Below are 70,185 nucleotides of genomic sequence, written 5' to 3' on the forward strand. Positions count from 1 at the left end.
GCCTGGTGACTTTTTTTTCTCTGGCGAAAGGCCATGGTTCATATCCAGGGCCCGGTGGCCTGGAGAGGCAGGCTGCGTGCTGAGATTCCGCACGGATCAGGATACCGCCCAGATGAAAGGTGCCCCCTCAAGCAACTGTGGCTGGTTTGACAGTGCCAAGTGCCTCCTGCAAACTGACATCAGGAACCTGGCCTGGTGAGTTTTGTTTCTCAGGTGAAAGACCATCGTTCGTGTCCAGGGCGCGGTGGCCCGGAGTGGCCGGCTGCCTGCTGAAATTCCGCACGGAGCCGGATACGACCCAGAGGCAAGGTGCCCCCTCAAGCAAGTGTGGTTGGTTTGACAGCGCAAAGTGCCTCCTGCAAACTGACATCAGGAACCTGGCCTGTTGACTTTTTTTTCTCTGGCGAAAGGCCATGGTTCATAGCCAGGGCCCGGTGGCCCGGAGAGGCCGGCTGCCTGCTCAAATTCCGCACGGATCAGGATGCCGGCCCAATACATGGTGCCCCTACAGGCAACTGTGGCTGGTTTGACAGTGCCAAGTGCCTCCTGCAAACTGACATCAGGAACCTGGCCTGGTGACTTTTGATTCTCGGGCGAAAGGCCATGGTTCATAGCCAGGGCCCGCTGGCCTGGAGAGGCCGGCTGCCTGCGGAAATTCCGCACAGATCAGGATGCCGCCCCGATGAAAGGTGCCCCCTCATGCAACTGTGGCTGGTTTGACAGTGCAATGTGCCTCCTGCAAACTGACATCAGGAACCTGGCCTGGTGACTTTTGTTTCTCATGGGAAAGACCATTGTTTTTTGTAGCAGGGCGCGGTGGCCCGGAGTGGCCGGCTGCCTGCTGAAATTCCGCACGGATGAGGATGCCGCCCAGATGCAAGGTGCCCCCTCAAGCAACTGTGGCTGGTTTGACAGTGCCAAGTGCCTCCTGCAAACTGACATCAGGAACCTGGCCTGGTGACTTTTGTTTCTCAGGGGAAAGACCATTGTTTTTTGTAGCAGGGCACGGTGGCCCGGAGTGGCCGGCTGCCTGCTGAAATTCCGCACGGATGAGGATGCCGCCCAGATGCAAGGAGCCTGCACAGGTAACTGTGACTGGTTTGACAGTGCCAAGTGCCTCCTGCAAACTGACATCAGGAACCTGGCCTGGTGACTTTTGTTTCTCTGGGGAAAGTCCGTGGTTCGTAGCCAGGGCCCGGTGGCACGGAGTGGCCGGCTGCCTGTTGAAATTCCGCACGGATCAGGATGCCGCCCAGATGCAAGGTGCCCCCTCAAGCAACTGTGGCTGGTTTGACAGTGCCAAGTGCCTCCTGCAAACTGACATCAGGAACCTGGCCTGGTGACTTTTTTTTCTCTGGCGAAAGGCCATGGTTCATATCCAGGGCCCGGTGGCCTGGAGAGGCAGGCTGCGTGCTGAGATTCCGCACGGATCAGGATACCGCCCAGATGAAAGGTGCCCCCTCAAGCAACTGTGGCTGGTTTGACAGTGCCAAGTGCCTCCTGCAAACTGACATCAGGAACCTGGCCTGGTGAGTTTTGTTTCACAGGTGAAAGACCATCGTTCGTGTCCAGGGCGCGGTGGCCCGGAGTGGCCGGCTGCCTGCTGAAATTCCGCACGGAGCCGGATACGACCCAGAGGCAAGGTGCCCCCTCAAGCAAGTGTGGTTGGTTTGACAGCGCAAAGTGCCTCCTGCAAACTGACATCAGGAACCTGGCCTGTTGACTTTTGTTTCTCTGGCGAAAGGCCATGGTTCATAGCCAGGGCCCGGTGGCCCGGAGAGGCCGGCTGCCTGCTCAAATTCCGCACGGATCAGGATGCCGGCCCAATACATGGTGCCCCTACAGGCAACTGTGGCTGGTTTGACAGTGCCAAGTGCCTCCTGCAAACTGACATCAGGAACCTGGCCTGGTGACTTTTGATTCTCGGGCGAAAGGCCATGGTTCATAGCCAGGGCCCGCTGGCCTGGAGAGGCCGGCTGCCTGCGGAAATTCCGCACAGATCAGGATGCCGCCCCGATGAAAGGTGCCCCCTCAAGCAAGTGTGGTTGGTTTGACAGCGCAAAGTGCCTCCTGCAAACTGACATCAGGAACCTGGCCTGGTGACTTTTATTTCTCAGGGGAAAGACCATTGTTTTTTGTAGCAGGGCGCGGTGGCCCGGAGTGGCCGGCGGCCTGCTGAAATTCCGCACGGATGAGGATGCCGCCCAGATGCAAGGAGCCTGCACAGGCAACTGTGACTGGTTTGACAGAGCCAAGTGCCTCCTGCAAACTGACATCAGGAACCTGGCCTGGTGAGTTTTGTTTCTCGGGCGAAAGGCCATGGTTCCTAGCCAGGGCCCGGTGGCCCGGAGTGGCCGGCTGCCTGCTGAAATTCCGCACGGATGAGGATGCCGCCCAGATGCGAGGTGCCCCCTCAAGCAAGTGTGGTTGGTTTGACAGCGCAAAGTGCCTCCTGCAAACTGACATCAGGAACCTGGCCTGGTGACTTTTGTTTCTCTGGCGAAAGGCCATGGTTCATATCCAGGGCCGGGTGGCCCGGAGAGGCCGGCTGCCTGCGGAAATTATGCACAGATCAGGATGCCGCCCCGATGAAAGGTGCCCCCTCAAGGACCTGTGGCTGGTTTGACAGTGCCAAGTGCCTCCTGCAAACTGACATCAGGAACCTGGCCTGTTGACTTTTGTTTCTCTGGCGAAAGGCCATGGTTCATAGCCAGGGCGCGGTGGCCCGGAGTGGCCGGCTGCCTGCTGAAATTCCGCACAGATCAGGATGCCGCCGCGATGAAAGGTGCCCCCTCAAGCAACTGTGGCTGGTTTGTCAGTGCCAAGTGCCTCCTGCAAACTGACATCAGGAACCTGGCCTGGTGACTTTTGTTTCTCAGGGGAAAGACCATTGTTTTTTGTAGCAGGGCACGGTGGCCCGGAGTGGCCGGCTGCCTGCTGAAATTCCGCACGGATGAGGATGCCGCCCAGATGCAAGGAGCCTGCACTGGCAACTTTGACTGGTTTGGCCGTGCCAAGTGCCTCCTTCAAACTGACATCAGGAACCTGGCCTGCTGACATTTGTTTCTCGGGGGACAGGCCATCGCTCTTCTCCAGGGCCCGTTGGCCCGGAGTGGCTGGCTGCCTGCTGAAATTCCGCACAGATCAGGATACCTCCGAGACGCAAGGTGCCCCCACAGGCAACTGTGGCTGGTTTGACCGTGCCAAGTGCCTCCTTCAAACTGACATCAGGAACCTGGCCTGTCGACTTTTGTTTCTCTGGAGAAAGGCTGTGGTTCATAGCCGGGGCCCGGTGGCACGGAGTGGCCGGCTGGCGGCTGAAATTCCGCACGGATCAGGATGCCGCCCAGATGCAAGGTGCCCGCTCAAGGACCTGTGGCTGGTTTGACCGTGCCAAGTGCCTCCTTCAAACTGACATCAGGAACCTGGCCTGTCGACTTTTGTTTCTCTGGGGAAAGGCTGTGGTTCATAGCCGGGGCCCGGTGGCACGGAGTGGCCGGCTGCCGGCTGAAATTCCGCACGGATCAGGATGCCGCCCAGATGCAAGGAGCCCCCTCAAGCAAGTGTGGTTGGTTTGACAGCGCAAAGTGCCTCCTGCAAACTGACATCAGGAACCTGGCCTGGTGACTTTTGTTTCTCTGGCGAAAGGCCATGGTTCATATCCAGGGCCCGGTGGCCCGGAGAGGCCGGCTGCCTGCGGAAATTCCGCACAGATCAGGATGCCGCCCCGATGAAAGGTGCCCCCTCAAGGACCTGTGGCTGGTTTGACAGTGCCAAGTGCCTCCTGCAAACTGACATCAGGAACCTGGCCTGTTGACTTTTGTTTCTCTGGCGAAAGGCCATGGTTCATAGCCAGGGCGCGGTGGCCCGGAGTGGCCGGCTGCCTGCTGAAATTCCGCACAGATCAGGATGCCGCCCCGATGAAAGGTGCCCCCTCAAGCAACTGTGGCTGGTTTGTCAGTGCCAAGTGCCTCCTGCAAACTGACATCAGGAACCTAGCCTGGTGACTTTTGTTTCTCTGGGGAAAGACCATTGTTTTTTGTAGCAGGGCACGGTGGCCCGGAGTGGCCGGCTGCCTGCTGAAATTCCGCACGGATGAGGATGCCGCCCAGATGCAAGGAGCCTGCACAGGTAACTGTGACTGGTTTGACAGAGCCAAGTGCCTCCTGCAAACTGACATCAGGAACCTGGCCTGGTGACTTTTGTTTCTCTGGGGAAAGTCCGTGGTTCGTAGCCGGGGCCCGGTGGCACGGAGTGGCCGGCTGCCTGTTGAAATTCCGCACGGATCAGGATGCCGCCCAGATGCAAGGTGCCCCCTCAAGCAACTGTGGCTGGTTTGACAGTGCCAAGTGCCTCCTGCAAACTGACATCAGGAACCTGGCCTGGTGACTTTTTTTTCTCTGGCGAAAGGCCATGGTTCATATCCAGGGCCCGGTGGCCTGGAGAGGCAGGCTGCGTGCTGAGATTCCGCACAGATCAGGATACCGCCCAGATGAAAGGTGCCCCCTCAAGCAACTGTGGCTGGTTTGACAGTGCCAAGTGCCTCCTGCAAACTGACATCAGGAACCTGGCCTGGTGACTTTTGTTTCTCTGGGGAAAGGCCGTGGTTCATAGCCGGGGCCCGGTGGCACGGAGTGGCCGGCTGCCTGCTGAAATTCCGCACGGATCAGGATGCCGCCCAGATGCAAGGTGCCCCCTCAAGCAACTGTGGCTGGTTTGACAGTGCCAAGTGCCTCCTGCAAACTGACATCAGGAACCTGGCCTGGTGACTTTTGTTTCTCTGGCGAAAGGCCATGGTTCATATCCAGGGGCCGTTGGCCCGGAGAGGCCGGCTGCCTGCTGAAATTCCGCACAGATCAGGATGCCGCCGCAATGAAAGGTGCCCCCTCAAGCAACTGTGGCTGGTTTGTCAGTGCCAAGTGCCTCCTGCAAACTGACATCAGGAACCTGGCCTGGTGACTTTTGTTTCTCAGGGGAAAGACCATTGTTTTTTGTAGCAGGGCACGGTGGCCCGGAGCGGCCGGCTGCCTGCTGAAATTCCGCACGGATGAGGATGCCGCCCAGATGCAAGGAGCCTGCACAGGTAACTGTGACTGGTTTGACAGAGCCAAGTGCCTCCTGCAAACTGACATCAGGAACCTGGCCTGGTGACTTTTTTTTCTCTGGGGAAAGTCCGTGGTTCGTAGCCGGGGCCCGGTGGCACGGAGTGGCCGGCTGCCTGTTGAAATTCCGCACGGATCAGGATGCCGCCCAGATGCAAGGTGCCCCCTCAAGCAACTGTGGCTGGTTTGACAGTGCCAAGTGCCTCCTGCAAACTGACATCAGGAACCTGGCCTGGTGACTTTTTTTTCTCTGGCGAAAGGCCATGGTTCATAGCCAGGGCCCGGTGGCCCGGAGAGGCCGGCTGCCTGCTCAAATTCCGCACGGATCAGGATGCCGGCCCAATGCATGGTGCCCCTACAGGCAACTGTGGCTGATTTGACAGTGCCAAGTGCCTCCTGCAAACTGACATCAGGAACCTTCCCTGGTGACTTTTGATTCTCTGGGGAAAGGCCATGGTTCATAGCCAGGGCCCGCTGGCCTGGAGAGGCCGGCTGCCTGCGGAAATTCCGCACAGATCAGGATGCCGCCCCGATGAAAGGTGCCCCCTCATGCAACTGTGGCTGGTTTGACAGTGCAATGTGCCTCCTGCAAACTGACATCAGGAACCTGGCCTGGTGACTTTTGTTTCTCAGGGGAAAGACCATTGTTTTTTGTAGCAGGGCGCGGTGGCCCGGAGTGGCCGGCGGCCTGCTGAAATTCCGCACGGATGAGGATGCCGCCCAGATGCAAGGAGCCTGCACAGGCAACTGTGACTGGTTTTACAGAGCCAAGTGCCTCCTGCAAACTGACATCAGGAACCTGGCCTGGTGACTTTTGTTTCTCGGGCGAAAGGCCATGGTTCCTAGCCAGGGCCCGGTGGCCCGGAGTGGCCGGCTGCCTGCTGAAATTCCGCACGGATGAGGATGCCGCCCAGATGCAAGGAGCCTGCACTGGCAACTTTGACTGGTTTGGCCGTGCTAAGTGCCTCCTTCAAAATGACATCAGGAACCTGGCCTGCTGACTTTTGTTTCTCGGGGGACAGGCCATCGCTCTTCTCCAGGGCCCGTTGGCCCGGAGTGGCTGGATTCCTGCTGAAATTCCGCACAGATCAGGATACCTCCGAGACGCAAGGTGCCCCCACAGGCAACTGTGGCTGGTTTGACAGTGCCAAGTGCCTCCTGCAAACTGACATCAGGAACCTGGCCTGGTGACTTTTTTTTCTCTGGCGAAAGGCCATGGTTCATAGCCAGGGCCCGGTGGCCCGGAGAGGCCGGCTGCCTGCTCAAATTCCGCACGGATCAGGATGCCGGCCCAATGCATGGTGCCCCTACAGGCAACTGTGGCTGATTTGACAGTGCCAAGTGCCTCCTGCAAACTGACATCAGGAACCTTCCCTGGTGACTTTTGATTCTCTGGGGAAAGGCCATGGTTCATAGCCAGGGCCCGCTGGCCTGGAGAGGCCGGCTGCCTGCGGAAATTCCGCACAGATCAGGATGCCGCCCCGATGAAAGGTGCCCCCTCAAGGACCTGTGGCTGGTTTGACAGTGCCAAGTGCCTCCTGCAAACTGACATCAGGAACCTGGCCTGTTGACTTTTGTTTCTCTGGCGAAAGGCCATGGTTCATAGCCAGGGCGCGGTGGCCCGGAGTGGCCGGCTGCCTGCTGAAATTCCGCACAGATCAGGATGCCGCCGCGATGAAAGGTGCCCCCTCAAGCAACTGTGGCTGGTTTGTCAGTGCCAAGTGCCTCCTGCAAACTGACATCAGGAACCTGGCCTGGTGACTTTTGTTTCTCAGGGGAAAGACCATTGTTTTTTGTAGCAGGGCACGGTGGCCCGGAGTGGCCGGCTGCCTGCTGAAATTCCGCACGGATGAGGATGCCGCCCAGATGCAAGGAGCCTGCACTGGCAACTTTGACTGGTTTGGCCGTGCCAAGTGCCTCCTTCAAACTGACATCAGGAACCTGGCCTGCTGACATTTGTTTCTCGGGGGACAGGCCATCGCTCTTCTCCAGGGCCCGTTGGCCCGGAGTGGCTGGCTGCCTGCTGAAATTCCGCACAGATCAGGATACCTCCGAGACGCAAGGTGCCCCCACAGGCAACTGTGGCTGGTTTGACCGTGCCAAGTGCCTCCTTCAAACTGACATCAGGAACCTGGCCTGTCGACTTTTGTTTCTCTGGAGAAAGGCTGTGGTTCATAGCCGGGGCCCGGTGGCACGGAGTGGCCGGCTGGCGGCTGAAATTCCGCACGGATCAGGATGCCGCCCAGATGCAAGGTGCCCCCTCAAGGACCTGTGGCTGGTTTGACCGTGCCAAGTGCCTCCTTCAAACTGACATCAGGAACCTGGCCTGTCGACTTTTGTTTCTCTGGGGAAAGGCTGTGGTTCATAGCCGGGGCCCGGTGGCACGGAGTGGCCGGCTGCCGGCTGAAATTCCGCACGGATCAGGATGCCGCCCAGATGCAAGGTGCCCCCTCAAGCAAGTGTGGTTGGTTTGACAGCGCAAAGTGCCTCCTGCAAACTGACATCAGGAACCTGGCCTGGTGACTTTTGTTTCTCTGGCGAAAGGCCATGGTTCATATCCAGGGCCCGGTGGCCCGGAGAGGCCGGCTGCCTGCGGAAATTCCACACAGATCAGGATGCCGCCCCGATGAAAGGTGCCCCCTCAAGGACCTGTGGCTGGTTTGACAGTGCCAAGTGCCTCCTGCAAACTGACATCAGGAACCTGGCCTGTTGACTTTTGTTTCTCTGGCGAAAGGCCATGGTTCATAGCCAGGGCGCGGTGGCCCGGAGTGGCCGGCTGCCTGCTGAAATTCCGCACAGATCAGGATGCCGCCCCGATGAAAGGTGCCCCCTCAAGCAACTGTGGCTGGTTTGTCAGTGCCAAGTGCCTCCTGCAAACTGACATCAGGAACCTAGCCTGGTGACTTTTGTTTCTCTGGGGAAAGACCATTGTTTTTTGTAGCAGGGCACGGTGGCCCGGAGTGGCCGGCTGCCTGCTGAAATTCCGCACGGATGAGGATGCCGCCCAGATGCAAGGAGCCTGCACAGGTAACTGTGACTGGTTTGACAGAGCCAAGTGCCTCCTGCAAACTGACATCAGGAACCTGGCCTGGTGACTTTTGTTTCTCTGGGGAAAGTCCGTGGTTCGTAGCCGGGGCCCGGTGGCACGGAGTGGCCGGCTGCCTGTTGAAATTCCGCACGGATCAGGATGCCGCCCAGATGCAAGGTGCCCCCTCAAGCAACTGTGGCTGGTTTGACAGTGCCAAGTGCCTCCTGCAAACTGACATCAGGAACCTGGCCTGGTGACTTTTTTTTCTCTGGCGAAAGGCCATGGTTCATATCCAGGGCCCGGTGGCCTGGAGAGGCAGGCTGCGTGCTGAGATTCCGCACAGATCAGGATACCGCCCAGATGCAAGGAGCCTGCACAGGTAACTGTGACTGGTTTGACAGAGCCAAGTGCCTCCTGCAAACTGACATCAGGAACCTGGCCTGGTGACTTTTTTTTCTCTGGGGAAAGTCCGTGGTTCGTAGCCGGGGCCCGGTGGCACGGAGTGGCCGGCTGCCTGTTGAAATTCCGCACGGATCAGGATGCCGCCCAGATGCAAGGTGCCCCCTCAAGCAACTGTGGCTGGTTTGACAGTGCCAAGTGCCTCCTGCAAACTGACATCAGGAACCTGGCCTGGTGACTTTTTTTTCTCTGGCGAAAGGCCATGGTTCATAGCCAGGGCCCGGTGGCCCGGAGAGGCCGGCTGCCTGCTCAAATTCCGCACGGATCAGGATGCCGGCCCAATGCATGGTGCCCCTACAGGCAACTGTGGCTGATTTGACAGTGCCAAGTGCCTCCTGCAAACTGACATCAGGAACCTTCCCTGGTGACTTTTGATTCTCTGGGGAAAGGCCATGGTTCATAGCCAGGGCCCGCTGGCCTGGAGAGGCCGGCTGCCTGCGGAAATTCCGCACAGATCAGGATGCCGCCCCGATGAAAGGTGCCCCCTCATGCAACTGTGGCTGGTTTGACAGTGCAATGTGCCTCCTGCAAACTGACATCAGGAACCTGGCCTGGTGACTTTTGTTTCTCAGGGGAAAGACCATTGTTTTTTGTAGCAGGGCGCGGTGGCCCGGAGTGGCCGGCGGCCTGCTGAAATTCCGCACGGATGAGGATGCCGCCCAGATGCAAGGAGCCTGCACAGGCAACTGTGACTGGTTTTACAGAGCCAAGTGCCTCCTGCAAACTGACATCAGGAACCTGGCCTGGTGACTTTTGTTTCTCGGGCGAAAGGCCATGGTTCCTAGCCAGGGCCCGGTGGCCCGGAGTGGCCGGCTGCCTGCTGAAATTCCGCACGGATGAGGATGCCGCCCAGATGCAAGGAGCCTGCACTGGCAACTTTGACTGGTTTGGCCGTGCTAAGTGCCTCCTTCAAAATGACATCAGGAACCTGGCCTGCTGACTTTTGTTTCTCGGGGGACAGGCCATCGCTCTTCTCCAGGGCCCGTTGGCCCGGAGTGGCTGGATTCCTGCTGAAATTCCGCACAGATCAGGATACCTCCGAGACGCAAGGTGCCCCCACAGGCAACTGTGGCTGGTTTGACCGTGCCAAGTGCCTCCTTCAAACTGACATCAGGAACCTGGCCTGTCGACTTTTGTTTCTCTGGGGAAAGGCTGTGGTTCATAGCCGGGGCCCGGTGGCACGGAGTGGCCGGCTGCCGGCTGAAATTCCGCACGGATCAGGATGCCGCCCAGATGCAAGGTGCCCCCTCAAGGACCTGTGGCTGGTTTGACAGTGCCAAGTGCCTCCTGCAAACTGACATCAGGAACCTGGCCTGGTGACTTTTGTTTCTCTGGGGAAAGTCCGTGGTTCGTAGCCGGGGCCCGGTGGCACGGAGTGGCCGGCTGCCTGCTGAAATTCCGCACGGATCAGGATGCCGCCCAGATGCAAGGTGCCCCCTCAAGCAACTGTGGCTGGTTTGACAGTGCCAAGTGCCTCCTGCAAACTGACATCAGGAACCTGGCCTGGTGACTTTTGTTTCTCTGGGGAAAGTCCGTGGTTCGTAGCCGGGGCCCGGTGGCACGGAGTGGCCGGCTGCCTGTTGAAATTCCGCACGGATCAGGATGCCGCCCAGATGCAAGGTGCCCCCTCAAGCAACTGTGGCTGGTTTGACAGTGCCAAGTGCCTCCTGCAAACTGACATCAGGAACCTGGCCTGGTGACTTTTTTTTCTCTGGCGAAAGGCCATGGTTCATATCCAGGGCCCGGTGGCCTGGAGAGGCAGGCTGCGTGCTGAGATTCCGCACAGATCAGGATACCGCCCAGATGAAAGGTGCCCCCTCAAGCAACTGTGGCTGGTTTGACAGTGCCAAGTGCCTCCTGCAAACTGACATCAGGAACCTGGCCTGGTGACTTTTGTTTCTCTGGGGAAAGGCCGTGGTTCATAGCCGGGGCCCGGTGGCACGGAGTGGCCGGCTGCCTGCTGAAATTCCGCACGGATCAGGATGCCGCCCAGATGCAAGGTGCCCCCTCAAGCAACTGTGGCTGGTTTGACAGTGCCAAGTGCCTCCTGCAAACTGACATCAGGAACCTGGCCTGGTGACTTTTGTTTCTCTGGCGAAAGGCCATGGTTCATATCCAGGGGCCGGTGGCCCGGAGAGGCCGGCTGCCTGCTGAAATTCCGCACAGATCAGGATGCCGCCGCAATGAAAGGTGCCCCCTCAAGCAACTGTGGCTGGTTTGTCAGTGCCAAGTGCCTCCTGCAAACTGACATCAGGAACCTGGCCTGGTGACTTTTGTTTCTCAGGGGAAAGACCATTGTTTTTTGTAGCAGGGCACGGTGGCCCGGAGTGGCCGGCTGCCTGCTGAAATTCCGCACGGATGAGGATGCCGCCCAGATGCAAGGAGCCTGCACAGGTAACTGTGACTGGTTTGACAGAGCCAAGTGCCTCCTGCAAACTGACATCAGGAACCTGGCCTGGTGACTTTTTTTTCTCTGGGGAAAGTCCGTGGTTCGTAGCCGGGGCCCGGTGGCACGGAGTGGCCGGCTGCCTGTTGAAATTCCGCACGGATCAGGATGCCGCCCAGATGCAAGGTGCCCCCTCAAGCAACTGTGGCTGGTTTGACAGTGCCAAGTGCCTCCTGCAAACTGACATCAGGAACCTGGCCTGGTGACTTTTTTTTCTCTGGCGAAAGGCCATGGTTCATAGCCAGGGCCCGGTGGCCCGGAGAGGCCGGCTGCCTGCTGAAATTCCGCACGGATGAGGATGCCGGCCCAATGCATGGTGCCCCTACAGGCAACTGTGGCTGATTTGACAGTGCCAAGTGCCTCCTGCAAACTGACATCAGGAACCTTCCCTGGTGACTTTTGATTCTCTGGGGAAAGGCCATGGTTCATAGCCAGGGCCCGCTGGCCTGGAGAGGCCGGCTGCCTGCGGAAATTCCGCACAGATCAGGATGCCGCCCCGATGAAAGGTGCCCCCTCATGCAACTGTGGCTGGTTTGACAGTGCAATGTGCCTCCTGCAAACTGACATCAGGAACCTGGCCTGGTGACTTTTGTTTCTCAGGGGAAAGACCATTGTTTTTTGTAGCAGGGCGCGGTGGCCCGGAGTGGCCGGCGGCCTGCTGAAATTCCGCACGGATGAGGATGCCGCCCAGATGCAAGGAGCCTGCACAGGCAACTGTGACTGGTTTGACAGAGCCAAGTGCCTCCTGCAAACTGACATCAGGAACCTGGCCTGGTGACTTTTGTTTCTCGGGCGAAAGGCCATGGTTCCTAGGCAGGGCCCGGTGGCCCGGAGAGGCCGGCTGCCTGCGGAAATTCCGCACAGATCAGGATGCCGCCCCGATGAAAGGTGCCCCCTCATGCAACTGTGGCTGGTTTGACAGTGCAATGGGCCTCCTGCAAACTGACATCAGGAACCTGGCCTGGTGACTTTTGTTTCTCAGGGGAAAGACCATTGTTTTTTGTAGCAGGGCGCGGTGGCCCGGAGTGGCCGGCGGCCTGCTGAAATTCCGCACGGATGAGGATGCCGCCCAGATGCAAGGAGCCTGCACTGGCAACTTTGACTGGTTTGGCCGTGCTAAGTGCCTCCTTCAAAATGACATCAGGAACCTGGCCTGCTGACTTTTGTTTCTCGGGGGACAGGCCATCGCTCTTCTCCAGGGCCCGTTGGCCCGGAGTGGCTGGATTCCTGCTGAAATTCCGCACAGATCAGGATACCTCCGAGACGCAAGGTGCCCCCACAGGCAACTGTGGCTGGTTTGACCGTGCCAAGTGCCTCCTTCAAACTGACATCAGGAACCTGGCCTGTCGACTTTTGTTTCTCTGGGGAAAGGCTGTGGTTCATAGCCGGGGCCCGGTGGCACGGAGTGGCCGGCTGCCGGCTGAAATTCCGCACGGATCAGGATGCCGCCCAGATGCAAGGTGCCCCCTCAAGGACCTGTGGCTGGTTTGACAGTGCCAAGTGCCTCCTGCAAACTGACATCAGGAACCTGGCCTGGTGACTTTTGTTTCTCTGGGGAAAGTCCGTGGTTCGTAGCCGGGGCCCGGTGGCACGGAGTGGCCGGCTGCCTGCTGAAATTCCGCACGGATCAGGATGCCGCCCAGATGCAAGGTGCCCCCTCAAGCAACTGTGGCTGGTTTGACAGTGCCAAGTGCCTCCTGCAAACTGACATCAGGAACCTGGCCTGGTGACTTTTGTTTCTCTGGCGAAAGGCCATGGTTCATATCCAGGGCCCGTGGGTTCGGAGAGTCCGGCTGCCGGCTCAAATTCCGCACGGATCAGGATGCCGCCCAGATGCAAGGAGCCTGCACAGGCAACTGTGACTGGTTTGACAGAGCCAAGTGCCTCCTGCAAACTGACATCAGGAACCTGGCCTGCTGACTTTTGTTTCTCGGGGGACAGGCCATCGCTCTTCTCCAGGGCCCGTTGGCCCGGAGTGGCTGGCTGCCTGCTGAAATTCCGCACAGATCAGGATACCTCCGAGACGCAAGGTGCCCCCACAGGCAACTGTGGCTGGTTTGGCCGTGCCAAGTGCCTCCTTCAAACTGACATCAGGAACCTGGCCTGGTGACTTTTGTTTCTCTGGCGAAAGGCCATGGTTCATATCCAGGGCCCGGTGGCCCGGAGAGGCCGGCTGCCTGCGGAAATTCCGCACAGATCAGGATGCCGCCCCGATGAAAGGTGCCCCCTCAAGGACCTGTGGCTGGTTTGACAGTGCCAAGTGCCTCCTGCAAACTGACATCAGGAACCTGGCCTGTCGACTTTTGTTTCTCTGGCGAAAGGCCATGGTTCATAGCCAGGGCGCGGTGGCCCGGAGTGGCCGGCTGCCTGCTGAAATTCCGCACAGATCAGGATGCCGCCCCGATGAAAGGTGCCCCCTCAAGCAACTGTGGCTGGTTTGACAGTGCCAAGTGCCTCCTGCAAACTGACATCAGGAACCTGGCCTGGTGACTTTTGTTTCTCAGGGGAAAGACCATTGTTTTTTGTAGCAGGGCACGGTGGCCCGGAGTGGCCGGCTGCCTGCTGAAATTCCGCACGGATGAGGATGCCGCCCAGATGCAAGGAGCCTGCACAGGTAACTGTGACTGGTTTGACAGAGCCAAGTGCCTCCTGCAAACTGACATCAGGAACCTGGCCTGGTGACTTTTGTTTCTCTGGGGAAAGTCCGTGGTTCGTAGCCAGGGCCCGGTGGCACGGAGTGGCCGGCTGCCTGTTGAAATTCCGCACGGATCAGGATGCCGCCCAGATGCAAGGTGCCCCCTCAAGCAACTGTGGCTGGTTTGACAGTGCCAAGTGCCTCCTGCAAACTGACATCAGGAACCTGGCCTGGTGACTTTTTTTTCTCTGGCGAAAGGCCATGGTTCATATCCAGGGCCCGGTGGCCTGGAGAGGCAGGCTGCGTGCAGAGATTCCGCACGGATCAGGATACCGCCCAGATGAAAGGTGCCCCCTCAAGCAACTGTGGCTGGTTTGACAGTGCCAAGTGCCTCCTGCAAACTGACATCAGGAACCTGGCCTGGTGAGTTTTGTTTCACAGGTGAAAGACCATCGTTCGTGTCCAGGGCGCGGTGGCCCGGAGTGGCCGGCTGCCTGCTGAAATTCCGCACGGAGCCGGATACGACCCAGAGGCAAGGTGCCCCCTCAAGCAAGTGTGGTTGGTTTGACAGCGCAAAGTGCCTCCTGCAAACTGACATCAGGAACCTGGCCTGTTGACTTTTGTTTCTCTGGCGAAAGGCCATGGTTCATAGCCAGGGCCCGGTGGCCCGGAGAGGCCGGCTGCCTGCTCAAATTCCGCACGGATCAGGATGCCGGCCCAATACATGGTGCCCCTACAGGCAACTGTGGCTGGTTTGACAGTGCCAAGTGCCTCCTGCAAACTGACATCAGGAACCTGGCCTGGTGACTTTTGATTCTCGGGCGAAAGGCCATGGTTCATAGCCAGGGCCCGCTGGCCTGGAGAGGCCGGCTGCCTGCGGAAATTCCGCACAGATCAGGATGCCGCCCCGATGAAAGGTGCCCCCTCATGCAACTGTGGCTGGTTTGACAGTGCAATGTGCCTCCTGCAAACTGACATCAGGAACCTGGCCTGGTGACTTTTGTTTCTCAGGGGAAAGACCATTGTTTTTTGTAGCAGGGCGCGGTGGCCCGGAGTGGCCGGCGGCCTGCTGAAATTCCGCACGGATGAGGATGCCGCCCAGATGCAAGGAGCCTGCACAGGCAACTGTGACTGGTTTGACAGAGCCAAGTGCCTCCTTCAAACTGACATCAGGAACCTGGCCTGTCGACTTTTGTTTCTCTGGGGAAAGGCTGTGGTTCATAGCCGGGGCCCGGTGGCACGGAGTGGCCGGCTGCCGGCTGAAATTCCGCACGGATCAGGATGCCGCCCAGATGCAAGGTGCCCCCTCAAGGACCTGTGGCTGGTTTGACAGTGCCAAGTGCCTCCTGCAAACTGACATCAGGAACCTGGCCTGGTGACTTTTGTTTCTCTGGGGAAAGTCCGTGGTTCGTAGCCGGGGCCCGGTGGCACGGAGTGGCCGGCTGCCTGCTGAAATTCCGCACGGATCAGGATGCCGCCCAGATGCAAGGTGCCCCCTCAAGCAACTGTGGCTGGTTTGACAGTGCCAAGTGCCTCCTGCAAACTGACATCAGGAACCTGGCCTGGTGACTTTTGTTTCTCTGGCGAAAGGCCATGGTTCATATCCAGGGCCCGTGGGTTCGGAGAGTCCGGCTGCCGGCTCAAATTCCGCACGGATCAGGATGCCGCCCAGATGCAAGGAGCCTGCACAGGCAACTGTGACTGGTTTGACAGAGCCAAGTGCCTCCTGCAAACTGACATCAGGAACCTGGCCTGCTGACTTTTGTTTCTCGGGGGACAGGCCATCGCTCTTCTCCAGGGCCCGTTGGCCCGGAGTGGCTGGCTGCCTGCTGAAATTCCGCACAGATCAGGATACCTCCGAGACGCAAGGTGCCCCCACAGGCAACTGTGGCTGGTTTGGCCGTGCCAAGTGCCTCCTTCAAACTGACATCAGGAACCTGGCCTGGTGACTTTTGTTTCTCTGGCGAAAGGCCATGGTTCATATCCAGGGCCCGGTGGCCCGGAGAGGCCGGCTGCCTGCGGAAATTCCGCACAGATCAGGATGCCGCCCCGATGAAAGGTGCCCCCTCAAGGACCTGTGGCTGGTTTGACAGTGCCAAGTGCCTCCTGCAAACTGACATCAGGAACCTGGCCTGTTGACTTTTGTTTCTCTGGCGAAAGGCCATGGTTCATAGCCAGGGGGCGGTGGCCCGGAGTGGCCGGCTGCCTGCTGAAATTCCGCACAGATCAGGATGCCGCCCCGATGAAAGGTGCCCCCTCAAGCAACTGTGGCTGGTTTGACAGTGCCAAGTGCCTCCTGCAAACTGACATCAGGAACCTGGCCTGGTGACTTTTGTTTCTCAGGGGAAAGACCATTGTTTTTTGTAGCAGGGCACGGTGGCCCGGAGTGGCCGGCTGCCTGCTGAAATTCCGCACGGATGAGGATGCCGCCCAGATGCAAGGAGCCTGCACAGGTAACTGTGACTGGTTTGACAGAGCCAAGTGCCTCCTGCAAACTGACATCAGGAACCTGGCCTGGTGACTTTTGTTTCTCTGGGGAAAGTCCGTGGTTCGTAGCCAGGGCCCGGTGGCACGGAGTGGCCGGCTGCCTGTTGAAATTCCGCACGGATCAGGATGCCGCCCAGATGCAAGGTGCCCCCTCAAGCAACTGTGGCTGGTTTGACAGTGCCAAGTGCCTCCTGCAAACTGACATCAGGAACCTGGCCTGGTGACTTTTTTTTCTCTGGCGAAAGGCCATGGTTCATATCCAGGGCCCGGTGGCCTGGAGAGGCAGGCTGCGTGCTGAGATTCCGCACGGATCAGGATACCGCCCAGATGAAAGGTGCCCCCTCAAGCAACTGTGGCTGGTTTGACAGTGCCAAGTGCCTCCTGCAAACTGACATCAGGAACCTGGCCTGGTGAGTTTTGTTTCACAGGTGAAAGACCATCGTTCGTGTCCAGGGCGCGGTGGCCCGGAGTGGCCGGCTGCCTGCTGAAATTCCGCACGGAGCCGGATACGACCCAGAGGCAAGGTGCCCCCTCAAGCAAGTGTGGTTGGTTTGACAGCGCAAAGTGCCTCCTGCAAACTGACATCAGGAACCTGGCCTGTTGACTTTTGTTTCTCTGGCGAAAGGCCATGGTTCATAGCCAGGGCCCGGTGGCCCGGAGAGGCCGGCTGCCTGCTCAAATTCCGCACGGATCAGGATGCCGGCCCAATACATGGTGCCCCTACAGGCAACTGTGGCTGGTTTGACAGTGCCAAGTGCCTCCTGCAAACTGACATCAGGAACCTGGCCTGGTGACTTTTGATTCTCGGGCGAAAGGCCATGGTTCATAGCCAGGGCCCGCTGGCCTGGAGAGGCCGGCTGCCTGCGGAAATTCCGCACAGATCAGGATGCCGCCCCGATGAAAGGTGCCCCCTCATGCAACTGTGGCTGGTTTGACAGTGCAATGTGCCTCCTGCAAACTGACATCAGGAACCTGGCCTGGTGACTTTTGTTTCTCAGGGGAAAGACCATTGTTTTTTGTAGCAGGGCGCGGTGGCCCGGAGTGGCCGGCTGCCTGCTGAAATTCCGCACGGATCAGGATGCCGCCCAGATGCAAGGTGCCCCCTCAAGCAACTGTGGCTGGTTTGACAGTGCCAAGTGCCTCCTGCAAACTGACATCAGGAACCTGGCCTGGTGACTTTTGTTTCTCTGGCGAAAGGCCATGGTTCATATCCAGGGCCCGTGGGTTCGGAGAGTCCGGCTGCCGGCTCAAATTCCGCACGGATCAGGATGCCGCCCAGATGCATGGAGCCTGCACAGGCAACTGTGACTGGTTTGACAGAGCCAAGTGCCTCCTGCAAACTGACATCAGGAACCTGGCCTGCTGACTTTTGTTTCTCGGGGGACAGGCCATCGCTCTTCTCCAGGGCCCGTTGGCCCGGAGTGGCTGGCTGCCTGCTGAAATTCCGCACAGATCAGGATACCTCCGAGACGCAAGGTGCCCCCACAGGCAACTGTGGCTGGTTTGGCCGTGCCAAGTGCCTCCTTCAAACTGACATCAGGAACCTGGCCTGGTGACTTTTGTTTCTCTGGCGAAAGGCCATGGTTCATAGCCAGGGCCCGGTGGCCCGGAGAGGCCGGCTGCCTGCGGAAATTCCGCACAGATCAGGATGCCGCCCCGATGAAAGGTGCCCCCTCAAGGACCTGTGGCTGGTTTGACAGTGCCAAGTGCCTCCTGCAAACTGACATCAGGAACCTGGCCTGTTGACTTTTGTTTCTCTGGCGAAAGGCCATGGTTCATAGCCAGGGCGCGGTGGCCCGGAGTGGCCGGCTGCCTGCTGAAATTCCGCACAGATCAGGATGCCGCCCCGATGAAAGGTGCCCCCTCAAGCAACTGTGGCTGGTTTGACAGTGCCAAGTGCCTCCTGCAAACTGACATCAGGAACCTGGCCTGGTGACTTTTGTTTCTCAGGGGAAAGACCATTGTTTTTTGTAGCAGGGCACGGTGGCCTGGAGTGGCCGGCTGCCTGCTGAAATTCCGCACGGATGTGGATGCCGCCCAGATGCAAGGAGCCTGCACAGGTAACTGTGACTGGTTTGACAGAGCCAAGTGCCTCCTGCAAACTGACATCAGGAACCTGGCCTGGTGACTTTTGTTTCTCTGGGGAAAGTCCGTGGTTCGTAGCCAGGGCCCGGTGGCACGGAGTGGCCGGCTGCCTGTTGAAATTCCGCACGGATCAGGATGCCGCCCAGATGCAAGGTGCCCCCTCAAGCAACTGTGGCTGGTTTGACAGTGCCAAGTGCCTCCTGCAAACTGACATCAGGAACCTGGCCTGGTGACTTTTTTTTCTCTGGCGAAAGGCCATGGTTCATATCCAGGGCCCGGTGGCCTGGAGAGGCAGGCTGCGTGCTGAGATTCCGCACGGATCAGGATACCGCCCAGATGAAAGGTGCCCCCTCAAGCAACTGTGGCTGGTTTGACAGTGCCAAGTGCCTCCTGCAAACTGACATCAGGAACCTGGCCTGGTGACTTTTGTTTCTCTGGGGAAAGGCCGTGGTTCATAGCCGGGGCCCGGTGGCACGGAGTGGCCGGCTGCCTGCTGAAATTCCGCACGGATCAGGATGCCGCCCAGATGCAAGGTGCCCCCTCAAGCAAGTGTGGTTGGTTTGACAGCGCAAAGTGCCTCCTGCAAACTGACATCAGGAACCTGGCCTGTTGACTTTTGTTTCTCTGGCGAAAGGCCATGGTTCATAGCCAGGGCCCGGTGTCCCGGAGAGGCCGGCTGCCTGCTCAAATTCCGCACGGATCAGGATGCCGGCCCAATACATGGTGCCCCTACAGGCAACTGTGGCTTGTTTGACAGCGCCAAGTGCCTCCTGCAAACTGACATCAGGAACCTGGCCTGGTGACTTTTGATTCTCGGGCGAAAGGCCATGGTTCGTAGCCAGGGCCCGCTGGCCTGGAGAGGCCGGCTGCCTGCGGAAATTCCGCACAGATCAGGATGCCGCCCCGATGAAAGGTGCCCCCTCATGCAACTGTGGCTGGTTTGACAGTGCAATGTGCCTCCTGCAAACTGACATCAGGAACCTGGCCTGGTGACTTTTGTTTCTCAGGGGAAAGACCATTGTTTTTTGTAGCAGGGCGCGGTGGCCCGGAGTGGCCGGCGGCCTGCTGAAATTCCGCACGGATGAGGATGCCGCCCAGATGCAAGGAGCCTGCACAGGCAAATGTGACTGGTTTGACAGAGCCAAGTGCCTCCTGCAAACTGACATCAGGAACCTGGCCTGGTGACTTTTGTTTCTCGGGCGAAAGGCCATGGTTCCTAGCCAGGGCCCGGTGGCCCGGAGTGGCCGGCTGCCTGCTGAAATTCCGCACGGATCAGGATGCCGCCCAGATGCAAGGTGCCCCCTCAAGCAACTGTGCCTGGTTTGACAGTGCCAAGTGCCTCCTGCAAACTGACATCAGGAACCTGGCCTGGTGACTTTTGTTTCTCTGGGGAAAGGCCGTGGTTCGTAGCCGGGGCCTGGTGGCACGGAGTGGCCGGCTGCCTGCTGAAATTCCGCACGGATCAGGATGCCGCCCAGATGCGAGGTGCCCCCTCAAGCAAGTGTGGTTGGTTTGACAGCGCAAAGTGCCTCCTGCAAACTGACATCAGGAACCTGGCCTGTTGACTTTTGTTTCTCTGGGGAAAGGCCGGGGTTCATAGCCGGGACCCGGTGGCACGGAGAGGCCGGCTGCCTGCTGAAATTCCGCACGGATCAGGATGCCGCCCCGATGAAAGTTGCCCCCTCAGGGACCTGTGGCTGGTTTGACAGTGACAAGTGCCTCCTGCAAACTGACATCAGGAACCGGGCCTGGTGACTTTTGATTCTCGGGCGAAAGGCCACGGTTCATATCCAGGGCCCGGTGGCCCGGAGTGGCCGGCTGCCTGCTGAAATTCCGCACGGATCAGGATGCCGCCCGGATGAAAGGTGCCCCCTCAAGCAACTGTGGTTGGTTTGACCGTGCCAAGTGCCTACTGCAAACTGACATCAGGAACCTGGCCTGGTGACTTTTGATTCTCGGGCGAAAGGCCATGGTTCATATCCAGGGCCCGGTGGCCCGGAGTGGCCGGCTGCCTGCTGAAATTCCGCACGGATGAGGATGCCGCCCAGATGCAAGGAGCCTGCACAGGCAACTGTGACTGGTTTGACAGAGCCAAGTGCCTCCTGCAAACTGACATCAGGAACCTGGCCTGGTGACTTTTGTTTCTCTGGGGAAAGTCCGTGGTTCATAGCCGGGGCCCGGTGGCACGGAGTGGCCGGCTGCCTGTTGAAATTCCGCACGGATCAGGATGCCGCCCAGATGCAAGGTGCCCCCTCAAGCAAGTGTGGTTTGTTTGACAGCGCCAAGTGCCTCCTGCAAACTGACATCAGGAACCTGGCCTGGTGACTTTTGTTTCTCTGGCGAAAGGCCATGGTTCATATCCAGGGCCCGGTCGCCCGGAGTGGCCGGGTGCCTGCTGAAATTCCGCACGGATCAGGATGCCGCCCAGATGCAAGGTGCCCCCACAGGCAACTGTGGCTGGTTTGACAGTGACAAGTGCCTCCTGCAAACTGACATCAGGAACCTGGCCTGTTGACTTTTGTTTCTCTGGCAAAAGGCCATGGTTCATAGCCGGGGCCTGGTGGCACGGAGTGGCCGGCTGCCTGCTGAAATTCCGCACGGATCAGGATGCCGCCCAGATGCAAGGTGTCCCCACAGGCAACTGTGGCTGGTTTGACAGTGCCGAGTGCCTCCTGCAAACTGACATCAGGAACCGGGCCTCGTGACTTTTTTTCCTCTGGCGAAAGGCCATGGTTCATATCCAGGGCCCGGTGGCCCGGAGTGGACGGCTGCCTGCTGAAATTCCGCACGGATCAGGATGCCGCCCCGATGAAAGGTGCCCCCACAAGCAACTGTGGCTGGTTTGACAGAGCCAAGTGCCTCCTGCAAATTGACATCAGGAACCTGGCCTGGTGACTTTTTTTTCTCTGGGGAAAGTCCGTGGTTGATATCCAGGGCCCGGTGGCCTGGAGAGGCCGGCTGCCTGCGGAAATTTCGCACGGATCAGGATACCTCCCAGACGCAAGGTGCCCCCTCAAGCAAGTGTGGCTGATTTGACAGTGCCAAGTGCCTCCTGCAAACTGACATCAGGAACCTGTCCGGGTGACTTCTGCTTCTCTGGGGAAAGGCCATGGTTCATAGCCAGGGCCCGGTGGCCCAGAGTGGCCGGCTGCCTGCTGAAATTTCGCTCCGATCAGGATGCCGCCCCGATGAAAGGTGCCCCCTCAAGCAACTGTGGCTGGTTTGACCGTGCCAAGTGCCTACTGCAAACTGACATCAGGAAACGGGCCTGGTGACTTTTGTTTCTCTGGCGAAAGGCCATGGTTCATGTCCAGGGCCCGTTGGCCCGGAGTGGCCGGCTGCCTGCTGAAATTCCGCACGGATCAGGATACCTCCCAGATGCAAGGTGCCCCCACAGGCAACTGTGGCTGGTTTGACAGTGACAAGTGCCTCCTGCAAACTGACATCAGGAACCTGGCCTGTTGACTTTTGTTTCTCTGGCAAAAGGCCATGGTTCATAGCCGGGGCCCGGTGGCCTGGAGAGGCCGGCTGCCTGTTGAAATTCCGCACGGATCAGGATGCCGCCCAGATGCAAGGTGCCCCCTCAAGCAAGTGTGGTTGGTTTGACAGCGCCAAGTGCCTCCTGCAAACTGACATCAGGAACCTGGCCTGGTGACTTTTGTTTCTCGGGAGAAAGGCCATGGTTCACATCCAGGGCCCGGTGGCCCGGAGTGGACGGCTGCCTGCTGAAATTCCGCACGGATCAGGATGCCGCCCAGATGCAAGGTGCCCCCTCAAGCAACTGTGGCTGGTTTGACAGTGCCAAGTGCCTCCTGCAAACTGACATCAGGAACCTGCCCTGGTGACTTTTTTTTCTCTGGGGAAAGGCCATGATTCTTAGCCAGGGCCCGGTGGCCCGGAGTGGACGGCTGCCTGCTGAAATTCCGCACGGATCAGGATGCCGCCCAGATGCAATGTGCCCCCTCAAGCAACTGTGGCTGGTTTGACAGTGCCAAGTGCCTCCTGCAAACTGACATCAGGAACCTGGCCTGGTGACTTTTGTTTCTCGGGCGAAAGGCCATGGTTCATAGCCAGGGCCCGCTGGCCCGGAGTGGCCGGCTGCCTGCTGAAATTCCGCACGGATCAGGATACTGCCCCGAAGAAAAGTGCCCCCTCAAGCAACTGTGGCTGGTTTGACAGTGTCAAGTTCCTCCTGCAAACTGACATCAGGAACCTGGCCTGGTGACTTTTGTTTCTCTGGGGAAAGGCCGTGGTTCATAGCCGGGGCCCGGTGGCACGGAGTGGCCGGCTGCCTGCTAAAATTCCGCACGGATCCGGATGCCGCCCACATGCAAGGTGTCCCCACAGGCAACTGTGGCTGGTTTGACAGTGCCAAGTGCCTCCTGCAAACTGACATCAGGAACCTGGCCTGGTGACTTTTGTTTCTCTGGGGAAAGGCCATCCTTCTTCTCCAGGGCCCGTTGTCCGGAGTGCCCGGCTGCCTGCTGAAATTCCGCACGGATCAGGATGCCGGCCCGATGCAAGGTGCCCCCTCAAGCAAGTGTGGTTTGTTTGACAGCGCCAAGTGCCTCTGGCAAACTGACATCAGGAACCTGGCCTAGTGACTTTTGTTTCTCTGGAGAAAGGCCATGGTTCATAGCCAGGGCTCGGAGGCCTGGAGAGGCCGGCTGCCTGCGGAAATTCCGCACGGATCAGGGAACCTCCCAGACCCAAGGGGCCCCCACAGGCAACTGTGGCTGGTGTGACAGTGCCAAGTGCCTCCTGCAAACTGACATCAGGAACCTGGCCTGGTGACTTTTGTTTCTCTGGCGAAAGGCCATGGTTCATATCCAGGGCCCGGGGGCTCGGAGAGTCCGGCTGCCGGCTCAAATTCCGCACGGATCAGGATGCCGGCCCAATGCATGGTGCCTCCACAGGCAACTGTGGCTGGTTTGACAGTGCCAAGTGCCTCCTGCAAACTGACATCAGGAACCTGGCCTGGTGACTTTTCTTTCTCTGGCTAAAGGCCATGGTTCTTAGCCAGGGCCCGGTGGCCCGGAGTGGCCGTCTGCCTGCTGAAATTCCGCACGGATCAGGATGCCGGCCCAATATATGGTGCCCCAACAGGCAACTGTGGCTGGTTTGACAGTGCAAAGTGCCTCCTGCAAACTGACATCAGGAACCTGGCCTGTTGACTTTTGTTTCTCTGGCGAAAGGCCATGGTTCATAGCCAGGGCGCGGTGGCCCGGAGTGGCCGGCTGCCTGCTGAAATTCCGCACAGATCAGGATGCCGCCCCGATGAAAGGTGCCCCCTCAAGCAACTGTGGCTGGTTTGTCAGTGCCAAGTGCCTCCTGCAAACTGACATCAGGAACCTGGCCTGGTGACTTTTGTTTCTCAGGGGAAAGACCATTGTTTTTTGTAGCAGGGCACGGTGGCCCGGAGTGGCCGGCTGCCTGCTGAAATTCCGCACGGATCAGGATGCCGCCCCGATGAAAGGAGCCTGCACAGGTAACTGTGACTGGTTTGACAGAGCCAAGTGCCTCCTGCAAACTGACATCAGGAACCTGGCCTGGTGACTTTTGTTTCTCTGGGGAAAGTCCGTGGTTCGTAGCCGGGGCCCGGTGGCACGGAGTGGCCGGCTGCCTGTTGAAATTCCGCACGGATCAGGATGCCGCCCAGATGCAAGGTGCCCCCTCAAGCAACTGTGGCTGGTTTGACAGTGCCAAGTGCCTCCTGCAAACTGCCATCAGGAACCTGGCCTGGTGACTTTTTTTTCTCTGGCGAAAGGCCATGGTTCATATCCAGGGCCCGGTGGCCTGGAGAGGCAGGCTGCGTGCTGAGATTCCGCACAGATCAGGATACCGCCCAAATGAAAGGTGCCCCCTCAAGCAACTGTGGCTGGTTTGACAGTGCCAAGTGCCTCCTGCAAACTGACATCAGGAACCTGGCCTGGTGACTTTTGTTTCTCTGGGGAAAGGCCGTGGTTCATAGCCGGGGCCCGGTGGCACGGAGTGGCCGGCTGCCTGCTGAAATTCCGCACGGATCAGGATGCCGCCCAGATGCAAGGTGCCCCCTCAAGCAAGTGTGGCTGGTATGACAGTGCCAAGTGCCTCCTGCAAACTGACATCAGGAACCTGGCCTGGTGACTTTTGTTTCTCAGGGGAAAGACCATTGTTTTTTGCAGCAGGGCGCGGTGGCCCGGAGTGGCCGGCTGCCTGCTGAAATTCCGCACGGATGAGGATGCCGCCCAGATGCAAGGAGCCTGCACAGGCAACTGTGACTGGTTTGACAGAGCCAAGTGCCTCCTGCAAACTGACATCAGGAACCTGGCCTGGTGACTTTTGTTTCTCTGGGGAAAGTCCGTGGTTCGTAGCCGGGGCCCGGTGGCACGGAGTGGCCAGCTGCCTGCTGAAATTCCGCACAGATCAGGATGCCGCCCAGATGCGAGGTGCCCCCTCAAGCAAGTGTGGTTGATTTGACAGCGCAAAGTGCCTCCTGCAAACTGACATCAGGAACCTGGCCTGGTGACTTTTGATTCTCGGGCGAAAGGCCATGGTTCATATCCAGGGCCCGGTGGCCCGGAGTGGCCGGCTGCCTGCTGAAATTCCGCACGGATCAGGATGCCGCCCCGCAGAAAGGTGCCCCCTCAAGCAACTGTGGCTGGTTTGACAGTGCCAAGTGCCTCCTGCAAACTGACATTAGGAACCTGGCCTGGTGACTTTTGATTCTCGGGCGAAAAGCCATGGTTCATATCCAGGGCCCGGTGGCCCGGAGAGGCCGGCTGCTTGCTCAAATTCCGCATGGATCAGGATACCTCCCAGATGTAAGGTGCCCCCACAGGCAACTGTGACTGGTGTGACAGTGCCAAGTGCCTCCTGCAAACTGACATCAGGAACCTGGCCTGCTGACTTTTGTTTCTCGGGGGACAGGCCATCGCTCTTCTCCAGGGCCCGTTGGCCCGGAGTGGCTGGCTGCCTGCTGAAATTCCGCACAGATCAGGATACCTCCGAGACGCAAGGTGCCCCCACAGGCAACTGTGGCTGGTTTGACTGTGCCAAGTGCCTCCTGCAAACTGACATCAGGAACCTGGCCTGTCGACTTTTGTTTCTCTGGCGAAAGGCCATGGTTCATATCCAGGGCCCGGTGGCCCGGAGAGGCCGGCTGCCTGCGGAAATTCCGCACAGATCAGGATGCCGCCCCGATGAAAGGTGCCCCCTCCAGCAACTGTGGCTGGTTTGACAGTGCCATGTGCCTCCTGCAAACTGACATCAGGAACCTGGCCTGGTGACTTTTGTTTCTCTGGCGAAAGGCCATGGTTCATAGCCAGGGCGCGGTGGCCCGGAGTGGCCGGCTGCCTGCTGAAATTCCGCACGGATCAGGATGCCGCCCCGATGAAACGTGCCCCCTCAAGGACCTGTGGCTGGTTTGACAGTGCCAAGTGCCTCCTGCAAACTGACATCAGGAACCTGGCCTGGTGACTTTTGTTTCTCAGGGGAAAGACCATTGTTTTTTGTAGCCAGGCGCGGTGGCCCGGAGTGGCCGGCTGCCTGCTGAAATTCCGCACGGATGAGGATGCCGCCCAGATGCAAGGAGCCTGCACAGGCAACTGTGACTGGTTTGACAGAGCCAAGTGCCTCCTGCAAACTGACATCAGGAACCGGGCCTGGTGACTTTTGTTTCTCTGGCGAAAGGCCATGGTTCATATCCAGGGCCCGGAGGCCCGGAGAGGCCGGCTGCCTGCGGAAATTCCGCACGGATCAGGATGCCGGCCCAATACATTGTGCCCCTACAGGCAACTGTGGCTGGTTTGACAGTGCCAAGTGCCTCCTGCAAACTGACATCAGGAACCTGGCCTGGTGACTTTTGATTCTCGGGCGAAAGGCCATGGTTCATAGCCAGGGCCCTCTGGCCCGGAGAGGCCGGCTGCCTGCGGAAATTCCGCACAGATCAGGATGCCGCCCCGATGAAAGGTGCCCCCTCAAGCAACTGTGGCTGGTTTGACAGTGCAATGTGCCTCCTGCAAACTGACATCAGGAACCTGGCCTGGTGACTTTTGTTTCTCAGGGGAAAGACCATTGTTTTTTGTAGCCAGGCGCGGTGGCCCGGAGTGGCCGGCTGCCTGCTGAAATTCCGCACGGATGAGGATGCCGCCCAGATGCAAGGAGCCTGCACAGGCAACTGTGACTGGTTTGACAGAGCCAAGTGCCTCCTGCAAACTGACATCAGGAACCTGGCCTGCTGAGTTTTGTTTCTCTGGGGAAAGTCCGTGGTTCGTAGCCGGGGCCCGGTGGCACGGAGTGGCCGGCTGCCTGCTCAAATTCCGCACGGATGAGGATGCCGCCCAGATGCAAGGAGCCTGCACAGGCAACTGTGACTGGTTTGACAGAGCCAAGTGCCTCCTGCAAACTGACATCAGGAACCTGGCCTGCTGACTTTTGTTTCTCGGGGGACAGGCCATCGCTCTTCTCCAGGGCCCGTTGGCCCGGAGTGGCTGGCTGCCTGCTGAAATTCCGCACAGATCAGGATACCTCCGAGACGCAAGGTGCCCCCACAGGCAACTGTGGCTGGTTTAACCGTGCCAAGTGCCTCCTTCAAACTGACATCAGGAACCTGGCCTGTCGACTTTTGTTTCTCTGGGGAAAGGCTGTGGTTCATAGCCGGGGCCCGTTGGCCCGGAGTGGCTGGCTGCCTGCTGAAATTCCGCACAGATCAGGATACCTCCGAGACGCAAGGTGCCCCCACAGGCAACTGTGGCTGGTTTGACCGTGCCAAGTGCCTCCTGCAAACTGACATCAGGAACCTGGCCTGTCGACTTTTGTTTCTCTGGCGAAAGGCCATGGTTCATATCCAGGGCCCGGTGGCCCGGAGAGGCCGGCTGCCTGCGGAAATTCCGCACAGATCAGGATGCCGCCCCGATGAAAGGTGCCCCCTCCAGCAACTGTGGCTGGTTTGACAGTGCCATGTGCCTCCTGCAAACTGACATCAGGAACCTGGCCTGGTGACTTTTGTTTCTCTGGCGAAAGGCCATGGTTCATAGCCAGGGCGCGGTGGCCCGGAGTGGCCGGCTGCCTGCTGAAATTCCGCACGGATCAGGATGCCGCCCCGATGAAACGTGCCCCCTCAAGGACCTGTGGCTGGTTTGACAGTGCCAAGTGCCTCCTGCAAACTGACATCAGGAACCTGGCCTGGTGACTTTTGTTTCTCAGGGGAAAGACCATTGTTTTTTGTAGCCAGGCGCGGTGGCCCGGAGTGGCCGGCTGCCTGCTGAAATTCCACACGGATGAGGATGCCGCCCAGATGCAAGGAGCCTGCACAGGCAACTGTGACTGGTTTGACAGAGCCAAGTGCCTCCTGCAAACTGACATCAGGAACCTGGCCTGGTGACTTTTGTTTCTCTGGCGAAAGGCCATGGTTCATATCCAGGGCCCGGTGGCCCGGAGAGGCCGGCTGCCTGCGGAAATTCCGCACGGATCAGGATGCCGGCCCAATACATTGTGCCCCTACAGGCAACTGTGGCTGGTTTGACAGTGCCAAGTGCCTCCTGCAAACTGACATCAGGAACCTGGCCTGGTGACTTTTGATTCTCGGGCGAAAGGCCATGGTTCATAGCCAGGGCCCGGTGGCCCGGAGAGGCCGGCTGCCTGCGGAAATTCCGCACATATCAGGATGCCGCCCCGATGAAAGGTGCCCCCTCAAGCAACTGTGGCTGGTTTGACAGTGCAATGTGCCTCCTGCAAACTGACATCAGGAACCTGGCCTGGTGACTTTTGTTTCTCAGGGGAAAGACCATTGTTTTTTGTAGCCAGGCGCGGTGGCCCGGAGTGGCCGGCTGCCTGCTGAAATTCCGCACGGATGAGGATGCCGCCCAGATGCGAGGAGCCTGCACAGGCAACTGTGACTGGTTTGACAGAGCCAAGTGCCTCCTGCAAACTGACATCAGGAACCTGGCCTGCTGAGTTTTGTTTCTCTGGGGAAAGTCCGTGGTTCGTAGCCGGGGCCCGGTGGCACGGAGTGGCCGGCTGCCTGTTGAAATTCCGCACGGATCAGGATGCCGCCCAGATGCAAGGTGCCCCCTCAAGCAACTGTGGCTGGTTTGACAGCGCAAAGTGCCTCCTGCAAACTGACATCAGGAACCTGGCCTGGTGACTTTTGATTCTCGGGCGAAAGGCCATGAATCATATCCAGGGCCCGGTGGCCCGGAGAGGCCGGCTGCCTGCTCAAATTCCGCACGGATGAGGATGCCGCCCAGATGCAAGGAGCCTGCACAGGCAACTGTGACTGGTTTGACAGAGCCAAGTGCCTCCTGCAAACTGACATCAGGAACCTGGCCTGCTGACTTTTGTTTCTCTGGCGAAAGGCCATGGTTCATATCCAGGGCGCGGTGGCCCGGAGTGGCCAGCTGCCTGCTGAAATTCCGCACAGATCAGGATACCTCCGAGACGCAAGGTGCCCCCACAGGCAACTGTGGCTGGTTTGACCGTGCCAAGTGCCTCCTTCAAACTGACATCAGGAACCTGGCCTGTCGACTTTTGTTTCTCTGGGGAAAGGCTGTGGTTCATAGCCGGGGCCCGGTGGCACGGAGTGGCCGGCTGCCGGCTGAAATTCCGCACGGATCAGGATGCCGCCCAGATGCAAGGTGCCCCCTCAAGGACCTGTGGCTGGTTTGACAGTGCCAAGTGCCTCCTGCAAACTGACATCAGGAACCTGGCCTGGTGACTTTTGTTTCTCTGGGGAAAGTCCGTGGTTCGTAGCCGGGGCCCGGTGGCACGGAGTGGCCGGCTGCCTGCTGAAATTCCGCACGGATCAGGATGCCGCCCAGGTGCAAGGTGCCCCCTCAAGCAACTGTGGCTGGTTTGACAGTGCCAAGTGCCTCCTGCAAACTGACATCAGGAACCTGGCCTGGTGACTTTTGTTTCTCTGGCGAAAGGCCATGGTTCATATCCAGGGCCCGTGGGTTCGGAGAGTCCGGCTGCCGGCTCAAATTCCGCACGGATCAGGATGCCGCCCAGATGCAAGGAGCCTGCACAGGCAACTGTGACTGGTTTGACAGAGCCAAGTGCCTCCTGCAAACTGACATCAGGAACCTGGCCTGCTGACTTTTGTTTCTCGGGGGACAGGCCATCGCTCTTCTCCAGGGCCCGTTGGCCCGGAGTGGCTGGCTGCCTGCTGAAATTCCGCACAGATCAGGATACCTCCGAGACGCAAGGTGCCCCCTCAAGCAAGTGTGGCTGGTTTGACCGTGCCAAGTGCCTCCTTCAAACTGACATTAGGAACCTGGCCTGGTGACTTTTGTTTCTCAGGGGAAAGACCATTGTTTTTTGTAGCAGGGCACGGTGGCCCGGAGTGGCCGGCTGCCTGCTGAAATTCCGCTCGGATGAGGATGCCGCCCAGATGCAAGGAGCCTGCACAGGTAACTGTGGCTGGTTTGACCGTGCCAAGTGCCTCCTTCAAACTGACATTAGGAACCTGGCCTGGTGACTTTTGTTTCTCTGGGGAAAGTCCGTGGTTCGTAGCCAGGGCCCGGTGGCACGGAGTGGCCGGCTGCCTGTTGAAATTCCGCACGGATCAGGATGCCGCCCAGATGCAAGGTGCCCCCTGAAGCAACTGTGGCTGGTTTGACAGTGCCAAGTGCCTCCTGCAAACTGACATCAGGAACCTGGCCTGGTGACTTTTTTTTCTCTGGCGAAAGGCCATGGTTCATATCCAGGGCCCGGTGGCCTGGAGAGGCAGGCTGCGTGCTGAGATTCTGCACGGATCAGGATACCGCCCAGATGAAAGGTGCCCCCTCAAGCAACTGTGGCTGGTTTGACAGTGCCAAGTGCCTCCTGCAAACTGACATCAGGAACCTGGCCTGGTGACTTTTGTTTCTCTGGGGAAAGGCCGTGGTTCATAGCCGGGGCCCGGTGGCACGGAGTGGCCGGCTGCCTGCTGAAATTCCGCACGGATCAGGATGCCGCCCAGATGCAAGGTGCCCCCTCAAGCAAGTGTGGTTGGTTTGACAGCGCAAAGTGCCTCCTGCAAACTGACATCAGGAACCTGGCCTGTTGACTTTTGTTTCTCTGGCGAAAGGCCATGGTTCATAGCCAGGGCCCGGTGGCCCGGAGAGGCCGGCTGCCTGCTCAAATTCCGCACGGATCAGGATGCCGGCCCAATGCATGGTGCCCCTACAGGCAACTGTGGCTGGTTTGACAGTGCCAAGTGCCTCCTGCAAACTGACATCAGGAACCTGGCCTGGTGACTTTTGATTCTCGGGCGAAAGGCCATGGTTCGTAGCCAGGGCCCGCTGGCCAGGAGAGGCCGGCTGCCTGCGGAAATTCCGCACAGATCAGGATGCCGCCCCGATGAAAGGTGCCCCCTCATGCAACTGTGGCTGGTTTGACAGTGCAATGTGCCTCCTGCAAACTGACATCAGGAACCTGGCCTGGTGACTTTTGTTTCTCAGGGGAAAGATCATTGTTTTTTGTAGCAGGGCGCGGTGGCCCGGAGTGGCCGGCGGCCTGCTGAAATTCCGCACGGATGAGGATGCCGCCCAGATGCAAGGAGCCTGCACAGGCAACTGTGACTGGTTTGACAGAGCCAAGTGCCTCCTGCAAACTGACATCAGGAACCTGGCCTGGTGACTTTTGTTTCTCGGGCGAAAGGCCATGGTTCCTAGCCAGGGCCCGGTGGCCCGGAGTGGCCGGCTGCCTGCTGAAATTCCGCACGGATCAGGATGCCGCCCAGATGCAAGGTGCCCCCTCAAGCAACTGTGCCTGGTTTGACAGTGCCAAGTGCCTCCTGCAAACTGACATCAGGAACCTGGCCTGGTGACTTTTGTTTCTCTGGGGAAAGTCCGTGGTTCATAGCCGGGGCCCGGTGGCACGGAGTGGCCGGCTGCCTGTTGAAATTCCGCACGGATCAGGATGCCGCCCAGATGCAAGGTGCCCCCTCAAGCAAGTGTGGTTTGTTTGACAGCGCCAAGTGCCTCCTGCAAACTGACATCAGGAACCTGGCCTGGTGACTTTTGTTTCTCTGGCGAAAGGCCATGGTTCATATCCAGGGCCCGGTGGCCCGGAGTGGCCGGCTGCCTGCTGAAATTCCGCACGGATCAGGATGCCGCCCAGATGCAAGGTGCCCCCACAGGCAACTGTGGCTGGTTTGACAGTGACAAGTGCCTCCTGCAAACTGACATCAGGAACCTGGCCTGTTGACTTTTGTTTCTCTGGCAAAAGGCCATGGTTCATAGCCGGGGCCTGGTGGCACGGAGTGGCCGGCTGCCTGCTGAAATTCCGCACGGATCAGGATGCCGCCCCGATGAAAGGTGCCCCCTCAAGCAACTGTGGCTGGTTTGACAGTGCCGAGTGCCTCCTGCAAACTGACATCAGGAACCGGGCCTCGTGACTTTTTTTCCTCTGGCGAAAGGCCATGGTTCATATCCAGGGCCCGGTGGCCCGGAGTGGACGGCTGCCTGCTGAAATTCCGCACGGATCAGGATGCCGCCCCGATGAAAGGTGCCCCCTCAAGCAACTGTGGCTGGTTTGACAGAGCCCAGTGCCTCCTGCAAATTGACATCAGGAACCTGGCCTGGTGACTTTTGTTTCTCTGGGGAAAGGCCGTAGTACATAGCCGGGGCCCGTTGTCCCGGAGTGGCCGGCTGCCTGCTGAAATTCCGCACGGATCAGGATACCGCCCCGATGAAAGGTGCCCCCTCAAGCAACTGTGGCTGGTTTGACAGTGCCAAGTGCCTCCTGCAAACTGACATTAGGAACCTGGCCTGGTGACTTTTGATTCTCGGGCGAAAGGCCATGGTTCATATCCAGGGCCCGGTGGCCCGGAGAGGCCGGCTGCCTGCTGAAATTCCGCATGGATCAGGATACCTCCCAGATGTAAGGTGCCACCACAGGCAACTGTGGCTGGTGTGACAGTGCCAAGTGCCTCCTGCAAACTGACATCAGGAACCTGTCCGGGTGACTTCTGCTTCTCTGGGGAAAGGCCATGGTTCATAGCCAGGGCCCGGTGGCCCAGAGTGGCCGGCTGCCTGCTGAAATTTCGCTCCGATCAGGATGCCGCCCCGATGAAAGGTGCCCCCTCAAGCAACTGTGGCTGGTTTGACCGTGCCAAGTGCCTACTGCAAACTGACATCAGGAAACGGGCCTCGTGACTTTTGTTTCTCTGGCGAAAGGCCATGGTTCATGTCCAGGGCCCGTTGGCCCGGAGTGGCCGGCTGCCTGCTGAAATTCCGCACGGATCAGGATACCTCCCAGATGCAAGGTGCCCCCACAGGCAACTGTGGCTGGTTTGACAGTGACAAGTGCCTCCTGCAAACTGACATCAGGAACCTGGCCTGTTGACTTTTGTTTCTCTGGCAAAAGGCCATGGTTCATAGCCGGGGCCCGGTGGCCTGGAGAGGCCGGCTGCCTGCGGAAATTCCGCACGGATCAGGATGCCGGCCCAATGCATGGTGCCCCCACAGGCAACTGTGGCTGGTTTGACAGTGCCAAGTGCCTCCTGCAAACTGACATCAGGAACCTGGCCTGGTGACTTTTGTTTCTCAGGGGAAAGTCCGTGGTTCATAGCCGGGGCCCGGTGGCACGGAGTGGCCGGCTGCCTGTTGAAATTCCGCACGGATCAGGATGCCGCCCAGATGCAAGGTGCCCCCTCAAGCAAGTGTGGTTGGTTTGACAGCGCCAAGTGCCTCCTGCAAACTGACATCAGGAACCTGGCCTGGTGACTTTTGTTTCTCGGGCGAAAGGCCATGGTTCACATCCAGGGCCCGGTGGCCCGGAGTGGACGGCTGCCTGCTGAAATTCCGCACGGATCAGGATGCCGCCCAGATGCAAGGTGCCCCCTCAAGCAACTGTGGCTGGTTTGACAGTGCCAAGTGCCTCCTGCAAACTGACATCAGGAACCTGCCCTGGTGACTTTTTTTTCTCTGGGGAAAGGCCATGATTCTTAGCCAGGGCCCGGTGGCCCGGAGTGGACGGCTGCCTGCTGAAATTCCGCACGGATCAGGATGCCGCCCAGATGCAATGTGCCCCCTCAAGCAACTGTGGCTGGTTTGACAGTGCCAAGTGCCTCCTGCAAACTGACATCAGGAACCTGGCCTGGTGACTTTTGTTTCTCTGGGGAAAGTCCGTGGTTCATAGCCGGGGCCCGGTGGCACGGAGTGGCCGGCTGCCTGTTGAAATTCCGCACGGATCAGGATGCCGCCCAGATGCAAGGTGCCCCCTCAAGCAAGTGTGGTTGGTTTGACAGCGCCAAGTGCCTCCTGCAAACTGACATCAGGAACCTGGCCTGGTGACTTTTGTTTCTCGGGCGAAAGGCCATGGTTCACATCCAGGGCCCGGTGGCCCGGAGTGGACGGCTGCCTGCTGAAATTCCGCACGGATCAGGATGCCGCCCAGATGCAAGGTGCCCCCTCAAGCAACTGTGGCTGGTTTGACAGTGCCAAGTGCCTCCTGCAAACTGACATCAGGAACCTGCCCTGGTGACTTTTTTTTCTCTGGGGAAAGGCCATGATTCTTAGCCAGGGCCCGGTGGCCCGGAGAGGCCGGCTGCCTGCTGAAATTCCGCATGGATCAGGATACCTCCCAGATGTAAGGTGCCCCCACAGGCAACTGTGGCTGGTGTGACAGTGCCAAGTGCCTCCTGCAAACTGACATCAGGAACCTGTCCGGGTGACTTCTGCTTCTCTGGGGAAAGGCCATGGTTCATAGCCAGGGCCCGGTGGCCCAGAGTGGCCGGCTGCCTGCTGAAATTTCGCTCCGATCAGGATGCCGCCCCGATGAAAGGTGCCCCCTCAAGCAACTGTGGCTGGTTTGACCGTGCCAAGTGCCTACTGCAAACTGACATCAGGAAACGGGCCTCGTGACTTTTGTTTCTCTGGCGAAAGGCCATGGTTCATGTCCAGGGCCCGTTGGCCCGGAGTGGCCGGCTGCCTGCTGAAATTCCGCACGGATCAGGATACCTCCCAGATGCAAGGTGCCCCCACAGGCAACTGTGGCTGGTTTGACAGTGCCAAGTGCCTCCTGCAAACTGACATCAGGAACCTGGCCTGTTGACTTTTGTTTCTCTGGCAAAAGGCCATGGTTCATAGCCGGGGCCCGGTGGCCTGGAGAGGCCGGCTGCCTGCGGAAATTCCGCACGGATCAGGATGCCGGCCCAATGCATGGTGCCCCCACAGGCAACTGTGGCTGGTTTGACAGTGCCAAGTGCCTCCTGCAAACTGACATCAGGAACCTGGCCTGGTGACTTTTGTTTCTCTGGGGAAAGTCCGTGGTTCATAGCCGGGGCCCGGTGGCACGGAGTGGCCGGCTGCCTGTTGAAATTCCGCACGGATCAGGATGCCGCCCAGATGCAAGGTGCCCCCTCAAGCAAGTGTGGTTGGTTTGACAGCGCCAAGTGCCTCCTGCAAACTGACATCAGGAACCTGGCCTGGTGACTTTTGTTTCTCGGGCGAAAGGCCATGGTTCACATCCAGGGCCCGGTGGCCCGGAGTGGACGGCTGCCTGCTGAAATTCCGCACGGATCAGGATGCCGCCCCGATGAAAGGTGCCCCCTCAAGCAACTGTGGCTGGTTTGACAGTGCCGAGTGCCTCCTGCAAACTGACATCAGGAACCGGGCCTCGTGACTTTTTTTCCTCTGGCGAAAGGCCATGGTTCATATCCAGGGCCCGGTGGCCCGGAGTGGACGGCTGCCTGCTGAAATTCCGCACGGATCAGGATGCCGCCCCGATGAAAGGTGCCCCCTCAAGCAACTGTGGCTGGTTTGACAGAGCCCAGTGCCTCCTGCAAATTGACATCAGGAACCTGGCCTGGTGACTTTTGTTTCTCTGGGGAAAGGCCGTAGTACATAGCCGGGGCCCGTTGTCCCGGAGTGGCCGGCTGCCTGCTGAAATTCCGCACGGATCAGGATACCGCCCCGATGAAAGGTGCCCCCTCAAGCAACTGTGGCTGGTTTGACAGTGCCAAGTGCCTCCTGCAAACTGACATTAGGAACCTGGCCTGGTGACTTTTGATTCTCGGGCGAAAGGCCATGGTTCATATCCAGGGCCCGGTGGCCCGGAGAGGCCGGCTGCCTGCTGAAATTCCGCATGGATCAGGATACCTCCCAGATGTAAGGTGCCCCCACAGGCAACTGTGGCTGGTGTGACAGTGCCAAGTGCCTCCTGCAAACTGACATCAGGAACCTGTCCGGGTGACTTCTGCTTCTCTGGGGAAAGGCCATGGTTCATAGCCAGGGCCCGGTGGCCCAGAGTGGCCGGCTGCCTGCTGAAATTTCGCTCCGATCAGGATGCCGCCCCGATGAAAGGTGCCCCCTCAAGCAACTGTGGCTGGTTTGACCGTGCCAAGTGCCTACTGCAAACTGACATCAGGAAACGGGCCTCGTGACTTTTGTTTCTCTGGCGAAAGGCCATGGTTCATGTCCAGGGCCCGTTGGCCCGGAGTGGCCGGCTGCCTGCTGAAATTCCGCACGGATCAGGATACCTCCCAGATGCAAGGTGCCCCCACAGGCAACTGTGGCTGGTTTGACAGTGACAAGTGCCTCCTGCAAACTGACATCAGGAACCTGGCCTGTTGACTTTTGTTTCTCTGGCAAAAGGCCATGGTTCATAGCCGGGGCCCGGTGGCCTGGAGAGGCCGGCTGCCTGCGGAAATTCCGCACGGATCAGGATGCCGGCCCAATGCATGGTGCCCCCACAGGCAACTGTGGCTGGTTTGACAGTGCCAAGTGCCTCCTGCAAACTGACATCAGGAACCTGGCCTGGTGACTTTTGTTTCTCAGGGGAAAGTCCGTGGTTCATAGCCGGGGCCCGGTGGCACGGAGTGGCCGGCTGCCTGTTGAAATTCCGCACGGATCAGGATGCCGCCCAGATGCAAGGTGCCCCCTCAAGCAAGTGTGGTTGGTTTGACAGCGCCAAGTGCCTCCTGCAAACTGACATCAGGAACCTGGCCTGGTGACTTTTGTTTCTCGGGCGAAAGGCCATGGTTCACATCCAGGGCCCGGTGGCCCGGAGTGGACGGCTGCCTGCTGAAATTCCGCACGGATCAGGATGCCGCCCAGATGCAAGGTGCCCCCTCAAGCAACTGTGGCTGGTTTGACAGTGCCAAGTGCCTCCTGCAAACTGACATCAGGAACCTGCCCTGGTGACTTTTTTTTCTCTGGGGAAAGGCCATGATTCTTAGCCAGGGCCCGGTGGCCCGGAGTGGACGGCTGCCTGCTGAAATTCCGCACGGATCAGGATGCCGCCCAGATGCAATGTGCCCCCTCAAGCAACTGTGGCTGGTTTGACAGTGCCAAGTGCCTCCTGCAAACTGACATCAGGAACCTGGCCTGGTGACTTTTGTTTCTCTGGGGAAAGTCCGTGGTTCATAGCCGGGGCCCGGTGGCACGGAGTGGCCGGCTGCCTGTTGAAATTCCGCACGGATCAGGATGCCGCCCAGATGCAAGGTGCCCCCTCAAGCAAGTGTGGTTGGTTTGACAGCGCCAAGTGCCTCCTGCAAACTGACATCAGGAACCTGGCCTGGTGACTTTTGTTTCTCGGGCGAAAGGCCATGGTTCACATCCAGGGCCCGGTGGCCCGGAGTGGACGGCTGCCTGCTGAAATTCCGCACGGATCAGGATGCCGCCCAGATGCAAGGTGCCCCCTCAAGCAACTGTGGCTGGTTTGACAGTGCCAAGTGCCTCCTGCAAACTGACATCAGGAACCTGCCCTGGTGACTTTTTTTTCTCTGGGGAAAGGCCATGATTCTTAGCCAGGGCCCGGTGGCCCGGAGAGGCCGGCTGCCTGCTGAAATTCCGCATGGATCAGGATACCTCCCAGATGTAAGGTGCCCCCACAGGCAACTGTGGCTGGTGTGACAGTGCCAAGTGCCTCCTGCAAACTGACATCAGGAACCTGTCCGGGTGACTTCTGCTTCTCTGGGGAAAGGCCATGGTTCATAGCCAGGGCCCGGTGGCCCAGAGTGGCCGGCTGCCTGCTGAAATTTCGCTCCGATCAGGATGCCGCCCCGATGAAAGGTGCCCCCTCAAGCAACTGTGGCTGGTTTGACCGTGCCAAGTGCCTACTGCAAACTGACATCAGGAAACGGGCCTCGTGACTTTTGTTTCTCTGGCGAAAGGCCATGGTTCATGTCCAGGGCCCGTTGGCCCGGAGTGGCCGGCTGCCTGCTGAAATTCCGCACGGATCAGGATACCTCCCAGATGCAAGGTGCCCCCACAGGCAACTGTGGCTGGTTTGACAGTGACAAGTGCCTCCTGCAAACTGACATCAGGAACCTGGCCTGTTGACTTTTGTTTCTCTGGCAAAAGGCCATGGTTCATAGCCGGGGCCCGGTGGCCTGGAGAGGCCGGCTGCCTGCGGAAATTCCGCACGGATCAGGATGCCGGCCCAATGCATGGTGCCCCCACAGGCAACTGTGGCTGGTTTGACAGTGCCAAGTGCCTCCTGCAAACTGACATCAGGAACCTGGCCTGGTGACTTTTGTTTCTCTGGGGAAAGTCCGTGGTTCATAGCCGGGGCCCGGTGGCACGGAGTGGCCGGCTGCCTGTTGAAATTCCGCACGGATCAGGATGCCGCCCAGATGCAAGGTGCCCCCTCAAGCAAGTGTGGTTGGTTTGACAGCGCCAAGTGCCTCCTGCAAACTGACATCAGGAACCTGGCCTGGTGACTTTTGTTTCTCGGGCGAAAGGCCATGGTTCACATCCAGGGCCCGGTGGCCCGGAGTGGACGGCTGCCTGCTGAAATTCCGCACGGATCAGGATGCCGCCCAGATGCAAGGTGCCCCCTCAAGCAACTGTGGCTGGTTTGACAGTGCCAAGTGCCTCCTGCAAACTGACATCAGGAACCTGCCCTGGTGACTTTTTTTTCTCTGGGGAAAGGCCATGATTCTTAGCCAGGGCCCGGTGGCCCGGAGTGGACGGCTGCCTGCTGAAATTCCGCACGGATCAGGATGCCGCCCAGATGCAATGTGCCCCCTCAAGCAACTGTGGCTGGTTTGACAGTGCCAAGTGCCTCCTGCAAACTGACATCAGGAACCTGGCCTGCTGACTTTTGTTTCTCGGGCGAAAGGCCATGGTTCATAGCCAGGGCCCGCTGGCCCGGAGTGGCCGGCTGCCTGCTGAAATTCCGCACGGATCAGGATACCGCCCCGAAGAAAAGTGCCCCCTCAAGCAACTGTGGCTGGTTTGACAGTGCCAAGTTCCTCCTGCAAACTGACATCAGGAACCTGGCCTGGTGACTTTTGTTTCTCTGGGGAAAGGCCGTGGTTCATAGCCGGGGCCCGGTGGCACGGAGTGGCCGGCTGCCTGCTAAAATTCCGCACGGATCCGGATGCCGCCCACATGCAAGGTGTCCCCACAGGCAACTGTGGCTGGTTTGACAGTGCCAAGTGCCTCCTGCAAACTGACATCAGGAACCTGGCCTGGTGACTTTTGTTTCTCTGGGGAAAGGCCATCCTTCTTCTCCAGGGCCCGTTGTCCGGAGTGCCCGGCTGCCTGCTGAAATTCCGCACGGATCAGGATGCCGGCCCGATGCAAGGTGCCCCCTCAAGCAAGTGTGGTTTGTTTGACAGCGCCAAGTGCCTCTGGCAAACTGACATCAGGAACCTGGCCTAGTGACTTTTGTTTCTCTGGAGAAAGGCCATGGTTCATAGCCAGGGCCCGGAGGCCTGGAGAGGCCGGCTGCCTGCGGAAATTCCGCACGGATCAGGGAACCTCCCAGACCCAAGGTGCCCCCACAGGCAACTGTGGCTGGTGTGACAGTGCCAAGTGCCTCCTGCAAACTGACATCAGGAACCTGGCCTGGTGACTTTTGTTTCTCTGGCGAAAGGCCATGGCTCATATCCAGGGCCCGGGGGCTCGGAGAGTCCGGCTGCCGGCTCAAATTCCGCACGGATCAGGATGCCGGCCCAATGCATGGTGCCCCCACAGGCAACTGTGGCTGGTTTGACAGCGCCAAGTGCCTCCTGCAAACTGACATCAGGAACCTGGCCTGGTGACTTTTGTTTCTCTGGGGAAAGGCCGTGGTTCATAGCCGGGGCCCGGTGGCACGGAGTGGCCGGCTGCCTGCTAAAATTCCGCACGGATCCGGATGCCGCCCACATGCAAGGTGTCCCCACAGGCAACTGTGGCTGGTTTGACAGTGCCAAGTGCCTCCTGCAAACTGACATCAGGAACCTGGCCTGGTGACTTTTGTTTCTCTGGGGAAAGGCCATCCTTCTTCTCCAGGGCCCGTTGTCCGGAGTGCCCGGCTGCCTGCTGAAATTCCGCACGGATCAGGATGCCGGCCCGATGCAAGGTGCCCCCTCAAGCAAGTGTGGTTTGTTTGACAGCGCCAAGTGCCTCTGGCAAACTGACATCAGGAACCTGGCCTAGTGACTTTTGTTTCTCTGGAGAAAGGCCATGGTTCATAGCCAGGGCCCGGAGGCCTGGAGAGGCCGGCTGCCTGCGGAAATTCCGCACGGATCAGGGAAACTACCAGACCCAAGGTGCCCCCACAGGCAACTGTGGCTGGTGTGACAGTGCCAAGTGCCTCCTGCAAACTGACATCAGGAACCTGGCCTGGTGACTTTTGTTTCTCTGGCGAAAGGCCATGGTTCATATCCAGGGCCCGGGGGCTCGGAGAGTCCGGCTGCCGGCTCAAATTCCGCACGGATCAGGATGCCGGCCCAATGCATGGTGCCCCCACAGGCAACTGTGGCTGGTTTGACAGCGCCAAGTGCCTCCTGCAAACTGACATCAGGAACCTGGCCTGGTGACTTTTGTTTCTCTGGCGAAAGGCCATGGTTCATATCCAGGGCCCGGTGGCCCGGAGTGGCCGGGTGCCTGCTGAAATTCCGCACGGATCAGGATGCCGCCCAGATGCAAGGTGCCCCCACAGGCAACTGTGGCTGGTTTGACAGTGACAAGTGCCTCCTGCAAACTGACATCAGGAACCTGGCCTGTTGACTTTTGTTTCTCTGGCAAAAGGCCATGGTTCATAGCCGGGGCCTGGTGGCACGGAGTGGCCGGCTGCCTGCTGAAATTCCGCACGGATCAGGATGCCGCCCCGATGAAAGGTGCCCCCTCAAGCAACTGTGGCTGGTTTGACAGTGCCGAGTGCCTCCTGCAAACTGACATCAGGAACCGGGCCTCGTGACTTTTTTTCCTCTGGCGAAAGGCCATGGTTCATATCCAGGGCCCGGTGGCCCGGAGTGGACGGCTGCCTGCTGAAATTCCGCACGGATCAGGATGCCGCCCCGATGAAAGGTGCCCCCTCAAGCAACTGTGGCTGGTTTGACAGAGCCCAGTGCCTCCTGCAAATTGACATCAGGAACCTGGCCTGGTGACTTTTGTTTCTCTGGGGAAAGGCCGTAGTACATAGCCGGGGCCCGTTGTCCCGGAGTGGCCGGCTGCCTGCTGAAATTCCGCACGGATCAGGATACCGCCCCGATGAAAGGTGCCCCCTCAAGCAACTGTGGCTGGTTTGACAGTGCCAAGTGCCTCCTGCAAACTGACATTAGGAACCTGCCCTGGTGACTTTTGATTCTCGGGCGAAAGGCCATGGTTCATATCCAGGGCCCGGTGGCCCGGAGAGGCCGGCTGCCTGCGGAAATTCCGCACAGATCAGGATTCCGCCCCGATGAAAGGTGCCCCCTCAAGCAACTGTGGCTGGTTTGACAGTGCCATGTGCCTCCTGCAAACTGACATCAGGAACCTGGCCTGGTGACTTTTGATTCTCGGGCGAAAGGCCATGGTTCATATCCAGGGCCCGGTGGCCCGGAGTGGCCGGCTGCCTGCTGAAATTCCGCACAGATCAGGATACCTCCGAGACGCAATGTGCCCCCACAGGCAACTGTGGCTGGTTTGACCGTGCCAAGTGCCTCCTGCAAACTGACATCAGGAACCTTGCCTGTCGACTTTTGTTTCTCTGGGGAAAGGCCGTGGTTCATAGCCGGGGCCCGGTGGCACGGAGTGGCCGGCTGCCTGCTGAAATTCCGCACGGATCAGGATGCCGCCCAGATGCAAGGTGCCCCCTCAAGCAAGTGTGGTTGGTTTGACAGCGCAAAGTGCCTCCTGCAAACTGACATCAGGAACCTGTCCGGGTGACTTCTGCTTCTCTGGGGAAAGGCCATGGTTCATAGCCAGGGCCCGGTGGCCCAGAGTGGCCGGCTGCCTGCTGAAATTTCGCTCCGATCAGGATGCCGCCCCGATGAAAGGTGCCCCCTCAAGCAACTGTGGCTGGTTTGACCGTGCCAAGTGCCTACTGCAAACTGACATCAGGAAACGGGCCTCGTGACTTTTGTTTCTCTGGCGAAAGGCCATGGTTCATGTCCAGGGCCCGTTGGCCCGGAGTGGCTGGCTGCCTGCTGAAATTCCGCACGGATCAGGATACCTCCCAGATGCAAGGTGCCCCCACAGGCAACTGTGGCTGGTTTGACAGTGACAAGTGCCTCCTGCAAACTGACATCAGGAACCTGGCCTGTTGACTTTTGTTTCTCTGGCAAAAGGCCATGGTTCATAGCCGGGGCCCGGTGGCCTGGAGAGGCCGGCTGCCTGCGGAAATTCCGCACGGATCAGGATGCCGGCCCAATGCATGGTGCCCCCACAGGCAACTGTGGCTGGTTTGACAGTGACAAGTGCCTCCTGCAAACTGACATCAGGAACCTGGCCTGGTGACTTTTGTTTCTCTGGGGAAAGTCCGTGGTTCATAGCCGGGGCCCGGTGGCACGGAGTGGCCGGCTGCCTGTTGAAATTCCGCACGGATCAGGATGCCGCCCAGATGCAAGGTGCCCCCTCAAGCAAGTGTGGTTGGTTTGACAGCGCCATGTGCCTCCTGCAAACTGACATCAGGAACCTGGCCTGGTGACTTTTGTTTCTCGGGCGAAAGGCCATGGTTCACATCCAGGGCCCGGTGGCCCGGAGTGGACGGCTGCCTGCTGAAATTCCGCACGGATCAGGATGCCGCCCAGATGCAAGGTGCCCCCTCAAGCAACTGTGGCTGGTTTGACAGTGCCAAGTGCCTCCTGCAAACTGACATCAGGAACCTGCCCTGGTGACTTTTTTTTCTCTGGGGAAAGGCCATGATTCTTAGCCAGGGCCCGGTGGCCCGGAGTGGACGGCTGCCTGCTGAAATTCCGCACGGATCAGGATGCCGCCCAGATGCAATGTGCCCCCTCAAGCAACTGTGGCTGGTTTGACAGTGCCAAGTGCCTCCTGCAAACTGACATCAGGAACCTGGCCTGCTGACTTTTGTTTCTCGGGGGACAGGCCATCGCTCTTCTCCAGGGCCTGTTGGCCCGGAGTGGCTGGCTGCCTGCTGAAATTCCGCACAGATCAGGATACCTCCGAGACGCAATGTGCCCCCACAGGCAACTGTGGCTGGTTTGACCGTGCCAAGTGCCTCCTGCAAACTGACATCAGGAACCTTGCCTGTCGACTTTTGTTTCTCTGGGGAAAGGCCGTGGTTCATAGCCGGGGCCCGGTGGCACGGAGTGGCCGGCTGCCTGCTGAAATTCCGCACGGATCAGGATGCCGCCCAGATGCAAGGTGCCCCCTCAAGCAAGTGTGGTTGGTTTGACAGCGCAAAGTGCCTCCTGCAAACTGACATCAGGAACCTGTCCGGGTGACTTCTGCTTCTCTGGGGAAAGGCCATGGTTCATAGCCAGGGCCCGGTGGCCCAGAGTGGCCGGCTGCCTGCTGAAATTTCGCTCCGATCAGGATGCCGCCCCGATGAAAGGTGCCCCCTCAAGCAACTGTGGCTGGTTTGACCGTGCCAAGTGCCTACTGCAAACTGACATCAGGAAACGGGCCTCGTGACTTTTGTTTCTCTGGCGAAAGGCCATGGTTCATGTCCAGGGCCCGTTGGCCCGGAGTGGCTGGCTGCCTGCTGAAATTCCGCACGGATCAGGATACCTCCCAGATGCAAGGTGCCCCCACAGGCAACTGTGGCTGGTTTGACAGTGACAAGTGCCTCCTGCAAACTGACATCAGGAACCTGGCCTGTTGACTTTTGTTTCTCTGGCAAAAGGCCATGGTTCATAGCCGGGGCCCGGTGGCCTGGAGAGGCCGGCTGCCTGCGGAAATTCCGCACGGATCAGGATGCCGGCCCAATGCATGGTGCCCCCACAGGCAACTGTGGCTGGTTTGACAGTGACAAGTGCCTCCTGCAAACTGACATCAGGAACCTGGCCTGGTGACTTTTGTTTCTCTGGGGAAAGTCCGTGGTTCATAGCCGGGGCCCGGTGGCACGGAGTGGCCGGCTGCCTGTTGAAATTCCGCACGGATCAGGATGCCGCCCAGATGCAAGGTGCCCCCTCAAGCAAGTGTGGTTGGTTTGACAGCGCCAAGTGCCTCCTGCAAACTGACATCAGGAACCTGGCCTGGTGACTTTTGTTTCTCGGGCGAAAGGCCATGGTTCACATCCAGGGCCCGGTGGCCCGGAGTGGACGGCTGCCTGCTGAAATTCCGCACGGATCAGGATGCCGCCCAGATGCAAGGTGCCCCCTCAAGCAACTGTGGCTGGTTTGACAGTGCCAAGTGCCTCCTGCAAACTGACATCAGGAACCTGCCCTGGTGACTTTTTTTTCTCTGGGGAAAGGCCATGATTCTTAGCCAGGTCCCGGTGGCCCGGAGTGGACGGCTGCCTGCTGAAATTCCGCACGGATCAGGATGCCGCCCAGATGCAATGTGCCCCCTCAAGCAACTGTGGCTGGTTTGACAGTGCCAAGTGCCTCCTGCAAACTGACATCAGGAACCTGGCCTGGTGACTTTTGTTTCTCGGGCGAAAGGCCATGGTTCATAGCCAGGGCCCGCTGGCCCGGAGTGGCCGGCTGCCTGCTGAAATTCCGCACGGATCAGGATACCGCCCCGAAGAAAAGTGCCCCCTCAAGCAACTGTGGCTGGTTTGACAGTGCCAAGTTCCTCCTGCAAACTGACATCAGGAACCTGGCCTGGTGACTTTTGTTTCTCTGGGGAAAGGCCGTGGTTCATAGCCGGGGCCCGGTGGCACGGAGTGGCCGGCTGCCTGCTAAAATTCCGCACGGATCCGGATGCCGCCCACATGCAAGGTGTCCCCACAGGCAACTGTGGCTGGTTTGACAGTGCCAAGTGCCTCCTGCAAACTGACATCAGGAACCTGGCCTGGTGACTTTTGTTTCTCTGGGGAAAGGCCATCCTTCTTCTCCAGGGCCCGTTGTCCGGAGTGCCCGGCTGCCTGCTGAAATTCCGCACGGATCAGGATGCCGGCCCGATGCAAGGTGCCCCCTCAAGCAAGTGTGGTTTGTTTGACAGCGCCAAGTGCCTCTGGCAAACTGACATCAGGAACCTGGCCTAGTGACTTTTGTTTCTCTGGAGAAAGGCCATGGTTCATAGCCAGGGCCCGGAGGCCTGGAGAGGCCGGCTGCCTGCGGAAATTCCGCACGGATCAGGGAACCTCCCAGACCCAAGGTGCCCCCACAGGCAACTGTGGCTGGTGTGACAGTGCCAAGTGCCTCCTGCAAACTGACATCAGGAACCTGGCCTGGTGACTTTTGTTTCTCTGGCGAAAGGCCATGGTTCATATCCAGGGCCCGGGGGCTCGGAGAGTCCGGCTGCCGGCTCAAATTCCGCACAGATCAGGATGCCGGCCCAATGCATGGTGCCCCCACAGGCAACTGTGGCTGGTTTGACAGTGCCAAGTGCCTCCTGCAAACTGACATCAGGAACCTGGCCTGGTGACTTTTCTTTCTCTGGCTAAAGGCCATGGTTCTTAGCCAGGGCCCGGTGGCCCGGAGTGGCCGTCTGCCTGCTGAAATTCCGCACGGATCAGGATGCCGCCCCGATGAATGTTGCCCCCTCAAGGACCTGTGGCTGGTTTGACAGTGCCGAGTGCCTCCTGCAAACTGACATCAGGAACCGGGCCTCGTGACTTTTTTTTCTCTGGCGAAAGTCCATGGTTCATATCCAGGGCCCGGTGGCCCGGAGTGGACGGCTGCCTGCTGAAATTCCGCACGGATCAGGATGCCGCCCAGATGCAAGATGCCCCCTCAAGCAAGTGTGGTTGGTTTGACAGTGCCAAGTGCCTCCTGCAAACTGACATCAGGAACCTGGCCTGGTGACTTTTGTTTCTATGGCTAAAGGCCATGGTTCATAGCCAGGGCCCGCTGGCCCGGAGAGGCCGGCTGCCTGCTCAAATTCCGCACGGATCAGGATGCCGGCCCAATATATGGTGCCCCAACAGGCAACTGTGGCTGGTTTGACAGTGCAAAGTGCCTCCTGCAAACTGACATCAGGAACCTGGCCTTGTGGCTTTTGATTCTCGGGCGAAAGGCCATGGTTGATATCCAGGGCCCGCTGGCCCGGAGAGGCCGGCTGCCTGCGGAAATTCCGCACAGATCAGGATTCCGCCCCGATGAAAGGTGCCCCCTCAAGCAACTGTGGCTGGTTTGACAGTGCCATGTGCCTCCTGCAAACTGACATCAGGAACCTGGCCTGGTGACTTTTGTTTCTCTGGGGAAAGTCCGTGGTTCATAGCCGGGGCCCGGTGGCACGGAGTGGCCGGCTGCCTGCTGAAATTCCGCACGGATCAGGATGCCGCCCAGATGCAAGGTGCCCCCTCAAGCAAGTGTGGTTTGTTTGACAGCGCCAAGTGCCTCCTGCAAACTGACATCAGGAACCTGGCCTGGTGACTTTTGTTTCTCTGACGAAAGGCCATGGTTCATATCCAGGGCCCGGTGGCCTGGAGAGGCAGGCTGCGTGCTGAGATTCCGCACGGATCAGGATTCCGCCCCGATGAAAGGTGCCCCCTCAAGCAAGTCTGGCTGATTTGACAGTGCCAAGTGCCTCCTGCAAACTGACATCAGGAACCTGGCCTGGTGACTTTTGTTTCTCTGGGGAAAGGCCATAGTACTTAGACAGGGCCCGGTGGCCCGGAGAGGCCGGCTGCCTGCGAAAATTCCGCACGGATCAGGATACCGCCCCGATGAAAGGTGCCCCCTCAAGCAACTGTGGCTGGTTTGACAGTGCCAAGTGCCTCCTGAAAACTGACATCAGGAACCTGGCCTGGTGACTTTTGATTCTCGGGCGAAAGGCCATGGTTCATAGCCAGGTCCCAGTGGCCCGGAGAGGCCGGCTGCCTGCTGAAATTCCGCACGGATCAGGATACCGCCCCGATGAAAGGTGCCCCCTCAAGCAAGTGTGGCTGGTTTGACAGTGCCAAGTGCCTCTGGCAAACTGACATCAGGAACCAGGCCTGGTGACTTTTGTTTCTCTGGAGAAAGGCCATGGTTGATATCCAGGGCCCGGTGGCCTGGAGAGGCCGGCTGCCTGCGGAAATTCTGCATGGATCAGGATGCCGCCCAGATGCAAGGTGCCCCCTCAAGCAGCTGTGGCTGGTTTGACAGTGCCAAGTGCCTCCTGCAAACTGACATCAGGAACCTGGCCTGGTGACTTTTGTTTCTCTGGCTAAAGACCATGGTTCATATCCAGGGCCCGGTGGCCCGGAGTGGACAGCTGCCTGCTGAGATTCCGCACGGATCAGGATGCCGCCCAGATGCAAGGTGCCCCCTCAAGCAAGTGTGGCTGATTTGACAGTGCCAAGTGCCTCCTGCAAACTGACATCAGGAACCTGGCCTGGTGACTTTTGTTTCTATGGCTAAAGGCCATGGTTAATAGCCAGGGCCCGGTGGCCTGGAGAGGCCGGCTGCCTGCGGAAATTCTGCATGGATCAGGATGCCGCCCAGATGCAAGGTGCCCCCTCCAGCAACTGTGGCTGGTTTGACAGTGCCATGTGCCTCCTGCAAACTGACATCAGGAACCTGGCCTGTTGACTTTTGTTTCTCTGGCGAAAGGCCATGGTTCATAGCCAGGGCCCGGTGGCCCGGAGAGGCCGGCTGCCTGCTCAAATTCTGCACGGATCAGGATGCCGGCCCAATACATGGTGCCCCAACCGGCAACTGTGGCTGGTTTGACAGTGCAAAGTGCCTCCTGCAAACTGACATCAGGAACCTGGCCTGGTGACTTTTGATTCTCTGGCGAAAGGCCATGGTTGATATCCAGGGCCCGCTGGCCCGGAGAGGCCGGCTGCCTGCGGAAATTCCGCACAGATCAGGATGCCGCCCCGATGAAAGGTGCCCCCTCAAGCAACTGTGGCTGGTTTGACAGTGCCATGTGCCTCCTGCAAACTGACATCAGGAACCTGGCCTGTTGACTTTTGTTTCTCTGGCGAAAGGCCATGGTTCATAGCCAGGGCCCGGTGGCCCGGAGAGGCCGGCTGCCTGCTCAAATTCCGCACGGTTCAGGATGCCGGCCCAATGCATGGTGCACCCACAGGCAACTGCGGCAGGTTTGACAGTGCCAAGTGCCTCCTGCAAACTGACATCAGGAACCTGGCCTGGTGACTTTTGATTCTCGGGCGAAAGGCCATGTTTCATATCCAGGGCCCGGTGGCCCGGAGTGGCCGGCTGCCTGTTGAAATTCCGCACGGATCAGGATGCCGCCCAGATGCAAGGTGCCCCCTCAAGCAAGTGTGGTTTGTTTGACAGCGCCAAGTGCCTCCTGCAAACTGACATCAGGAACCTGGCCTGGTGACTTTTGTTTCTCTGGCGAAAGGCCATGGTTCATATCCAGGGCCCGGTGGCCTGGAGAGGCAGGCTGCGTGCTGAGATTCCGCACGGATCAGGATGCCGCCCAGATGCAAGATGCCCCCTCAAGCAAGTGTGGTTGGTTTGACAGTGCCAAGTGTCTCCTGCAAACTGACATCAGGAACCTGGCCTGGTGACTTTTGTTTCTCGGGCGAAAGGCCATGGTTCATAGCCAGGGCCCGCTGGCCCGGAGTGGCCGGCGGCCTGCTGAAATTCCGCACGGATCAGGATACCGCCCCGAAGAAAAGTGCCCCCTCAAGCAACTGTGGCTGGTTTGACAGTGCTAAGTTCCTCCTGCAAACTGACATCAGGAACCTGGCCTGGTGACTTTTGTTTCTCTGGGGAAAGGCCGTGGTTCATAGCCGGGGCCCGGTGGCACGGAGTGGCCGGCTGCCTGCTAAAATTCCGCACGGATCCGGATGCCGCCCACATGCAAGGTGTCCCCACAGGCAACTGTGGCTGGTTTGACAGTGCCAAGTGCCTCCTGCAAACTGACATCAGGAACCTGGCCTGGTGACTTTTGTTTCTCTGGGGAAAGGCCATGGTTCATAACCAGGGCCCGTTGTCCGGAGTGCCCGGCTGCCTGCTGAAATTCCGCACGGATCAGGATGCCGGCCCGATGCAAGGTGCCCCCTCAAGCAAGTGTGGTTTGTTTGACAGCGCCAAGTGCCTCTGGCAAACTGACATCAGGAACCTGGCCTAGTGACTTTTGTTTCTCTGGAGAAAGGCCATGGTTCATAGCCAGGGCCCGGAGGCCTGGAGAGGCCGGCTGCCTGCGGAAATTCCGCACGGATCAGGGAACCTCCCAGACCCAAGGTGCCCCCACAGGCAACTGTGGCTGGTGTGACAGTGCCAAGTGCCTCCTGCAAACTGACATCAGGAACCTGGCCTGGTGACTTTTGTTTCTCTGGCGAAAGGCCATGGTTCATATCCAGGGCCCGGGGGCTCGGAGAGTGCGGCTGCCGGCTCAAATTCCGCACGGATCAGGATGCCGGCCCAATGCATGGTGCCCCCACAGGCAACTGTGGCTGGTTTGACAGTGCCAAGTGCCTCCTGCAAACTGACATCAGGAACCTGGCCTGGTGACTTTTCTTTCTCTGGCTAAAGGCCATGGTTCTTAGCCAGGGCCCGGTGGCCCGGAGTGGCCGTCTGCCTGCTGAAATTCCGCACGGATCAGGATGCCGCCCCGATGAATGTTGCCCCCTCAAGGACCTGTGGCTGGTTTGACAGTGCCGAGTGCCTCCTGCAAACTGACATCAGGAACCGGGCCTCGTGACTTTTTTTTCTCTGGCGAAAGTCCATGGTTCATATCCAGGGCCCGGTGGCCCGGAGTGGACAGCTGCCTGCTGAAATTCCGCACGGATCAGGATGCCGCCCAGATGCAAGATGCCCCCTCAAGCAAGTGTGGTTGGTTTGACAGTGCCAAGTGCCTCCTGCAAACTGACATCAGGAACCTGGCCTGGTGACTTTTGTTTCTCTGGCGAAAGGCCATGGTTCATAGCTAGGGCCCGGTGGCCCGGAGAGTCCGGCTGCCTGCTCAAATTCCGCACGGATCAGGATGCCGGCCCAATATATGGTGCCCCAACAGGCAACTGTGGCTGGTTTGACAGTGCAAAGTGCCTCCTGCAAACTGACATCAGGAACCTGGCCTGGTGACTTTTGATTCTCGGGCGAAAGGCCATGGTTGATATCCAGGGCCCGCTGGCCCGGAGAGGCCGGCTGCCTGCGGAAATTCCGCACAGATCAGGATTCCGCCCCGATGAAAGGTGCCCCCTCAAGCAACTGTGGCTGGTTTGACAGTGCCATGTGCCTCCTGCAAACTGACATCAGGAACCTGGCCTGGTGACTTTTGATTCTCTGGGGAAAGTCCGTGGTTCATAGCCAGGGCCCGGTGGCCCGGAGTGGCCGGCTGCCTGCTGAAATTCCGCACGGATCAGGATGCCGCCCAGATGCAAGGAGCCTGCACAGGCAACTGTGACTGGTTTGACAGAGCCAAGTGCCTCCTGCAAACTGACATCAGGAACCTGGCCTGGTGACTTTTGTTTCTCTGGGGAAAGTCCGTGGTTCATAGCCGGGGCCCGGTGGCACGGAGTGGCCGGCTGCCTGTTGAAATTACGCACGGATCAGGATGCCGCCCAGATGCAAGGTGCCCCCTCAAGCAAGTGTGGTTTGTTTGACAGCGCCAAGTGCCTCCTGCAAACTGACATCAGGAACCTGGCCTGGTGACTTTTGTTTCTCTGACGAAAGGCCATGGTTCATATCCAGGGCCCGGTGGCCTGGAGAGGCAGGCTGCGTGCTGAGATTCCGCACGGATCAGGATTCCGCCCCGATGAAAGGTGCCCCCTCAAGCAAGTCTGGCTGATTTGACAGTGCCATGTGCCTCCTGCAAACTGACATCAGGAACCTGGCCTGGTGACTTTTGTTTCTCTGGGGAAAGGCCATAGTACTTAGACAGGGCCCGGTGGCCCGGAGAGGCCGGCTGCCTGCGAAAATTCCGCACGGATCAGGATACCGCCCCGATGAAAGGTGCCCCCTCAAGCAACTGTGGCTGGTTTGACAGTGCCAAGTGCCTCCTGAAAACTGACATCAGGAACCTGGCCTGGTGACTTTTGTTTCTCTGGAGAAAGGCCATGGTTGATATCCAGGGCCCGGTGGCCTGGAGAGGCCGGCTGCCTGCAGAAATTCTGCATGGATCAGGATGCCGCCCAGATGCAAGGTGCCCCCTCAAGCAGCTGTGGCTGGTTTGACAGTGCCAAGTGCCTCCTGCAAACTGACATCAGGAACCTGGCCTGGTGACTTTTGTTTCTCTGGCTAAAGACCATGGTTCATATCCAGGGCCCGGTGGCCCGGAGTGGACAGCTGCCTGCTGAGATTCCGCACGGATCAGGATGCCGCCCAGATGCAAGGTGCCCCCTCAAGCAAGTGTGGCTGATTTGACAGTGCCAAGTGCCTCCTGCAAACTGACATCAGGAACCTGGCCTGGAGACGTTTGTTTCTATGACTAAAGGCCATGGTTCATAGCCAGGGCCCGGTGGCCTGGAGAGGCCGGCTGCCTGCGGAAATTCTGCATGGATCAGGATGCCGCCCAGATGCAAGGTGCCTCCTCCAGCAACTGTGGCTGGTTTGACAGTGCCATGTGCCTCCTGCAAACTGACATCAGGAACCTGGCCTGTTGACTTTTGTTTCTCTGGCGAAAGGCCATGGTTCATAGCCAGGGCCCGGTGGCCCGGAGAGGCCGGCTGCCTGCTCAAATTCTGCACGGATCAGGATGCCGGCCCAATACATGGCGCCCCAACCGGCAACTGTGGCTGGTTTGACAGTGCAAAGTGCCTCCTGCAAACTGACATCAGGAACCTGGCCTGGTGACTTTTGATTCTCGGGCGAAAGGCCATGGTTGATATCCCGGGCCCGCTGGCCCGGAGAGGCCGGCTGCCTGCGGAAATTCCGCACAGATCAGGATGCCGCCCCGATGAAAGGTGCCCCCTCAAGCAACTGTGGCTGGTTTGACAGTGCCATGTGCCTCCTGCAAACTGACATCAGGAACCTGGCCTGTTGACTTTTGTTTCTCTGGCGAAAGGCCATGGTTCATAGCCAGGTCCCGGTGGCCCGGAGAGGCCGGCTGCCTGCTCAAATTCCGCACGGTTCAGGATGCCGGCCCAATGCATGGTGCCCCCACAGGCAACTGTGGCAGGTTTGACAGTGCCAAGTGCCTCCTGCAAACTGACATCAGGAACCTGGCCTGGTGACTTTTGATTCTCGGGCGAAAGGCCATGTTTCATATCCAGGGCCCGGTGGCCCGGAGTGGCCGGCTGCCTGTTGAAATTCCGCACGGATCAGGATGCCGCCCAGATGCAAGGTGCCCCCTCAAGCAAGTGTGGTTTGTTTGACAGCGCCAAGTGCCTCCTGCAAACTGACATCAGGAACCTGGCCTGGTGACTTTTGTTTCTCTGGCGAAAGGCCATGGTTCATATCCAGGGCCCGGTGGCCTGGAGAGGCAGGCTGCGTGCTGAGATTCCGCACGGATCAGGATGCCGCCCAGATGCAAGATGCCCCCTCAAGCAAGTGTGGTTGGTTTGACAGTGCCAAGTGCCTCCTGCAAACTGACATCAGGAACCTGGCCTGGTGACTTTTGTTTCTATGGCTAAAGGCCATGGTTCATAGCCAGGGCCCGGTGGCCCGGAGAGGCCGGCTGCCTGCGGAAATTCTGCACAGATCAGGATGCCGCCCCGATGAAAGGTGCCCCCTCCAGCAACTGTGGCTGGTTTGACAGTGCCATGTGCCTCCTGCAAACTGACATCAGGAACCTGGCCTGTTGACTTTTGTTTCTCTGGCGAAAGGCCATGGTTCATAGCCAGGGCCCGGTGGCCCGGAGAGGCCGGCTGCCTGCTCAAATTCCGCACGGATCAGGATGCCGGCCCAATACATGGTGCCCCAACAGGCAACTGTGGCTGGTTTGACAGTGCAAAGTGCCTCCTGCGAACTGACATCAGGAACCTGGCCTGGTGACTTTTGATTCTCGGGCGAAAGGCCATGGTTCATATCCAGGGCCCGCTGGCCCGGAGAGGCCGGCTGCCTGCGGAAATTCCGCACAGATCAGGATTCCGCCCCGATGAAAGGTGCCCCCTCAAGCAACTGTGGCTGGTTTGACAGTGCCATGTGCCTCCTGCAAACTGACATCAGGAACCTGGCCTGGTGACTTTTGATTCTCGGGCGAAAGGCCATGGTTCATATCCAGGGCCCGGTGGCCCGGAGTGGCCGGCTGCCTGCTGAAATTCCGCACGGATCAGGATGCCGCCCAGATGCAAGGTGCCCCCTCAAGCAACTGTGGCTGGTTTGACAGTGCCAAGTGCCTCCTGCAAGCTGACATCAGGAACCTGGCCTGGTGACTTTTGTTTCTCGGGGATAAGACCATTGTTTTTTGTAGCAGGGCGCGGTGGCCCGGAGTGGCCGGCTGCCTGTTGAAATTCCGCACGGATGAGGATGCCGCCCAGATGCAAGGAGCCTGCACAGGCAACTGTGACTGGTTTGACAGAGCCAAGTGCCTCCTGCAAACTGACATCAGGAACCTGGCCTGGTGACTTTTGTTTCTCTGGGGAAAGTCCGTGGTTCATAGCCGGGGCCCGGTGGCACGGAGTGACCGGCTGCCTGTTGAAATTCCGCACGGATCAGGATGCCGCCCAGATGCAAGGTGCCCCCTCAAGCAAGTGTGGTTTGTTTGACAGCGCCAAGTGCCTCCGGCAAACTGACATCAGGAACCTGGCCTGGTGACTTTTGTTTCTCTGGCGAAAGGCCATGGTTCATATCCAGGGCCCGGTGGCCTGGAGAGGCAGGCTGCGTGCTGAGATTCCGCACGGATCCGGATGCCGCCCAGATGCAAGGTGCCCCCTCAAGCAAGTGTGGCTGATTTGACAGTGCCAAGTGCCTCCTGCAAACTGACATCAGGAACCTGGCCTGGTGACTTTTGTTTCTCTGGGGAAAGGCCATAGTACTTAGACAGGGCCCGGTGGCCCGGAGAGGCCGGCTGCCTGCGAAAATTCCACACGGATCAGGATACCGCCCCGATGAAAGGTGCCCCCTCAAGCAACTGTGGCTGGTTTGACAGTGCCAAGTGCCTCCTGCAAACTGACATCAGGAACCTGGCCTGGTGACTTTTGATTCTCGGGCGAAAGGCCATGGTTCATAGCCAGGTCCCAGTGGCCCGGAGAGGCCGGCTGCCTGCTGAAATTCCGCACGGATCAGGATACCGCCCCGATGAAAGGTGCCCCCTCAAGCAAGTGTGGTTTGTTTGACAGCGCCAAGTGCCTCTGGCAAACTGACATCAGGAACCAGGCCTGGTAACTTTTGTTTCTCTGGAGAAAGGCCATGGTTGATATCCAGGGCCCGGTGGAATGGAGAGGCCGGCTGCCTGCGGAAATTCTGCATGGATCAGGATGCCGCCCAGATGCAAGGTGCCCCCTCAAGCAGCTGTGGCTGGTTTGACAGTGCCAAGTGCCTCCTGCAAACTGACATCAGGAACCTGGCCTGGTGACTTTTTTTTCTCTGGCTAAAGGCCATGGTTCATATCCAGGGCCCGGTGGCCCGGAGTGGACAGCTGCCTGCTCAAATTCCGCACGGATCAGGATGCCGCCCAGATGCAAGATGCCCCCTCAAGCAAGTGTGGTTGGTTTGACAGTGCCAAGTGCCTCCGGCAAACTGACATCAGTAACCTGGCCTGGTGACTTTTGTTTCTCTGGCTAAAGGCCATGGTTCATAGCCAGGGCCCGGTGGCCCGGAGAGGCCGGCTGCCTACTGAAATTCCGCACGGATCAGGATGCCGCCCCGATGAAAGGTGCCCCCTCCAGCAACTGTGGCTGGTTTGACAGTGCCATGTGCCTCCTGCAAACTGACATCAGGAACCTGGCCTGTTGACTTTTGTTTCTCTGGCGAAAGGCCATGGTTCATAGCCAGGGCCCGGTGTCCCGGAGAGGCCGGCTGCCTGCTCAAATTCTGCACGGATCAGGATGCCGGCCCAATACATGGTGCCCCCACAGGCAACTGTGGCTGCTTTGACAGTGCAAAGTGCCTCCTGCAAACTGACATCAGGAACCTGGCCTGGTGACTTTTGATTCTCGGGCGAAAGGCCATGGTTTATAGTCAGGGCCCGCTGGCCCGGAGAGGCCGGCTGCCTGCGGAAATTCCGCACAGATCAGGATTCCGCCCCGATGAAAGGTGCCCCCTCAATCAACTGTGGCTGGTTTGACAGTGCCATGTGCCTCCTGCAACCTGACATCAGGAACCTGGCCTGTTGACTTTTGTTTCTCTGGTGAAAGGCCATGGTTCATAGCTAGGGCCCGGTGGCCCGGAGAGGCCGGCTGCCTGCTCAAATTCCGCACGGTTCAGGATGCCGGCCCAATGCAGGGTGCCCCCACAGGCAACTGTGGCTGGTTTGACAGTGCCAAGTGCCTCCTGCAAACTGACATCAGGAACCTGGCCTGGTGACTTTTGATTCTCGGGCGAAAGGCCATGGTTCATATCCAGGGCCCGGTGGCCCGGAGTGTCCGGCTGCCTGCTGAAATTCCGCACGGATCATGATGCCGCCCAGATGCAAGGTGCCCCCTCAAGCAACTGTGGCTGGTTTGACAGTGCCAAGTGCCTCCTGCAAGCTGACATCAGGAACCTGGCCTGGTGACTTTTGTTTCTATGGCTAAAGGCCATGGTTCATAGCCAGGGCCCGGTGGCCCGGAGAGGCCGGCTGCCTGTGGAAATTCTGCACAGATCAGGATGCCGCCCCGATGAAAGGTGCCCCCTCAAGCAGCTGTGGCTGGTTTGACAGTGCCAAGTGCCTCCTGCAAATTGACATCAGGAACCTGGCCTGGTGACTTTTGTTTCTCTGGCTAAAGGCCATGGTTCATATCCAGGGCCCGGTGGCCCGGAGTGGACAGCTGCCTGCTGAAATTCCGCACGGATGAGGATGCCGCCCAGATGCAAGGAGCCTGCACAGGCAACTGTGACTGGTTTGACAGAGCCAAGTGCCTCCTGCAAACTGACATCAGGAACCTGGCCTGGTGACTTTTGTTTCTCTGGGGAAAGGCCATAGTACTTAGACAGGGCCCGGTGGCCCGGAGAGGCCTGCTGCCGGCGAAAATTCCGCACGGATCAGGATACCGCCCCGATGAAAGGTGCCCCCTCAAGCAAGTGTGGTTTGTTTGACAGCGCCAAGTGCCTCTGGCAAACTGACATCAGGAACCAGGCCTGGTGACTTTTGTTTCTCTGGAGAAAGGCCATGGTTGATATCCAGGGCCCGGTGGCCTGGAGAGGCCGGCTGCCTGCGGAAATTCTGCATGGATCAGGATGCCGCCCAGATGCAAGATGCCCCCTCAAGCAAGTGTGGTTGGTTTGACAGTGCCAAGTGCCTCCGGCAAACTGACATCAGTAACCTGGCCTCGTGACTTTTGTTTCTCTGGCTAAAGGCCATGGTTCATAGCCAGGGCCCGGTGGCCCGGAGAGGCCGGCTGCCTGCTGAAATTCCGCACGGATCAGGATGCCGCCCCGATGAAAGGTGCCCCCTCCAGCAACTGTGGCTGGTTTGACAGTGCCATGTGCCTCCTGCAAACTGACATCAGGAACCTGGCCTGTTGACTTTTGTTTCTCTGGCGAAAGGCCATGGTTCATAGCCAGGGCCCGGTGGCCCGGAGAGGCCGGCTGCCTGCTCAAATTCTGCACGGATCAGGATGCCGGCCCAATACATGGTGCCCCCACAGGCAACTGTGGCTGCTTTGACACTGCAAAGTGCCTCCTGCAAACTGACATCAGGAACCTGGCCTGGTGACTTTTGATTCTCGGGCGAAAGGCCATGGTTTATAGTCAGGGCCCGCTGGCCCGGAGAGGCCGGCTGCCTGCGGAAATTCCGCACAGATCAGTATTCCGCCCCGATGAAAGGTGCCCCCTCAATCAACTGTGGCTGGTTTGACAGTGCCATGTGCCTCCTGCAACCTGACATCAGGAACCTGGCCTGTTGACTTTTGTTTCTCTGGTGAAAGGCCATGGTTCATAGCTAGGGCCCTGTGGCCCGGAGAGGCCGGCTGCCTGCTCAAATTCCGCACGGTTCAGGATGCCGGCCCAATGCAGGGTGCCCCCACAGGCAACTGTGGCTGGTTTGACAGTGCCAAGTGCCTCCTGCAAACTGACATCAGGAACCTGGCCTGGTGACTTTTGATTCTCGGGCGAAAGGCCATGGTTCATATCCAGGGCCCGGTGGCCCGGAGTGGCCGGCTGCCTGCTGAAATTCCGCACGGATCATGATTCCGCCCAGATGCAAGGTGCCCCCTCAAGCAACTGTGGCTGGTTTGACAGTGCCAAGTGCCTCCTGCAAGCTGACATCAAGAACCTGGCCTGGTGACTTTTGTTTCTCGGGCGAAAGGCCATGGTTCATAGCCAGGGCCCGCTGGCCCGGAGTGGCCGGCTGCCTGCTGAAATTCCGCACGGATCAGGATACCGCCCCGATGAAAGGTGCCCCCTCAAGCAACTGTGGCTGGTTTGACAGATCCAAGTGCCTCCTGCAAATTGACATCAGGAACCTGACCTGGTGACTTTTGTTTGTCTGGGGAAAGGCCGTAGTACATAGCCGGGGCCCGTTGTCCCGGAGTGGCCGGCTGCCTGCTGAAATTCCGCACGGATCAGGATGCCGGCCCAATGCATGGTGCCCCCACAGGCAACTGTGGCTTGTTTGACAGTGCCAAGTGCCTCCTGCAAACTGACATCAGGAACCTGGCCTGGTGACTTTTGATTCTCGGGCGAAAGGCCATGGTTCATATCCAGGGCCCGGTGGCCCGGAGAGGCCGGCTGCCTGCTGAAATTCCGCACGGATGAGGATGCCGCCCAGATGCAAGGAGCCTGCACAGGCAACTGTGACTGGTTTGACAGAGCCAAGTGCCTCCTGCAAACTGACATCAGGAACCTGGCCTGGTGACTTTTGTTTCTCTGGGGAAAGGCCATAGTACTTAGACAGGGCCCGGTGGCCCGGAGAGGCCTGCTGCCTGCGAAAATTCCGCACGGATCAGGATACCGCCCCGATGAAAGGTGCCCCCTCAAGCAAGTGTGGTTTGTTTGACAGCGCCAAGTGCCTCTGGCAAACTGACATCAGGAACCAGGCCTGGTGACTTTTGTTTCTCTGGAGAAAGGCCATGGTTGATATCCAGGGCCCGGTGGCCTGGAGAGGCCGGCTGCCTGCGGAAATTCTGCATGGATCAGGATGCCGCCCAGATGCAAGGTGCCCCCTCATGCAGCTGTGGCTGGTTTGACAGTGCCAAGTGCCTCCTGCAAACTGACATCAGGAACCTGGCCTGGTGACTTTTGTTTCTCTGGCTAAAGGCCATGGTTCATATCCAGGGCCCGGTGGCCCGGAGTGGACAGCTGCCTGCTGAAATTCCGCACGGATCAGGATGCCGCCCAGATGCAAGATGCCCCCTCAAGCAAGTGTGGTTGGTTTGACAGTGCCAAGTGCCTCCTGCAAACTGACATCAGGAACCTGGCCTGGTGACTTTTGTTTCTATGGCTAAAGGCCATGGTTCATAGCCAGGGCCCGGTGGCCCGGAGAGGCCGGCTGCCTGCGGAAATTCTGCACAGATCAGGATGCCGCCCCGATGAAAGGTGCCCCCTCCAGCAACTGTGGCTGGTTTGACAGTGCCATGTGCCTCCTGCAAACTGACATCAGGAACCTGGCCTGTTGACTTTTGTTTCTCTGGCGAAAGGCCATGGTTCATAGCCAGGGCCCGGTGGCCCGGAGAGGCCGGCTGCCTGCTCAAATTCCGCACGGTTCAGGATGCCGGCCCAATGCATGGTGCCCCCACAGGCAACTGTGGCTGGTTTGACAGTGCCAAGTGCCTCCTGCAAACTGACATCAGGAACCTGGCCTGGTGACTTTTGATTCTCGGGCGAAAGACCATGGTTCATATCCAGGGCCCGGTGGCCCGGAGTGGCCGGCTGCCTGCTTAAATTCCGCACGGATCAGGATGCCGCCCAGATGCAAGGTGCCCCCTCAAGCAACTGTGGCTGGTTTGACAGTGCCAAGTGCCTCCTGCAAGCTGACATCAGGAACCTGGCCTGGTGACTTTTGTTTCTCGGGGATAAGACCATTGTTTTTTGTAGCAGGGCGCGGTGGCCCGGAGTGGCCGGCTGCCTGTGGAAATTCCGCACGGATGAGGATGCCGCCCAGATGCAAGGAGCCTGCACAGGCAACTGTGACTGGTTTGACAGAGCCAAGTGCCTCCTGCAAACTGACATCAGGAACCTGGCCTGGTGACTTTTGTTTCTCTGGGGAAAGTCCGTGGTTCATAGCCGGGGCCCGGTGGCACGGAGTGGCCGGCTGCCTGTTGAAATTCCGCACGGATCAGGATGCCGCCCAGATGCAAGGTGCCCCCTCAAGCAAGTGTGGTTTGTTTGACAGTGCCAAGTGCCTCCTGCAAACTGACATCAGGAACCTGGCCTGGTGACTTTTGTTTCTATGGCTAAAGGCCATGGTTCATAGCCAGGGCCCGGTGGCCCGGAGAGGCCGGCTGCCTGCGGAAATTCTGCACAGATCAGGATGCCGCCCCGATGAAAGGTGCCCCCTCCAGCAACTGTGGCTGGTTTGACAGTGCCATGTGCCTCCTGCAAACTGACATCAGGAACCTGGCCTGTTGACTTTTGTTTCTCTGGCGAAAGGCCATGGTTCATAGCCAGGGCCCGGTGGCCCGGAGAGGCCGGCTGCCTGCTCAAATTCCGCACGGTTCAGGATGCCGGCCCAATGCATGGTGCCCCCACAGGCAACTGTGGCTGGTTTGACAGTGCCAAGTGCCTCCTGCAAACTGACATCAGGAACCTGGCCTGGTGACTTTTGATTCTCGGGCGAAAGACCATGGTTCATATCCAGGGCCCGGTGGCCTGGAGAGGCAGGCTGCGTGCTGAGATTCCGCACGGATCCGGATGCCGCCCAGATGCAAGGTGCCCCCTCAAGCAAGTGTGGCTGATTTGACAGTGCCAAGTGCCTCCTGCAAACTGACATCAGGAACCTGGCCTGGTGACTTTTGTTTCTCTGGGGAAAGGCCATAGTACTTAGACAGGGCCCGGTGGCCCGGAGAGGCCGGCTGCCTGCGAAAATTCCGCACGGATCAGGATGCCGGCCCAATGCAGGGTGCCCCCACAGGCAACTGTGGCTGGTTTGACAGTGCCAAGTGCCTCCTGCAAACTGACATCAGGAACCTGGCCTGGTGACTTTTGATTCTCGGGCGAAAGGCCATGGTTCATAGCCAGGTCCCAGTGGCCCGGAGAGGCCGGCTGCCTGCTCAAATTCCGCACGGTTCAGGATGCCGGCCCAATGCAGGGTGCCCCCACAGGCAACTGTGGCTGGTTTGACAGTGCCAAGTGCCTCCTGCAAACTGACGTCAGGAACCTGGCCTGGTGACTTTTGATTCTCGGGCGAAAGGCCATGGTTCATATCCAGGGCCCGGTGGCCCGGAGTGGCCGGCTGCCTGCTGAAATTCCGCACGGATCAGGATGCCGCCCAGATGCAAGGTGCCCCCTCAAGCAAGTGTGGCTGATTTGACAGGGCCAAGTGCCTCCTGCAAGCTGACATCAGGAACCTGGCCTGGTGACTTTTGTTTCTCGGGGATAAGACCATTGTTTTTTGTAGCAGGGCGCGGTGGCCCGGAGTGGCCGGCTGCCTGTGGAAATTCCGCACGGATGAGGATGCCGCCCAGATGCAAGGAGCCTGCACAGGCAACTGTGACTGGTTTGACAGAGCCAAGTGCCTCCTGCAAACTGACATCAGGAACCTGGCCTGGTGACTTTTGTTTCTCTGGCGAAAGGCCATGGTTCATATCCAGGGCCCGGTGGCCCGGAGAGGCCGGCTGCCTGCTCAAATTCCGCACGGTTCAGGATGCCGGCCCAATGCAGGGTGCCCCCACAGGCAACTGTGGCTGGTTTGACAGTGCCAAGTGCCTCCTGCAAACTGACGTCAGGAACCTGGCCTGGTGACTTTTGATTCTCGGGCGAAAGGCCATGGTTCATATCCAGGGCCCTGTGGCCCGGAGTGGCCGGCTGCCTGCTGAAATTCCGCACGGATCAGGATGCCGCCCAGATGCAAGATGCCCCCTCAAGCAAGTGTGGTTGGTTTGACAGTGCCAAGTGCCTCCTGCAAACTGACGTCAGGAACCTGGCCTGGTGACTTTTGTTTCTATGGCTAAAGGCCATGGTTCATAGCCAGGGCCCGGTGGCCCGGAGAGGCCGGCTGCCTGCTGAAATTCCGCACGGATGAGGATGCCGCCCAGATGCAAGGAGCCTGCACAGGCAACTGTGACTGGTTTGACAGAGCCAAGTGCCTCCTGCAAACTGACATCAGGAACCTGGCCTGGTGACTTTTGTTTCTCTGGGGAAAGGCCATAGTACTTAGACAGGGCCCGGTGGCCCGGAGAGGCCTGCTGCCTGCGAAAATTCCGCACGGATCAGGATACCGCCCCGATGAAAGGTGCCCCCTCAAGCAAGTGTGGTTTGTTTGACAGCGCCAAGTGCCTCTGGCAAACTGACATCAGGAACCTGGCCTGGTGACTTTTGTTTCTCTGGGGAAAGTCCGTGGTTCATAGCCGGGGCCCGGTGGCACGGAGTGGCCGGCTGCCTGTTGAAATTCCGCACGGATCCGGATGCCGCCCAGATGCAAGGTGCCCCCTCAAGCAAGTGTGGTTTGTTTGACAGCGCCAAGTGCCTCCTGCAAAATGACATCAGGAACCTGGCCTGGTGACTTTTGTTTCTCTGGCGAAAGGCCATGGTTCATATCCAGGGCCCGGTGGCCCGGAGAGGCCGGCTGCCTGCTCAAATTCCGCACGGTTCAGGATGCCGGCCCAATGCAGGGTGCCCCCACAGGCAACTGTGGCTGGTTTGACAGTGCCAAGTGCCTCCTGCAAACTGACGTCAGGAACCTGGCCTGGTGACTTTTGATTCTCGGGCGAAAGGCCATGGTTCATATCCAGGGCCCTGTGGCCCGGAGTGGCCGGCTGCCTGCTGAAATTCCGCACGGATCAGGATGCCGCCCAGATGCAAGATGCCCCCTCAAGCAAGTGTGGTTGGTTTGACAGTGCCAAGTGCCTCCTGCAAACTGACATCAGGAACCTGGCCTGGTGACTTTTGTTTCTATGGCTAAAGGCCATGGTTCATAGCCAGGGCCCGGTGGCCCGGAGAGGCCGGCTGCCTGCGGAAATTCTGCACAGATCAGGATGCCGCCCCGATGAAAGGTGCCCCCTCCAGCAACTGTGGCTGGTTTGACAGTGCCATGTGCCTCCTGCAAACTGACATCAGGAACCTGGCCTGTTGACTTTTGTTTCTCTGGCGAAAGGCCATGGTTCATAGCCAGGGCCCGGTGGCCCGGAGAGGCCGGCTGCCTGCTCAAATTCCGCACGGTTCAGGATGCCGGCCCAATGCATGGTGCCCCCACAGGCAACTGTGGCTGGTTTGACAGTGCCAAGTGCCTCCTGCAAACTGACATCAGGAACCTGGCCTGGTGACTTTTGATTCTCGGGCGAAAGACCATGGTTCATATCCAGGGCCCGGTGGCCCGGAGTGGCCGGCTGCCTGCTTAAATTCCGCACGGATCAGGATGCCGCCCAGATGCAAGGTGCCCCCTCAAGCAACTGTGGCTGGTTTGACAGTGCCAAGTGCCTCCTGCAAGCTGACATCAGGAACCTGGCCTGGTGACTTTTGTTTCTCGGGGATAAGACCATTGTTTTTTGTAGCAGGGCGCGGTGGCCCGGAGTGGCCGGCTGCCTGTGGAAATTCCGCACGGATGAGGATGCCGCCCAGATGCAAGGAGCCTGCACAGGCAACTGTGACTGGTTTGACAGAGCCAAGTGCCTCCTGCAAACTGACATCAGGAACCTGGCCTGGTGTCTTTTGTTTCTCTGGGGAAAGTCCGTGGTTCATAGCCGGGGCCCGGTGGCACGGAGTGGCCGGCTGCCTGTTGAAATTCCGCACGGATCAGGATGCCGCCCAGATGCAAGGTGCCCCCTCAAGCAAGTGTGGTTTGTTTGACAGCGCCAAGTGCCTCCTGCAAAATGACATCAGGAACCTGGCCTGGTGACTTTTGTTTCTCTGGCGAAAGGCCATGGTTCATATCCAGGGCCCGGTGGCCCGGAGAGGCCGGCTGCCTGCTCAAATTCCGCACGGTTCAGGATGCCGGCCCAATGCAGGGTGCCCCCACAGGCAACTGTGGCTGGTTTGACAGTGCCAAGTGCCTCCTGCAAACTGACGTCAGGAACCTGGCCTGGTGACTTTTGATTCTCGGGCGAAAGGCCATGGTTCATATCCAGGGCCCGGTGGCCCGGAGAGGCCGGCTGCCTGCGAAAATTCCGCACGGATCAGGATGCCGCCCAGATGCAAGATGCCCCCTCAAGCAAGTGTGGTTGGTTTGACAGTGCCAAGTGCCTCCTGCAAACTGACATCAGGAACCTGGCCTGGTGACTTTTGTTTCTATGGCTAAAGGCCATGGTTCATAGCCAGGGCCCGGTGGCCCGGAGAGGCCGGCTGCCTGCGGAAATTCTGCACAGATCAGGATGCCGCCCCGATGAAAGGTGCCCCCTCCAGCAACTGTGGCTGGTTTGACAGTGCCATGTGCCTCCTGCAAACTGACATCAGGAACCTGGCCTGTTGACTTTTGTTTCTCTGGCGAAAGGCCATGGTTCATAGCCAGGGCCCGGTGGCCCGGAGAGGCCGGCTGCCTGCTCAAATTCCGCACGGTTCAGGATGCCGGCCCAATGCATGGTGCCCCCACAGGCAACTGTGGCTGGTTTGACAGTGCCAAGTGCCTCCTGCAAACTGACATCAGGAACCTGGCCTGGTGACTTTTGATTCTCGGGCGAAAGACCATGGTTCATATCCAGGGCCCGGTGGCCGGGAGAGGCAGGCTGCGTGCTGAGATTCCGCACGGATCCGGATGCCGCCCAGATGCAAGGTGCCCCCTCAAGCAAGTGTGGCTGATTTGACAGTGCCAAGTGCCTCCTGCAAACTGACATCAGGAACCTGGCCTGGTGACTTTTGTTTCTCTGGGGAAAGGCCATAGTACTTAGACAGGGCCCGGTGGCCCGGAGAGGCCGGCTGCCTGCGAAAATTCCGCACGGATCAGGATGCCGGCCCAATGCAGGGTGCCCCCACAGGCAACTGTGGCTGGTTTGACAGTGCCAAGTGCCTCCTGCAAACTGACATCAGGAACCTGGCCTGGTGACTTTTGATTCTCGGGCGAAAGGCCATGGTTCATAGCCAGGTCCCAGTGGCCCGGAGAGGCCGGCTGCCTGCTCAAATTCCGCACGGTTCAGGATGCCGGCCCAATGCAGGGTGCCCCCACAGGCAACTGTGGCTGGTTTGACAGTGCCAAGTGCCTCCTGCAAACTGACGTCAGGAACCTGGCCTGGTGACTTTTGATTCTCGGGCGAAAGGCCATGGTTCATATCCAGGGCCCGGTGGCCCGGAGTGGCCGGCTGCCTGCTGAAATTCCGCACGGATCAGGATGCCGCCCAGATGCAAGGTGCCCCCTCAAGCAAGTGTGGCTGATTTGACAGGGCCAAGTGCCTCCTGCAAGCTGACATCAGGAACCTGGCCTGGTGACTTTTGTTTCTCGGGGATAAGACCATTGTTTTTTGTAGCAGGGCGCGGTGGCCCGGAGTGGCCGGCTGCCTGTGGAAATTCCGCACGGATGAGGATGCCGCCCAGATGCAAGGAGCCTGCACAGGCAACTGTGACTGGTTTGACAGAGCCAAGTGCCTCCTGCAAACTGACATCAGGAACCTGGCCTGGTGACTTTTGTTTCTCTGGGGAAAGTCCGTGGTTCATAGCCGGGGCCCGGTGGCACGGAGTGGCCGGCTGCCTGTTGAAATTCGGCACGGATCAGGATGCCGCCCAGATGCAAGGTGCCCCCTCAAGCAAGTGTGGTTTGTTTGACAGCGCCAAGTGCCTCCTGCAAAATGACATCAGGAACCTGGCCTGGTGACTTTTGTTTCTCTGGCGAAAGGCCATGGTTCATATCCAGGGCCCGGTGGCCCGGAGAGGCCGGCTGCCTGCTCAAATTCCGCACGGTTCAGGATGCCGGCCCAATGCAGGGTGCCCCCACAGGCAACTGTGGCTGGTTTGACAGTGCCAAGTGCCTCCTGCAAACTGACGTCAGGAACCTGGCCTGGTGACTTTTGATTCTCGGGCGAAAGGCCATGGTTCATATCCAGGGCCCGGTGGCCCGGAGTGGCCGGCTGCCTGCTGAAATTCCGCAAGGTTCAGGATGCCGCCCAGATGCAAGATGCCCCCTCAAGCAAGTGTGGTTGGTTTGACAGTGCCAAGTGCCTCCTGCAAACTGACATCAGGAACCTGGCCTGGTGACTTTTGTTTCTATGGCTAAAGGCCATGGTTCATAGCCAGGGCCCGGTGGCCCGGAGAGGCCGGCTGCCTGCGGAAATTCTGCACAGATCAGGATGCCGCCCCGATGAAAGGTGCCCCCTCCAGCAACTGTGGCTGGTTTGACAGTGCCATGTGCCTCCTGCAAACTGACATCAGGAACCTGGCCTGTTGACTTTTGTTTCTCTGGCGAAAGGCCATGGTTCATAGCCAGGGCCCGGTGGCCCGGAGAGGCCGGCTGCCTGCTCAAATTCCGCACGGTTCAGGATGCCGGCCCAATGCATGGTGCCCCCACAGGCAACTGTGGCTGGTTTGACAGTGCCAAGTGCCTCCTGCAAACTGACATCAGGAACCTGGCCTGGTGACTTTTGATTCTCGGGCGAAAGACCATGGTTCATATCCAGGGCCCGGTGGCCTGGAGAGGCAGGCTGCGTGCTGAGATTCCGCACGGATCCGGATGCCGCCCAGATGCAAGGTGCCCCCTCAAGCAAGTGTGGCTGATTTGACAGTGCCAAGTGCCTCCTGCAAACTGACATCAGGAACCTGGCCTGGTGACTTTTGTTTCTCTGGGGAAAGGCCATAGTACTTAGACAGGGCCCGGTGGCCCGGTGAGGCCGGCTGCCTGCGAAAATTCCGCACGGATCAGGATGCCGGCCCAATGCAGGGTGCCCCCACAGGCAACTGTGGCTGGTTTGACAGTGCCAAGTGCCTCCTGCAAACTGACATCAGGAACCTGGCCTGGTGACTTTTGATTCTCGGGCGAAAGGCCATGGTTCATAGCCAGGTCCCAGTGGCCCGGAGAGGCCGGCTGCCTGCTCAAATTCCGCACGGTTCAGGATGCCGGCCCAATGCAGGGTGCCCCCACAGGCAACTGTGGCTGGTTTGACAGTGCCAAGTGCCTCCTGCAAACTGACGTCAGGAACCTGGCCTGGTGACTTTTGATTCTCGGGCGAAAGGCCATGGTTCATATCCAGGGCCCGGTGGCCTGGAGAGGCAGGCTGCGTGCTGAGATTCCGCACGGATCCGGATGCCGCCCAGATGCAAGGTGCCCCCTCAAGCAAGTGTGGCTGATTTGACAGTGCCAAGTGCCTCCTGCAAACTGACATCAGGAACCTGGCCTGGTGACTTTTGTTTCTCTGGGGAAAGGCCATAGTACTTAGACAGGGCCCGGTGGCCCGGTGAGGCCGGCTGCCTGCGAAAATTCCGCACGGATCAGGATGCCGGCCCAATGCAGGGTGCCCCCACAGGCAACTGTGGCTGGTTTGACAGTGCCAAGTGCCTCCTGCAAACTGACATCAGGAACCTGGCCTGGTGACTTTTGATTCTCGGGCGAAAGGCCATGGTTCATAGCCAGGTCCCAGTGGCCCGGAGAGGCCGGCTGCCTGCTCAAATTCCGCACGGTTCAGGATGCCGGCCCAATGCAGGGTGCCCCCACAGGCAACTGTGGCTGGTTTGACAGTGCCAAGTGCCTCCTGCAAACTGACGTCAGGAACCTGGCCTGGTGACTTTTGATTCTCGGGCGAAAGGCCATGGTTCATATCCAGGGCCCGGTGGCCCGGAGTGGCCGGCTGCCTGCTGAAATTCCGCACGGATCAGGATGCCGCCCAGATGCAAGGTGCCCCCTCAAGCAAGTGTGGCTGATTTGACAGGGCCAAGTGCCTCCTGCATGCTGACATCAGGAACCTGGCCTGGTGACTTTTGTTTCTCGGGGATAAGACCATTGTTTATTGTAGCAGGGCGCGGTGGCCCGGAGTGGCCGGCTGCCTGTGGAAATTCCGCACGGATGAGGATGCCGCCCAGATGCAAGGAGCCTGCACAGGCAACTGTGACTGGTTTGACAGAGCCAAGTGCCTCCTGCAAACTGACATCAGGAACCTGGCCTGGTGACTTTTGTTTCTCTGGGGAAAGTCCGTGGTTCATAGCCGGGGCCCGGTGGCACGGAGTGGCCGGCTGCCTGTTGAAATTCCGCACGGATCAGGATGCCGCCCAGATGCAAGGTGCCCCCTCAAGCAAGTGTGGTTTGTTTGACAGCGCCAAGTGCCTCCTGCAAAATGACATCAGGAACCTGGCCTGGTGACTTTTGTTTCTCTGGCGAAAGGCCATGGTTCATATCCAGGGCCCGGTGGCCCGGAGAGGCCGGCTGCCTGCTCAAATTCCGCACGGTTCAGGATGCCGGCCCAATGCAGGGTGCCCCCACAGGCAACTGTGGCTGGTTTGACAGTGCCAAGTGCCTCCTGCAAACTGACGTCAGGAACCTGGCCTGGTGACTTTTGATTCTCGGGCGAAAGGCCATGGTTCATATCCAGGGCCCGGTGGCCCGGAGTGGCCGGCTGCCTGCTGAAATTCCGCACGGATCAGGATGCCGCCCAGATGCAAGATGCCCCCTCAAGCAAGTGTGGTTGGTTTGACAGTGCCAAGTGCCTCCTGCAAACTGACATCAGGAACCTGGCCTGGTGACTTTTGTTTCTATGGCTAAAGGCCATGGTTCATAGCCAGGGCCCGGTGGCCCGGAGAGGCCGGCTGCCTGCGGAAATTCTGCACAGATCAGGATGCCGCCCCGATGAAAGGTGCCCCCTCCAGCAACTGTGGCTGGTTTGACAGTGCCATGTGCCTCCTGCAAACTGACATCAGGAACCTGGCCTGTTGACTTTTGTTTCTCTGGCGAAAGGCCATGGTTCATAGCCAGGGCCCGGTGGCCCGGAGAGGCCGGCTGCCTGCTCAAATTCCGCACGGTTCAGGATGCCGGCCCAATGCATGGTGCCCCCACAGGCAACTGTGGCTGGTTTGACAGTGCCAAGTGCCTCCTGCAAACTGACATCAGGAACCTGGCCTGGTGACTTTTGATTCTCGGGCGAAAGACCATGGTTCATATCCAGGGCCCGGTGGCCTGGAGAGGCAGGCTGCGTGCTGAGATTCCGCACGGATCCGAATGCCGCCCAGATGCAAGGTGCCCCCTCAAGCAAGTGTGGCTGATTTGACAGTGCCAAGTGCCTCCTGCAAACTGACATCAGGAACCTGGCCTGGTGACTTTTGTTTCTCTGGGGAAAGGCCATAGTACTTAGACAGGGCCCGGTGGCCCGGAGAGGCCGGCTGCCTGCGAAAATTCCGCACGGATCAGGATACCGCCCCGATGAAATGTGCCCCCTCAAGCAACTGTGGCTGGTTTGACAGTGCCAAGTGCCTCCTGCAAACTGACATCAGGAACCTGGCCTGGTGACTTTTGATTCTCGGGCGAAAGGCCATGGTTCATAGCCAGGTCCCAGTGGCCCGGAGAGGCCGGCTGCCTGCTGAAATTCCGCACGGATCAGGATACCGCCCCGATGAAAGGTGCCCCCTCAAGCAAGTGTGGTTTGTTTGACAGCGCCAAGTGCCTCTGGCAAACTGACATCAGGAACCAGGCCTGGTGACTTTTGTTTCTCTGGAGAAAGGCCATGGTTGATATCCAGGGCCCGGTGGCCTGGAGAGGCCGGCTGCCTGCGGAAATTCTGCATGGATCAGGATGCCGCCCAGATGCAAGGTGCCCCCTCAAGCAGCTGTGGCTGGTTTGACAGTGCCAAGTGCCTCCTGCAAACTGACATCAGGAACCTGGCCTGGTGACTTTTGTTTCTCGGGGATAAGACCATTGTTTATTGTAGCAGGGCGCGGTGGCCCGGAGTGGCCGGCTGCCTGTGGAAATTCCGCACGGATGAGGATGCCGCCCAGATGCAAGGAGCCTGCACAGGCAACTGTGACTGGTTTGACAGAGCCAAGTGCCTCCTGCAAACTGACATCAGGAACCTGGCCTGGTGACTTTTGTTTCTCTGGGGAAAGTCCGTGGTTCATAGCCGGGGCCCGGTGGCACGGAGTGGCCGGCTGCCTGTTGAAATTCCGCACGGATCAGGATGCCGCCCAGATGCAAGGTGCCCCCTCAAGCAAGTGTGGTTTGTTTGACAGCGCCAAGTGCCTCCTGCAAAATGACATCAGGAACCTGGCCTGGTGACTTTTGTTTCTCTGGCGAAAGGCCATGGTTCATATCCAGGGCCCGGTGGCCCGGAGAGGCCGGCTGCCTGCTCAAATTCCGCACGGTTCAGGATGCCGGCCCAATGCAGGGTGCCCCCACAGGCAACTGTGGCTGGTTTGACAGTGCCAAGTGCCTCCTGCAAACTGACGTCAGGAACCTGGCCTGGTGACTTTTGATTCTCGGGCGAAAGGCCATGGTTCATATCCAGGGCCCGGTGGCCCGGAGTGGCCGGCTGCCTGCTGAAATTCCGCAAGGTTCAGGATGCCGCCCAGATGCAAGATGCCCCCTCAAGCAAGTGTGGTTGGTTTGACATTGCCAAGTGCCTCCTGCAAACTGACATCAGGAACCTGGCCTGGTGACTTTTGTTTCTATGGCTAAAGGCCATGGTTCATAGCCAGGGCCCGGTGGCCCGGAGAGGCCGGCTGCCTGCGGAAATTCTGCACAGATCAGGATGCCGCCCCGATGAAAGGTGCCCCCTCCAGCAACTGTGGCTGGTTTGACAGTGCCATGTGCCTCCTGCAAACTGACATCAGGAACCTGGCCTGTTGACTTTTGTTTCTCTGGCGAAAGGCCATGGTTCATAGCCAGGGCCCGGTGGCCCGGAGAGGCCGGCTGCCTGCTCAAATTCCGCACGGTTCAGGATGCCGGCCCAATGCATGGTGCCCCCACAGGCAACTGTGGCTGGTTTGACAGTGCCAAGTGCCTCCTGCAAACTGACATCAGGAACCTGGCCTGGTGACTTTTGATTCTCGGGCGAAAGACCATGGTTCATATCCAGGGCCCGGTGGCCTGGAGAGGCAGGCTGCGTGCTGAGATTCCGCACGGATCCGGATGCCGCCCAGATGCAAGGTGCCCCCTCAAGCAAGTGTGGCTGATTTGACAGTGCCAAGTGCCTCCTGCAAACTGACATCAGGAACCTGGCCTGGTGACTTTTGTTTCTCTGGGGAAAGGCCATAGTACTTAGACAGGGCCCGGTGGCCCGGTGAGGCCGGCTGCCTGCGAAAATTCCGCACGGATCAGGATGCCGGCCCAATGCAGGGTGCCCCCACAGGCAACTGTGGCTGGTTTGACAGTGCCAAGTGCCTCCTGCAAACTGACATCAGGAACCTGGCCTGGTGACTTTTGATTCTCGGGCGAAAGGCCATGGTTCATAGCCAGGTCCCAGTGGCCCGGAGAGGCCGGCTGCCTGCTCAAATTCCGCACGGTTCAGGATGCCGGCCCAATGCAGGGTGCCCCCACAGGCAACTGTGGCTGGTTTGACAGTGCCAAGTGCCTCCTGCAAACTGACGTCAGGAACCTGGCCTGGTGACTTTTGATTCTCGGGCGAAAGGCCATGGTTCATATCCAGGGCCCGGTGGCCCGGAGTGGCCGGCTGCCTGCTGAAATTCCGCACGGATCAGGATGCCGCCCAGATGCAAGGTGCCCCCTCAAGCAAGTGTGGCTGATTTGACAGGGCCAAGTGCCTCCTGCAAGCTGACATCAGGAACCTGGCCTGGTGACTT

This window comes from Passer domesticus, chromosome W (genome assembly GCF_036417665.1).
Source record: "Passer domesticus isolate bPasDom1 chromosome W, bPasDom1.hap1, whole genome shotgun sequence".
Classification (NCBI taxonomy): Eukaryota; Metazoa; Chordata; class Aves; order Passeriformes; family Passeridae; genus Passer; species Passer domesticus.